The following is a 72,089-nucleotide window of genomic DNA, read 5'->3' on the forward strand; positions in this document are numbered from 1 at the left end:
ACGAGTTAATTGTCTGACTGAAATTCAGGTGAACTTTTGTGCAATAAATTATACAGTTGGCAGTCTATGCTTGCCCAATACAGTTGTGACTGGTGCTTCTCGTTGTTACTTTGCACTGTTCATTATTGCTCACCTACAGAAAATAGCCTGGCTTGCCGCTGTTTTGGACAAGATGCAGCTGGCAAGTGCGATAGTGTTCATATAACTCAAAACGTTCAAGCTAAAATTATCGTTTCATTTTCAGATAGTTGCATTCATATCAGTACATTATAAGTAATCATTGATTAAACATGAATCCGTGTTCTTTCACATAATCCTCACAACTTTTATATCAAATCGAATGGCGTTTATAAAAAAACATGGGTTTTAGCTAAACTTCATGCAGTGTTTTTGAACAGTTGAGAAGACGCTATTGCATGCTTACTTGCCATGAATTGGATTGTGCTTGAAATACATTGCAATTCTTCACCGGACTGCAAGTACACTTCCCATTTGGGGAACAGTTATCAACCATGGAATGAATAATTTTTAAGAACGGAAAGAAAGGAGCGGCAGGCCAGCATACTTACTTGATATTGGCATCCGTTTTGCTACCCAGCTCATTATCATGCAAACTTCCTATAGAGTGGTTATGTGTCTTGCATGTGTGTCTGTAAACCAAGAATTTTGGGTAGAACTATATTTGTCTTACAAATGGTTGCAGGACTGTGGAGGTTGTAGGGCTGCTTAATCAATATAAATGGTGGAATCCCTGGACGTGCGTTCTACCATGCTGCATCAGCTGCTTGGTGTTTTCACGGCATCTTTACAGATGTGTTGGGTGAGTAAAGCAAGCAGGTTTCAACACAAGGAAAAGTGTAGTATGGCAGCACCTCTTGTTCATGCCTTACATCCCAATTATATCAAACATTTATCTTGCACCTAGTGGCCTGTAATTTTTAAAGAGACACTTCTTTTTGCTTTATATTTGAGTCTTGATGCTTCGACAGCAACGTATTTGTGTTTGACAGCAAGTGTTCTTGAACAAAAAACTGATCTCAATAATGACAAAACACCCTTTATACTTGGCCCTTAGCATAAGCTTGCACATATCTATAGCATATTCAATTGTTCATTTTTTGCTCTGACGATAATGGGCAAGTAGCAAACGCAAGTTCAGATTGGAGTGGTCGGTGACGTCTGTTTAGGCTATGCCATATTGCTTTGCAACCAGAGTAACTTGTGGCCACATGTACAATGAAGCCATAAGACGTGCATTCTAAATGAGATTATCATATCACATTTCCCTGCATCTTAATATGTGTTGAACAAATGCAGATATCTTTAGCTTGCCACTATAAATGGATCCTAAACCAACACAGGGTTGAAATTTAGTTGTGGTGTTGCAGCTGTGTATGACTCAGCAATGAATGCATAGCCGTGAAAATTTTTCTATATGTTGTCGCAATAGTTTTCTTACACACATTGGACGATACGAAAGAGGTCCTTGCTTATTTCGCTTTTTTTCGCTATGCTTCTTTCTTGTCTCTTCTTGCCATGTGCTCCTCCTCACTGTGCAAGGAGCAAGAACAGTGGCGACACAAACACGTATTTAAAAAATATTGTAAGGTGAGCACTGATGGGCTGAACACTTCCGAAAGGCTCAAAGAGGTAAAGGTACTGTTTCTAGCTACTTTTTGGGCACCCATAGCTAGTTGTGCTGCTGCAGTTGTCATTGTTGATCAGGACACTTTACTGAAGTCGATCCACACATTTGCTTGAAATGTTAAAAAAATAATTGGAGGTGGTTTGGCACCCTTTATTGCAGTAACATACAGAACTAGGTTTCAATGCGTAAACAAAATCTGTTCACTGTAAATCAATCCTAATGATATCTGAAATTCAGGAAGTATTCACAGAAAAGCTCAGGAAAAGGCTAAGTGGTTGCCCCTTGAACATGAAGGAGATACCCTTCTTCTTAAAGGTCAATAGACAGTCTAGTAGTCTCAATATTACATGCACTATAAAATATTCAGGTGTTGTGCTCTTTATGCATGTTATAATAAGAGGGGTTTGTAATAGAACTGTTGTCACTTTGCCTTGCATTGCTGAAACTGTTCACATAGTTATAATACATCAATCACTTTATGCCTATTGATTTTATGCAATTGGTTTGCCTACCCAGTCGGTATAACTTCATTTGGGTAAAATCATAAATGCTCTAAAATTTTTTTACTATACAGCAGGTTTATTTTTAAAATACGCGACCGTAGATGTGAACGCAGTTGTTGGTGTGCTTGATTATTGCCTAACTATCACCACTCTAACTACACCTGCTACTGTGCATAGTGGGACAAAAGTATTGGTACTTAACATACTGGCAGCATACACTTTTATATCTCAAAATGTGTTAGAAAGCCTGGTTAAAATGTGTGTACGTTTTTTTTGATCCAACTATATATTCTGGTCTACACAAAACAGCTTTTGTTCCTTTAAGGTCCTGAAACGATTAGGTGCTCAAAGAAAGTATCAATGCCATATCCTTTCTTTGTCGGCCTACTCACCACTCTAATAATGAGAGTTACCTGACAACATTAGCCAGAGAAATATAGGGATGTTATAAAAAGTAATGTTAATTTCAGTTGTCAAAAATGTCAGTTAATTAGTAACTTGCCGGCAAGTTACGTTTTTGTTCACTTTTGCTTTCACAGTTTTGTTAAAGTTATTTTTGATAACATCACCTATAGTTTGTTTGGCATCATTGTCTACTAGTTCTCATTATAACGTGTTCAACAAAGACAACGAACCCTTAAATTGATTGTTCTTTCCTTCAGTCATCAATCTGAAAGAGTGAACCTCAGTAATCTTAGCGGTGTGTGACTTCTTTTTTTGATCAGTTATGCGTGTGTTCAAGTACATGCATTTAGGTGGGAGGGCGAACCATTGCCACCTCTAGTGACTAGCAGATTTTCTGAGAACTAACAGATGCACCATGCTGCCAAAGAAGTATAGGGATACTGGTAGTATTCGTATTGCGATTACCAGTAGGCAAAAAAATGTCCCACACTTGCCATAATGGTAACAGGCAGCGCTGAATTATTGCACATATATACCGTACGAAATGGAAGGGCGATAGCCACCATGGTAGCTCAGTTGATCGAGCATCGGACATGTTATTCGAAGTTAATCGGTCACTGTCCAGGGCAGGTTACCTATTTTTCCTTTTACTTTTCTTTCTTCACATTTACAACACTTCTATTCTTCTTGGAGATTTTCTGGTGTAAAAAAGGTACCTTATAATCTGAAGAGGTAAACAGAATGTGCCAGTGTATGAGTTAGCTCTTGTAGTGGCTACAAGTAAGATATGTTTTGAAGAATAAATCATTCTGCCACTTGCCTAAAGAATGGCTACAGGACATGGTGCTGGATGCACTTTGTTATTTTTAAATCGAGCTATCTTGAATTCTATTTTTATAAATTAGATGGGCTACTCATGACGGTATCACACACTTTAATGCCACAAAGAATATGCAGCGAACAATGTTACAAATGCGAAATTGCATAAGGATAAGGTGAAAACTGCGCCATCAACGAGAATGTACAGGGAGCACAAAGTGCAGGCGTCATTCCTTCTGCCCATGCTTTTCAAGTGCGAGCTGTTTTCGCCTCAATCTGATCAACTAACTAGATTGAGATGTGTTGTTATAGTGCATAAGGATGCTCCACGGGAAACTAGGTTTGTCTCAAACTCTGTGTGTCTTTCAACCTATATGGTGCCAGGTTCAAGAGTTCATGCAGACCAGATCGTGTAAAGCAGGACATCCGTTTAACATAATAACATGGCCTAAAGCATAAAGCAGTCAATGGAACCGAATATCAATTTTTATAGTAGCTGTTTTTTTCTGCAATAGAAAGCTTACTGGTCTGATCGTATAAACATGCAGTGAAAGAAGAGAATTTTCGGGGCTTGTTTCTTTTTGTTTGACATGGCTTTCATGAGTACATCTAGTGGTAACACAGAAAGTGCTAGAAACATTTTAAGAATTTTCGGCTCTCTGACTGCTATGAAGTGTCACACAACACAGGCAGCAAACAGTGGGAGGTCAGCATAACAGCTTTATATGTTTGTGCATTGCAGTTTGCTGAGAAAGCACGCATTTCATGTGCGTGTGTAATGCACACATTTCGCACTGTTTGCCACGATGACAGTGCTGCTTTTTGAGGGTTGACTCCTCTGCATAGGCAGCACAGAATAATGTTGGCACAGGTAATATGAATATATGCTGTACCTTTGACCACTAATCATTTTGCGTGTTGAAGCATCAAATAATTTGCAGTAAACAAACAGGCTGCAAGACATACTGAATTTTAGGCTTTTTAAGTGCAGTCTTAAAGGAAATGCCACTCAAGTTGCAAAAAGAATGTAGTTCAATTCACATTTTTTGATTTCCACCTCCAATCACACATTCTGGCGACTTGTCAGTCTATTTATTGAATAAATACTAATCAAAATTTTTAGCTGAATGGGTTAGTACTCATGTTGAATTTTGTGCACTACTCAAGACTAGAAGGGTATATTCGTGCCCTACCCTTCAGTACTGCCTGAAATCGGTCAGGCAATCTTTGCATCCTTTTAGTATCGTTGGACTAAAAAGCTCAAGCTATGCCATGAAAGCGGCCCACAGCGTCCAGCTAATGTTGTTTTCGTGTGCAACTGTAGTCGTGGTTGTGCTGAATGACCTTTCTTTATATACACTACGTAACAAACTTACTCCTTTAGAGTCAAGTGCATCTTCGGATCGATTGTAGATGTTTTCGTATGCGAAGCCTTAGGTTTTATAAGAAGTTCCTCCGTGTGCCACGCGGAAATGTGTGTTCAGCAAAAATTTGTATATCATTATATACAACTCTTAAAGCATCGTCTACAACTTTGTGCAGGTTGATCTTGAGCAGAAAACGAGGAGCGGCAGCAGCCCCCAGAAAAGAGCAAGCACCCTCCAAGCTCCCCAAGCTCTCTTCAACAGGAACAGCAAAGTCACTGTGTGGCGTTTAAAACCATTGCAAGGAGTGCCTTATCAGGACACTGTGCTGCTCTTTCATCGCAGAACACGAAGTTGACCACTCCAGAGGAACTTCACGCTGTGTATTGTGAGTGCGTCAGTGGTTTTAATTTGTCCAGGCAGCAGTCAAGAAGTTATGTGTCAGATTCAGCCGGGATGGCTAGAGGGAGTCGGGCAGGCATGTTTGGACTTTTGTCTAGCCAAGTAGTGCCAATTTTGGCACTGGTCTTGTTGGAGTTACTGCCACAAATGACAGAAGCTTCGTCACCTCTCTAAATGTACAAATGTGTCGGGAAAGATTAGCTGCATTAGTTTTTTCTATAACTGATAGCTGCTAACATTCTTCATTGTACAGAACTTTTGTTCCCCACTTTTGGGTGTAAAGCCCTCCACAGAAAAAATGCTGCACGTCTACTTACAGAAGGCCCCAAGGCCCTACTTGTAGGTTTTTTCAGCTTGTATGATAAGCACCTCATTTGGGTGTACATGAACATTTTATATACATGTATAGCAAGAAATTTGGGTGGCTGGTCATTTCGTCGTTATCATGTTTTTCGCAATATTCTTAAGCATGTTGTGCTATACGTTGTCAATCTGGTTCATGTGCTCAGAAGACATCACGCAGTTTCAGGCTACTTCAAGCACTGTTAGTATAAAAAGCCCGGAAGCAAGCTATCAGTATTTTTTTAACACAGTTGCTTAATCTGATGAATGATACATCACTAAACTTTCGAGCGTATTCATCAATGTAAGCTCGTCTTAGTGTTATCCAAAATGAAGATGCGAGTCGACAGATAGAAGCATCTAGTTGGGTAATCAGGGTGAACAGTGGAAGTGCCTCAGGCAGGCTGGCCGATGTTGCGATAGGAGGACCTAGTTTTGAGAAGTCACAATGTCATCATTGGCGTGTTAGTAATTGGGGTTAGTAATGACTTCATCTTTTGGTGTAGGCGTTTGTGCCTGTTGAAAATGTTTGTCTGAAAAAAAAACCTATAACGCAGAAGGGTGCAGCCCTTGCTTCCTTTCAAGTTAGGTTGCGATGATACAAAGTGTTCTCCTGTCGGAGGTTGGGGGTAAGGGAAGCAAAAAAAGATAAGCGATAGAAAAGAAGAAAAAAGAAGAAAGAAAATGGCGATGAAAAGTAAAAGTAGTGCTACACTGCTCCTACTTTGCATCCCCCCTTTTTTTCTTTTTTTCCCTTGTTTTCTTTTTTCACCTTTTTTTGTTACATTTGCATTGTCCCATGTAGTGCATGAATCAATGACACATGACTTTGCTATAGCAAAGATGCCTATGTGCTGTTGGATAGAACAGTGCATTGTACTTCATTCAGTTAAATAGGCTGATCAGTCTTGCAATAAGCGCTTCCTGTCTATCACCACACGTGATCAAATGAAAAGTTTGCGCTTGGCTCTTAGTATACTGGTATATAGCTTGTGTCTAGGACTACTCAAAATGAATGTTATTTTGCTGCTGTTTATGGTAATGAATTTATCCAACATGAAAATATCTTGCCTTGTGATTCTTGTCAGACCTGCCTTTCCTTTTCTTTTCTATGCAGGCATTGTATGTAAGGAAGGCAGTAACAGAGAGGTGATAGCTTGAGCTTCGGAAGAACAAATGCTGGCACTGAGGCGATTCCACATCAAACATACCAGCCATTTTGCCAATCATCCTAAATGTGTTTTGAAAAAAAAATATTGTGCTCGTTTACTGTATTGAAAGCACAAAAATGCTGAAATCTATCACAGACAACAAAATATTAGGCCACGTTGGTGCCTTCTGGAGTTCCGAGGAAGTCGTCTGGGTGTTGTTTGTAAAACGTAAAAATGAGTGTTTCAAAAATACTGCCTCTTCTACACCAAATTCGGTCTAGGTATTAAGTAAAGGTGATTGTGTGTAGTGCATGAAGCTCAGTAATATTAGTGCAATTTTTTTCCCACATCAAAAGCAAAGAAGCAGTTCTCTTTATATGGCAAGTTATATGATTACACTTTGTTTTGAAGAATAAATTAATTTTTAATGTTTCCTAATGATGGCTGTTTTCTGCATTTGATATACAACAGCTTCTGTTCCAAAGTTCCCCATGGCTCTCAATAGGAGACTTCAAAAATCATTTTTCACATTTAAATAAATATTGTAATGATAACACTTGCCATATAACAAGAACTGTTTATTTGCTTTCATATTACACATAAAAGTAATATTCTATTAGACAAACACGTAGTTCAAATTGCATCTCAATGTGGACAAAAACGATTATATATTGATATTTGTAATCTGGACCTAACATTATTTTTTTCGTGAAATATAACTTTTGTGGAGTGATTATTTGTGGCTCAAATATTCATACAAAGTGAAGCATTGTCATACAAGAAATGCAAATGATAAATAGGTTGGCTGAATTTTTCAAAGCCTATGTAGCGGATAAATTGCACTAATGTTACTCGGCTTCAAATACTTTAAATTAGCACCTTTACCTAATATGTAGATCAAATTTGATATGGCAAGAAAAAGCGGTACTTTTAAATTTTTCTTACAAGTAACACCCGCACGACATTCTGCGAATTTCTGAAGGTACCCACGTGACCGCTACTTTTTTGTTTTCAAAATAATTCTGCAAAAAACTATTTTCAAAAGAGTAAATCACTATCGTTTTTAAAGCTATATATCTGTGATGGTCGCCAGGTAATATGGTTTTGATGTTTGGTGTATACTAGCCCAGTGGGAAAAACAACAAATGTCTGAGCATCTTTTGACGCTCGGGCGATTTCGAAAGCATTTGTTTGTTAGCAGCAATTCAATGAAGCCCTTGTTTTCATGCTTAGGCCCAGAAACAAAACACAAGTAACCGAAGAAGTCCTAAGAGTCATGCAGGCTCGCTGTTCCAAGGCTTGTGGAGCCTAATTTAGTGCAAGCTTCACCGTTTTTTAAAACTTCAGAGTCAAACAACAGGTTTTCGAGGCACAAAGCGTTTTCAGCTAAATTGTTTCACGCCAGAGAGTTATATAAAAAGTGGCAAGTATAGGTAAAAATAACATTTTAAAAGCATTGTAGGTAATAACATAAAGGTCTGCTTTCTTTTTTGTGTGGTGCTTTGCCTGAACGCTGCGTTTTTTGTGGTATAGTTCATTGTCTAGTTAACATAGGCCTTAAAAACTAACATTAGCCATGTTAAGGTCGATTTCTTGGTTATAGTCATAGTAGCCATATTAAAAATTATGGCTGCAAACTTGATTGTTCTTTTGAAGATTTTTTTTGCATAATAATAATTCAGAGTCTTAGTCAACTTAGTTATAAGAAAACGTGATGTCATAATAGGGTCACTTTTTACAGAGTCATTCAGTTTTACCTTACCTTTTACGTTCCTAATAGAGCAGTTATTTTCAATATTGGTATTCAAAATGGAATGAGCATGCTGTATGTAAGGTGTAAGCACTTACAGATAGCACATGCACCCAACTTTTCTGTTGGCAGGTTATTTCTGTTATTCTTGATTGATATGTGGGGTTTCACGTCCCAAAACCACTATAAGATTATGAGAGACACCGTAGTGGAGGGCTCTGAAAATTTCGACTACTTGGGGTTCTTTAACGTGCACCCAAATCTGAGCACACGTGCCTACAGCATTTCTGCCTCTATCGGAAATGCAGCCGTGATTCGATACCGCGACCTGCGGGTCATCAGCCGAAGCTCTGTTACTCTTGCTCCCCTATTTCTGTGCAGCTCGGTTATAGTTGTCTGGCTTGCACAGATTTTTAATGGCACTTGCCTGAACCTGCTGGCTTTCATGGTAATTTTAACCTTCATAATTTGCATAGGTTTACCTCTCAAAATTGTTCAAGATGCCAATTTTGTGCACAAACTGTATAATATAAAGGCAGCAGACGTACATGCACACACTATTCAATGTACATTGAGAGCTTTCACTGGTAGTTCGTAAAGTTTTACGGTGCAGACAGCATTTAAATCATAATTATTTAAAGACATATCAATAGATTATCTCTACTATTGAAAATTGTGACAACCTAGTTATTTTCACTGTGATAAGCATGCTGTTTTCTTTAATGTGGCAGAACTATTTATACACTTATTTCTTCTATTATTCACATATGCATAACATGAAGGATTGTGTGCCTTACATTTTCAGTTTCATTCTGTGTGTTATATTTCTTGTGCATGTGAACCAAGGTGCTAACATGTGTCTGACAATTTTTGTGCCAATTATTTACATTTCCAAGTGCCTATGAAGGCCACATAAGTTCTACGGCATTGACCTCCCAAATCTACAGTGGTGCCGGAGCCTCAAGCAGCATTTCGCCGATCTCCACAAGGCGTTCATGAGATAAACACAGCGCCACACTTTCACAGTGCTATGATTATTATTTATGTTTAAAGATTTCATTCCGAAATTGCTGTTACATTGTGTTTTGTGCCACCATCCTGTGGCATAGGTGGAGCTTATGAAATTACGGTGTAGTCACCTCATTTGTGTACCATCAACACTGCAATGTCGCTATTCACAGCTGAAGCATACAGACAAATAAAAAATATAGTGATTGTAGCAGGGCTGTTGTGTATAATAATGCTTCTCTTTTGCAAATAGTAACTTTATAAGTCCTTTAAGTCTTGCATAGAACTTTTCATTAATGTGTTGCAATGTAAACACCATTTAGGATCGCTAGGATGTTAACTTAGTAGCTTTGTAACGTATTTTAGTTAAAAGCTAATTTTGCTTCCGCAGCAGGGCTGATGTGTATAATAATGCTTCTCTTTTGCAAATAATAACTTTATAAGTCCTTTAAGTCTTGCATAAAACTTTGCATTAATGTGTTGCAATGTAAACACCATTTAGAATCGCTAGGATGTTAACTTAGTAGCTTTGTAACGTACTTTAGTTAAAAGCTAATTTTGCTTCCGCAACACAATGAGAAATATGCCGATGATTCAATCTCTCATGTTGTATATTTAAGAAATATTGTGATTTGTACACAGTATTGCATGTACTCAAGGTGTGGACGTCTATTCAACTTACCCACTATATTGCTTTGCACTAGATTCGCACGTAACATGCACACATTTCAGTTTTTCTGCATGATACCTCTTTCCATAAAATGCGGAGTCCGCATCATGAGTCATTCCATAAAATGCGGAGTCCGCATCATGCGTCTTTCTATAAAACGCGGAGTCCGCATCATACGTCTGCCATATTCCAATCATTCCGTACGTGAGGTCTCCGCATCATACGGAACGTTTCAGTAGGGGCGATGCTCACCATGGATGAATCTTCACACTTTCGCACTAAATCACGCCTTTGATGTGTAGTTTGTGCGTGGTTAGCTTGTGTTCTACTTTCTACACAGTGCTGTAGACTATTTATTTACGTCTTTTTGATCTGCATACTACAATAAAGAGAAAGAACATAAAAACGCATACCTGTGTGGTTAGTTTATTACCATCGTTCGCATCTCATACGCATGTGCGTTTTTCTCTCTCATTCTATTAACCAAGAAATGTGGAACAGTTGGTAAGTATAGTCAGGGGAGCTTAGCGGATGACGGCACATTGAGCTACACTGCAGTTACCACGTGTTCGTACATGTTCTTTCAGTATTTAAATGTAAAAATTTTATATAAGAGTTCAGCAAAAAGCTTTCATCAATAGATTATGTACGAGTTCCACAACAAAGGCCTGGTTAATGAGACACAACTTTTTCAGACAAAAAGTGACCATTGTCTTCCACCTTTTAATACCAATTATTCCCACACAAATGCTTAAGACGATGTAAAAAAGATGGAACTTGCAGTGAGACTATACGATAATTATATAAGGCATGCCATTTGAAATATCATCAATGTCTTGTCTCTTGAAAGCGTTGTTGAATCTGAGCACAATGTTGCTCACGCTGACTCTGTTTTAAGTACAATTTAAGTGCCGCTTCGTGTCATTTGATGAGATAGTATTATTTCTATGTAGTGATATCACGGCCAGATAAACACAACTGAGGCTCTTCAAATGATCAATATACTACCTTGCCATAGTTGTATACCTACTAACCACGCGCAAGTGCATGGCCTAGAGTCTGTTTTTTTACAACCGAGTCGCTATAAAACGCTGCACTCACACATCGTTTGTTAGTACTCAAGTTCGGGAGGATGCCAAGAGCATTTGGCGATGAGCTTGAAAAAAAACGTGGTGCCTACTCTGAAATTATTCTGGTGAATGGACGACAATGGACGACGACAATAAACACCCTCTGGAAAGTTGCACTCGCCCATCTTATTACAATGAATTTGCAGCTAAGGAAGACAAAATACTCTCGTACGTTATTGCAGGCTTACCTTGAAACTGTTACACTCGCGTGGACATGACCGGAGAAAGCACACATTGAAACACGACTTGACTAGCAGGCGACGCACGGAGCAATCCACACTTCGCCTCTTCGGCCAGTTGCTGCCAGGCTACGACTCTGCGCGATCTCGCTGCCAATGGGTCTTGCTCTTGAAAATTCAGCAACAATGATGTACTGTAAAAACTGTAATACAAGTCGAGATATCTTCATACAAACAACCAGCCACATTAACCCTTTGTCTCCCGTAGCAGTGTTTAGCCGACAGTGGCAGGCGGAAAGATGTGAAGTGCATGTATGTCAAAAGCCAAACATGGTTGTCTCCATGTCCAAATCTCACATTTAATAAAACGGTGCTCATCAGCAGCGCACGATTTAGAGGATTTTGATAATTTTTGTATATTTTTTCTTTTATAGAAGTAAGCTGTCCTTGTTATACTGCTCCAGATTTGTGATTTTGTGATAAGAAATAAATATTTTTTGTTAATTATCTGCTTTAAAGTTGAAGTTTCATGCGTTAAAAGCAACATTTTGCTGCTCTTAAAATTGCTCCATACCTATTTCGGCTTCGCACCCTTGTAAACAGTTAAGGAGAAATAACACCACAGGAATGCATAGTCAATGAACTCAGTTTGTGCTGCAGACGTAATAATAGTTGCTATCAAGAAGATGAGCACGTGTAATTGCGACTCAGGTGCATTTACAAGCATGCACGTTACTATGAAATGGCCAGGAGCCCGAACATTATAAATTCTGAGGTAGCAAGACCACGGTGGCTTTGCTTAGGCACGTAAATGCGATTAGCACAGCGATGTTGACATCGACTGTTTTGGTACAGTAAAACAGTGCTAATTTCGTTTGACCTCACATTTACAGCGGCTCACACTTGCTGCATTCATATATTGTCCAAATAAGTGGCTGCAGCCGAGTGTGCCAATAATTATCGATACTTTCATGCCATCAAATAATTTTTATCATTATTCGGTCAGAACGAAAGTATGGTTCTTTGAGGACCAAAGTAAGAAGCTTATATTGTACTAAAAGTTCAAACTTCAGAGCTGGCAGAAACATTTCTAAAGTTGTTTGAACAAACTTGTCTTGATTAGGGCTACAAGTATTTTTATGATTTAGGTTACTTATTCAACACAACTTGCCTCTTTTCAGGTGTTCCAGGCACCGTTGCACTTGAATCCTGCCTTGAGCGGTATGCCTGGCCTCTCAGGCTCCTTTCAGCTGCCTCTCTTGTCGTCCAAAAGTGTCATACCACATTCGAAGTGCAACTCGCGTCATAGGCGGCCCTGATGATGTATTGCCTTTTTGTTACGAGAATCCACACTCTTCGTCCTATCAACACCTGCACAAGCTATTTAAAAAGCATAGGCCATTTTCTCTCAACATGCAGCACTACGCATTAGCCCTTGCAGGATCATTGGTGGTCACGTATATCAATTCTTGATGCGCTCAGACTGGTCAAATATATATATTTACATCATCACTTCTATGTTTGAAAAACTCGCGCTTTTCGACAACCTTTTTTTTGCTTAGCTTGTGCTGCCACACTGCGGAAATACATCATTTGTTTTCTTGTACTACTGTCTCTCTTTATATGTTTCACGAGTGGTGCACTGGCAAGTTTCAGTTTCACCTTTTGGCCAGTTCCTACAAGTGGTTATTTGTAATGCTGGTGGCTTTTTGTTTTAGAATGTTTCAGAGGTAACTGATACTCTCATTTATTGCTTCAAGGTGTGTGGGTACGCAATTGTGCTTACTTTCACGCAGATGAACGATGCCGTTGTGCTTGCGGTCCTTTTTTAGTGGACACAAGAAAATTGCTTGGATGTTATCCGCAATCAAAAAATGAATAATATAGGTTTCGGACTTGTTTTTCCTTAGCAGCACAGGCTCAAAACTAGTTTTTTGGTGCGCTTTCCCGCAAAATTTGGTTGCGCTATGGATGTGTGTATTGGTTTCTTTACACTGCTGAATCCGAACGTGATTCAGGTATTGTCATGCCATCATGAAAAGAGTTAAAAACGAAATAAGAAAAATGATCAAGAGTGAGTGAGATCTCAAAAACGTGCATGACAAGGCAATGCGGACTGCATGAAAATTGACCTTTCTGCCTCCCTATTCCAACTTAACGCCACTTCAGGCCAACTTAGACATCTGTAAACTATACTGACATTTATTACAACGTATGACTGTTTATTTGTTGTCTTATACTTAGCTGCCTCTTGTGAATACTCATGCATAAACTATGTCACTGGCTAGCACAAAAAAAATTTGGTCAGTTTTTCGTCACCGTAAAAAATACGATTTCTTCTGAAGTAGATTATCTTGAAGAATCTAAATCGGCAAGAAATCGTTAACACATATCAAGAGACTAGTTGTTATTGATTGAACTCCTTCATATGGGCACGAGAGAAAGAGGCGGGACAACTTTTAAACTTCAAAATATTTTTAATTGTCCCAAAAAGCAAAATACAGCATTTAACTGCGTACACACAGGCAGGTGCTTAGCGCAGGCAATTAATTTTCAAAAGAAATTTCACTGTTGCCTGTATCTGCCACCTGTAAACACTTGGTTTTTATTTGCACAGATATTGTAATTCTTTCTTAAACAATGCGATAAATGGAGTGTTCACACATGTCTCCCGCAGCGTAAATTTCAAGAGCCTAAACTAAACTTATTTCTATTTTTCGCCCTCTAACGTGCGTCGCAGCAGTAGTGTCACATGGCGCAATACAACCTTGCACCTTTTGCAGTGCATCGCCAATAAACCACCCCCTGCGGGAGATCTGACAGCCATGCATAGCTCCCTGAATCATTCATTGATGCATCTGCTGGCCTGACTTATGTAAGCTTTCACGCAGGCAAACGAAAAAGAGTGCACAAGTCATGTTGCGGAAGTTGTAAACTTGAATTAGTGTTTTTAGAACACCGCCGTTGCTCAGGCTTCGTGCCTGTGGAGCATCGCTGCGCCAGGTAATTAGTAGTAGTAAACAGGACGCGAGCACAACATTTTTTGCCTATATCTTCTGATGAATTTTTTTTAATCATATTGCTACGTACTAGTGGTGTGGGGATGCGTGCCAGTATATCTTCTCTGTCCTCTTCTTCTCCATGTCACTATCATGTAGCAATATTCTCAGCGTCTAGTATATTTGTGAGAGCCCTGTTTTTAGCATCCTACATATTTTGAAGATATGTGCTTAGGAAGGGGGAGGGGAGCTGGTTTACTTATGAGAGGCTTGCGGGTGGGGCACCATTCAGTTTTATAAAATTTCTCTTATTATTATAGGAGAACGCTTATGCTAAATGTACAAGCCACATTTCAAAAAAATTCGTGTTTATTTAGTGCTTCAGCGGGGTACGGTGAAGCCAGGCCTACGTGTCTCCTTGTAAAAGCCGTGCCCACACACGCACAGGCTAGCTTTAGTAAACAAGGTTTTATGTAAGTTAGGCTACCCTTCGACAACCATAATGTTCATGACTGAAATGCTCTGATAATGCTGGCTACAGAGAGAAAGAGGCCAAGGTAGATATATACAAATGCGAGCTATAGGTCCCAATCCCATACGTTCAAGGTGTTTGTCATCAGCTGAAGAATTTTTAGGTGGCGCGAAAAATTTGTCTTAGCGTCCTGCTACACGTCTTATTAAGATCGCATGGTAGCTATACTTCATAGCGAAAGAACCTGAGGAGCCGTGGTGTTCTAAGAAACAATGAAAGTTTACGGCTTGCAGACCAGAAGCTGTGTACACCATTTCCCTTTTCTTTGGCAAAGTGATTTAAGTTAGACCAAGAGATGCGTCAATCAACGGCTCAGGTAGCATTGTATGGCTGTTAGATAATTAGCAAGCGGAAGATTGTTGAAAATGCATTGCGAAAAGTGCAAAGGTTGTATACTGGTATATCACGCTACTTGTGCGATGCATGTTGAAGAGCAATAAAGACAGAGGTGGGCATAATAAAGGCTCTCGAATTTCATAGTGCGCGTGATGCATGTGTCCGCACTCCATTTATTACATTGTCACAAAAAAGAATTGAGCTGTCTTTGCTGGAAACAAGCCACGTCCAAAGTAATGCAGAATGTTGTCCCAACGTTGAATAAAAGCGCTCAGATGTCAGTCAGAAACGTTGCCTAAATGCGCTTAACGTCCTGTTTGTTGATCACACGATAACGGTACTTGTAACATTCAGGACGATATGGCAACGTCCAGGATCACATTTTCAACATCACGGCAATGTTTTCGCAACATAGCAGCAACGTAATGTCAACATGCCAGCAACGTGATGGAAATTTACCAACAACATGATGGCAGCATTCTAGCAACGCGATGTCAACATTGCTGTGTGACTTGTTGACTTTCATGCGACGTGCGTAGAAAATATATACTACTGTGTGTGCGTTAATAATAAAAGGCATGTTCACTTATTACGGCAACCGCCACGAAGCTTCTGGCTAGAAAAAAAGCCCAGGTATGGTGTGAAAAGTTACATTACTATCCACCATGCACAAAAACTATTTTCTGATAGCACTTTATCAGCACATTCGTACATGCATAAACAAGTGGTGTTGAAGGAGCCAAGCTATCAAAATGTCAAAACACACTTGTGCATGTCTGTAAGACCAAAAACACACTTTTCAAATTCCCAAGTTTCTAACACATGTGATCTACATATTGCATTTTTAGAGCATTCAAAAATGTGCTTTTGCTCTGTGTAAGCAATGACTACTTTAAGTTAGCATGTGTTTAGGGCGAGTATTTTTATGTGAATAATTGCAGCAACCATGAGGACATCCAGTCACACAGCTTAGGCAGAAAAGAACGTGTTGAAGTGCCTGAATGCCATATGAAAGAAAAAAAGAAGACATTTATTTAGTAAAAAACTTACTTCTTATTTATTTGTCGTTGTCACAGAGCAAGACATGAATTGGAGTGTTACAAAATGAATTTTAAGCATTCAGTATTAGTTATGGACAAGGCACGTTGTAAGTTTCTTTCATACTATGTCAACTGCTGGGTCGTAAAAAAGAAATACAGGTACAAAATGAAAAACAACTTGTTTATACAACTTCAGCAGAAGTTTGACAAAAAAAGCTTTTATCTATACTATTTTCAATATTATTGGGAAAGTGAACAGGCAAGGAAGAAGACACTGGCGAATCTGCTATGTGCTAATATACACAGAAGGACACCAATACCATAGACTGCCATTTCCTTGTCGGTAATTTTAAAACAACGATGCATGCATTGTATACAATCATGATTGCCACTGCTAATGACTGTCTTTGTATTCATTTCAAGAACAGAGACAATATAGCAGAATTGAAAAACTGGCACATCCCACTCCGGTACGGCTCATTTTGACGGAGCTTAAGAGGTTCAAAACAACAACATGTTTTTACCAAAACAGAAAAACCTGCCAATATCTGTGCAGCAAAACATGTTGCACATCAGAAGAAGCTTATCAGTTTGAAAGCAACCGAACTTCGTGATTACTACCTGGCAGGCATTCAGTTAAAAGTGGCTAATTATTAGTGGCCGATTGATTACGTAAGAAATACGCCTTTGATAGTTAAGGTAGCTGACACCCAGTTAGAAAAAACGAACCGGGATCAGTGGAGCAACTTCTCAGTGTAATCCACGCAAAACAGTGACCTCCCAGCCACAACCAAGTGAGAAATAATGGTCATGAAACGAATACCCAAGGCATGCAACTATTTTCTGTTCAGTTCATTACCAAGTTGTCCTTTTGTCCAATGAATGATTAAACTGCCTTAACAAAACTATTCTTTTTCATTGAGCCCAGATTTTATTATTTGTATCTAAAGGTGAGCTCAAGTTATCTTCAGATTGTTATGCATTGCTCTACATAACTGTGTGGTATTTTTCATTTATGCATTTCTCGCATGCGTGTACCACTAATTATAGCATTTCAACTTTTTTGGATTTGCAGTGAATGCAGCTTCCAAGTTGGAACTTTGTAGCCGTGGTAATGCGCATCTTTGTGAAAGTGGCAAAGTACTCTCACTTGTTTGCGGAAGTCGTTAGAAAGGAAGTTGATTTTTTGAAGGTATTCAGAACGACTATTAAAACGGAGTATCCTATTTCTCACAAAAATATAACGCCATAAATGTCAACTACATACACACATACAGTCATACTTGTGGGCACAGGAACAACAGCAGAAACAGGAAATGCAATCTTCTAGAGTAGAATGACAAATTGACAACAACCTGCATCAGCATCAGAGAAGCAACTAACAGCCACACCGCCACAACAGTTCACATGCCCAGTGGAGTTCACATATGCGAACTGAGCAGCATGTTGAAGTTGCCAGTCTTTTCTCGAGACTTTGCCAATGTGGTTCGACTTAAGTGAACAAGCTCGCCAGGTCAGGGTATGTCCAAGAAGGGTACACTGTCGACAATGTCGGCAAACAGCAATTGCAGGGTGTTGGCTGTGACAACCGTGGGACAAGCCATGATGCGAGGCAATCTGTTGGCAATGAGGGCCTGCATTATGGAGAGGAAGTGATTAGACCCATACTAGTAGGTTATCAAGCAAACAAAATAAAAAATGGTAACACTACTCTAAAATATGCAGAGAATCAGCTAACAAAATCTGTCTGCAACATCCCATGAAAGCTGTGGCAGGACTGACAGAAAGCTATGTAACAATCCAACAGTTAGAAAACACAGCAGATAACTGAGCAGTGAGAAAATCTAAATAATGCAGAGATGAAATTTGTGAAGCTTTGTTGAGCTGAACCATTGGCTCCTTACTCAATAATAATGGCAAATAATCAACATTTTGATTTTGTGTACAGTCTTATTTCAGTTCCTCAGCTCAGACATACTCAGTCTAGCTAGTTATTTTCAGGGTGGCAATGTTCGTTGAGGTAATTATTATAAATGATGCACAAAGAAAATTGTTAGTAGTTTGAAAATGCCATATATTATGTCGCCAGGCAAACAGATCGCACTCACCACATAGTGTACCTTTCTGTCACCCCTCATCAGGTGCATTATTGGCAAAGTAAGATGAAATTCTGCTGCTCATTTTCTTCTCCCGGCACGTGCGTATGTACCCAAAAAAATAAAAATACATTCAAAACATTGAATAAAATTACCTGAATGTTTTTGGTTCACCACAGTATGCAGCAGAGTTATAACTAAGGAGCAGATGTAGAAATGTTCCAAAAGACAGGTCAGTGCATGATTAAAAATATAGACTTATACTTAAAACTGCCAAATATGGCAAAAACTACAGAGATGTTTTGCCAAATATGCAGCTGGCATACTCAGTATGCCCTGGCACCAAATGAGCGGAGGTTAGACATTTCGGCTGCTTGTCTCGTATGTCACTTAGTTTGTGCCGCGGTTGTTGTCGAACGCCAACTTGTCACACTAATGAATCACGACTCGAGAATATTTCTCTTGCCCCACTTTTGTTCCCGAGCTAGCGTTGTCTCAGTACTGAAATGTTCGATGAGTTTTGTCTTAAATTGCGTAGCAAGGGTAGCATTTCTAATGTCTCCTTTGTGCTCTTTGAGCCTGCTTGCAGCCTATTTTACTCATGCATGTGATGTCGCAGACATCACTGACCAGCACTTGCAGTCATATAGATAGAAAACGTGGTTGGTGAATTGTAATGAAGCCATTATCTGAACACGTTTATATTACCACCCAGAAATACATGTAAAAGGGAACATGGAGTGTGCCTTGAGAAAACACAAAACGCGTTCTTTCTGTACCTTATATTGAAAGTTTTTCAGACTCTGTTCGAATAGTGTTTCGTCCACTGGGAATTAAAACAATATTCAAGCCTCATTGTACCATGGTAAAGGTGCTCTCTAAGCCCAAAAACAGCACCCCTGTGAATGATCAAAACAGGGTTGTTTACAAGTTCCTGTGCGGTGGCTGCGACACCACTTATATTGCCAAAACTGGCAGGAAGTGGTCAACGAGTTTTAATGAACACAAAGGGGATATCACAAAAACCACGCATTTTGAGACAAAACTCATCAAACACGGCTTGAAAATGGGGCATGTCATCGAATTTCGTAATTCGATGACGCTGGCTCAGGAACTAAAAAGAGGGAAGAGAAAGCTTTTCGAGTCATGGTTAGACCGTCTTGACCAGCCAGCGTGCACCAAAAATCACGGCATCCTTCCGGACGGGTAGACACATCCGAGACAATCAGTGAATTCGGTCACCTCCACACATGTGGTGCCAGTGCACTCTGAGGATGCCACTCACCGAAGAGGCAAAATGACTGAGTAGATTATTTATATTTTGTTGTGTAAAGTTGGAGTAAATATTAAAATGACTGAGGAGCACAGTTTTATTTCCATGTTAATTTGGCATGTGTGCAAAGATTTCCACAGAAAATAATGTTTATTCAAACAAAACAAATATTTATAGACTTGCTTTCTATCTTTGTGTACATAATTCCCTCCTGCGGCAAAATAAACATTGCTACTCAGCATTCATGCCATGTATTGACTACCGATAATCTAACATTACATAATTATGCTATTGCCAGTGAACTTTTTTCTTAAAAATTGCTATCTAGGCATCTCTTTTATTTGACTAACCACCTGTGTTGATTCAATAAGTGCAATAGTTGACTACCAAAAGTTTTGGTTAGTATTTAGCTTAACGAGTGCTGCTCAATCTATCAGATTGCTCCTTCTAAATTTAAAGCATCAAAACAAATTTAATCCAATTTCATGCATTTGCCATAAGTGAAATTTCGCAAATTGCTTTTAGAGTAGGACTAGCTTAGTTTTTTGCTCTACACTTTATAGTATAAGATTAAAAATTTATGTACTTCCTCGTCATGAAGACGCTGTATCAGTGGCTTTGCAAAATCATTCCCTTGAATATCATGTTAAGCTGCAAACTTACAACAATACATGGCTAACTCACGTAAAATGCCTAACCAACATTCTACTGGTATGCCTTATGTTAGCAACATTTTGCCTCTTGCGAAGCAACCGAATACATGCATTTTACAACATTTTGTTACAAGATACCGTCTTTCAGATACTCAAATTACTCTAATTTGCATCACTGTCGGAGCTTAAAGCACACTGAACAAAAATAAGAAACAAAAGACGAAAGCATCGAAGTTCCACTTGAGAGCAGCTTCTGCTCCAATAAACCATTTACTTTCAAATCTCTGAAGATCTGCCTGTATTTTGGAAACATTGCTAGCAGGTCACAGCTGTACACCAGTTTTATGAGGCAGCACCTTAATGAGCATGATGTCAGACGTCCCTGCGGCATGATGTCAGACGTCCTGTCCTGCTGCTTCCCTTTCTTGACTTCTTTACATTGTGCACTCTTCCTTCATCAGAAGTGCTAAGATGGCCCCTTTTTCGGCGCTTTACTCTCCCGCCGGTATAATTATTCACTGCAGGTGCCATTCATATCCGTTTTAAAAACGCTACAGGGGGAACATATTGAGTTGAGAGACACGAGCGATAGCTGGCGAGGTTTGTAAATTCGTTTTAGGGGATGTTAAATGTCAGCTCCTCTACTCTATCACGTGGCCAATAGATGTGGCAGTTTGTAAAAAACACCAGAATAGACGACATTTGCGCGAGCGTGTCGTCTATTTACTCTGTCTCACATTTAACCTTACATTAAAACTCTGTCTTACATTTTTTCTAATTAACCTATGACAATTTTATGTGCATAGAAAGGCTGCTTCAATATTGAAAATTTCATATTTTCATCTTGAACCGTTTTTTCACTTCGTCGGTAATGCTTGAACAAGTGGATCGATAGATTTGCGAAACAAGCAGTTATTAATCATGAGCCATTCGTTAAAACGTGAAACAACTTCGCATAGACATTAGGTACATTGTAGCCTGGAAACCCCATAAATGTTGTTGTTCTACACAAAAAAGAAAAAAAAGTTATTCACTGATGAATCTACATTGTTCTGCTCAATTCGATTGAAGCCTGCATGACTTCTTGGTTGCTTTACTTGCTACATTTCTTCATAGAAACCTTGCCTAATGCTTTATGAAGGGGCTCAGGAAATTTTATTTGGTTATGTTGAACAGTTTCGCCACACTTCCAGTGCAATGAATGCTTGTACAGCAAAAGCACTGGTCTTTGCTCGCACTGTTTTGAGTGCTATGCAATACCACTTCAAACTAAGCGACAATACTAGCTGTCATTAAAAAGTGGAGAATGTAAGCTTCTTAATGCAATGCACTTCATATCAATAGGCTGAGCATAGAACGTCAGCAAACAATGAATAATATGCAGAGCGGGTGCTACCGGAGTGAGACCGCCACCTTGATAAATCATTTTGTTGGGCTAGTTGGTACGTGTTTACCTAACTTTAAGGAGATGCGTACCATCGGAGAAGAAAATAAGCACAGAGCAGAAAGGGCGTCACTCGCAACTTTATTTTCGGAAGATCAGCGAAATATATAAGCGTAGAAACCTTGCGCATGCGCATTGCCTCACATCTAGTCAAACAACACACAATAAGATTGGCAACAAAAGAGTTACGAAGAAAGGCCACTAAATGAAAAAAAGAGTCTGAAGAATGATATTCCCCTCCTTGCAGAGCAATAATTGTAATACTAACATGCGTACCTCTATTCTTTTTATTGTAGTATGCTTCCATAATTTTGCGTGCTAAGGTGTCATTACTCTTTACAAGGAAGGATACACGGAAAAACCTAGCCTGACATTTGCAGGAACCGCAATGTTCAGACAAATGTGCCGGTTCTTAAAGGACAGAATTAGGATGCAAGAAATTCCTGTGAAAATAAACTTTCAGCATATTTTCCAGCACATTGTGGTTTCTGCAAATGTGAGGCTAGGTTTTCTAGCGTATCTGTCTTTGGAAAGAGTAATGATACTTTGGCACGTGAAATTATGGAAGCATTCTACATTAAAAAAAGGAAGATACGCATGTTAGTGTTACATCTGTTGCTCTGCGTGGTGGGGAATATTCGCTTAATAAATCGTTTTTTGTTTAGTGGCTTTTTTCTTATTATTCTTTTGTTGTCCATCTTATGCCTTGTTGTCCGGTACGAATCCCGTGAGCTGCTTCTGCGTCAAGTTCTTTATAACGGTTATGCCTTGTTTTTTGACTAGCATGTGAGGCAATGTGAACCTGCATGGTTATATATTTCGTTTATATACTTCACTTATATAAATCGCCTATATATTTCACTGATTTTTCAATAATAAAATTAGTCTCGAGTGACGCCTTTTCTGTTCTGTCCTCGATTTGGTTTCCCGATGGTACGCATCTTTCCGTATTCCAGTAAGCACTGTGTTATTTTCCAATAACGAAATCCTTGCAACACCAAAATCTTTCTGTTCACCTGTCCATCTAGTTACAGCAAGGGGAAGCTGTATACAGAAGAAATACAACAAATAAAAGCATCAAACCATGAACGAGAATGAATATATCAGGATAAGCGAAACGAAAGAGACGCAGCCTGACTGCTCGTATCTCAAAGGTGCAACTATAGCATGCTTACACATGCGTCAGTTAACCTTAAAATCTCCTCCACCTCTACTATCTCCCTGACACTTCGACATGGACTAAGTGCAAGAAACACACTCTCTTTAAAAATGGGCCTAACTCATCAACCCACGCCACCATTCCGATGAATATTTAAACTGCTGTTTATAAACTGCAATGGTGCTCACAGAGTGTATCATTATGTAAGGTTCCTGTCTGAGCCAGTGACCCTTCTGCATGTTTAAGGGCTCAATTATCTTTCATGGACACAGCCTTTCATAGCGTTTTTTCTGTTGCAGTAAGTAGTTAATGGCACACTCATCGTGGTTAGAACAGTTAGTTACCCAGAAAAAGGCTTTACAGTGCTCAGTCACGATTTTGGTTTCAGAGGGTGCAAAACGAGTGAGGTGGGACGTGAAGTGATTTTCATGCGAGCATAGCTGGCTACATGAACACAAAACCGCATCCACGTGGTCACCACACAGACAACTTTCTTCAATGAAGGCTTTTTGGTTGCAGTGATAATTGCCTCTGAGATGTAAATATGCATGACCCATGAAAATGCACTCCCAAAGCAAGGATATCAGCCTTTGTGCTCCCATGCAAGTCTGCTCTCTCTTCACTTGAATAAGTCTGCTAGAGGAGCACTTGCAAGGGTTGTGGAAGCCAACACAAACTTAAGACGTAGAAGGCAGTGGATTGTTTAGACAGAAACCAAAAGGGTGTTCTGCAAGTAATGGTATGACAAGCACTGTAAAGTTGATTTTAGGTGTGTTCCAGCATATATCACTTGTTGATATTTTGTAGACAACAACCGTGCCCCGCATATGTATCCCACAAGTTAACTCGCCTGCAAAGGCTGCTCCGTGCAAATGCAATGAGAGGGACAAAAGATACAAAGATGCAGCACCTTCTTCCAACTGAAATTTATTACAATGTAGTGCAGATCTATATACAGTTCTTCAATGAGAACAGAGAATCAGCCCATGAAAAATACGGGAGACGTTATTAGTAGCTTTTTGACTATAGTACAGCAATTACGATTAAAATGTTCATAAATTAAGGTGGACAAACACACAACTTCCCACCGGCAAAGACTCAACCTACAACCTTCGGATAATGCATTCGATGCTCTTATCAATTAGCTGAAGCAGCGGCTGTCCTCTTGTCGACATTATCAAGTGTTCCGAGCACGTGAACCTTGGAGTGTTAGTGGGCACGATTCGTAGCACGTGATCTTTCTACGCGTTAGTAGCTGACAATAAGCCCTCCTACACTACCCAAAGGCATTAGGTCTACAGGAACAAGACCTTCGCCCTGAGTGAACAAAAAGAAATTTTAGGGGCTAATTTTTCTTTGTTAAATGCATTGTATTCATCATGTTTTTAAAACATGTTTCACGCTACTGTCTGTGATTAGAGCTGCAGCCTTTTAGTTAACTCTAGAGGTGCATCTACGCAGATAACAAAGTTCACTGCCTACGCCTCACCACTTTCTTCCTACCTATTTGAGTCTGCGAGAGACACTGTACATGCAATGCACACAGTTGCTTTATTCCTTTCTTGGGCCTTCGAGTGGCCAGCCACTTCTCTTCACACCTAGGATCCATCACATACGTAAGCAAACTTACAGCTACCAACAAGAACACATCTTGAGTGAAACCAGCAATCTTAAAATGGGATGTTTACTCGCAGAATGCATCATCCACCTTGTTTGTGATGAGTTCATTGCCACAGAGCATTCTGCAAAGGCAAGTGCATGTTTAGCCTTTTAGCCACTTTTGAATACCGCGACACAAAAGCAGCCATGGCTTTCAAGTACAAGCTTCATACCTCCAATATGAGTGTTATTCTCTGAGAAACCACCTTAATGATGAGACAAGCGCAAAAAATACACACACTCAGAGAGGACACAGACAAGCGCTTGTCTGTGTCTTCTCTGAGTGTGGATTTTTCGCGCTTGTCTCGTCATGAACCGTTACCAACACGCCCAACTGGCAGTCATCCAATACCACCTTAAGTTAATTTATTTAATCGTGCCTCATTCAAGAAGCAGCTGCGCTATTTCAAGAAGTTGGAGCACATCATAAGAAAACTTCAAAGTGGGCACGACATTCTACTTCTAGCCTATTGATTCTGCCTAGTGAAACACCAAAATATCATCCGAAAAGCCGGAGGATCTTACAGTACGAGAAGCCATCAACATTTATTAATTTTTTCTTTCAGCACAAGCCAAGTAGAAGTCATTAAAGATCAGTGCAATGATTAACCAAACCTAAACAGCCTGTCAGCGCAAAGGATCTACTGCCCTGCGTCAAGGATGCTATATATTTCTTAGAGCAGTATCCTTCCCAGGAAAGTGTAGAATCTAACTGCCAGGTGTTTGGAAGTGCTTCTCACGCTTCTACCTTTCCTGGCTAGGCCATAAAAATGTATTTGTAATGGCAGTGTATTAGTATTGATTGAGCACTGCATCAATTCTTAGAGACCCAGCCCCGCCGCGGTGGTCTAGTGGCTAAGGTACTCGGCTGCCCACCCGCAGATCGCGTGTTCAATTCCCGGCTGCGGCGGCTGCATTTCCGATGGAGGCGGAAACGTTGTAGGCCCGTGTGCTCAGATTTGGGCGCAGGTTAAAGAACCGCAGGTGGTCAAAATTTTCGAAGCCCTCCACTACGGCGTCTCTCATAATCATATAGTGGTTTTGGGACGTTAGACCCCAAAAATCAATCAATTCTTAGAGACCTGCACTTGGCAAGTATTTAAAGGAACAATAATAACATATTGCTAGGTTTCAGTGCTGTTCAATCTCTTGCTATGTGGGTAATTTTTATTGTTCAAGTTGGTAGAATCTGTGGACTGCAAGTAGGTTGTCAAGCCCAGTATGAAGGTTTTGCAGCACAAGCTCCAGCATCTCGTGGCAACACATGAAATTCCCTAATGTTTCACAATCAAATCCCTGCACTTAACACAGCTTTTACAAAATGGTGCACAAGTTGGCGGTATAAGCATTGTCCATGGAAGCCACTGCTGCCTTTCTCATTGGGGCCCACAAAAAGGGCCAAGAGGGCGGCCATGCACAGGGCCTTGCAGAGTGCTCTGTGTGGATCGCTTAAACACAAGGTGATAGAAGAAATTTCCAAGTAAGTGCCTAGACCCCGTGACAGTATTGCAGCTTCTACTCAAGACGGGTTGCCTTTAGCTGAAGATTCGCTTAGGAATGCGAGGTATCCTAGGCGTAGAAAAAGAGCTACAGACCATCTAAAGGGCTGCAAGAAAAGAAGACGGCTGTCGCACTTAGCATGCGCAGTGTTTCTCACAAACTCTACTAAATATAGCGAGAAAGTGCTGGAGTTGAAACAGTGTTTACGGCCCGGGAAACTTTCTGACCTATGTAGATTCATTGATCAGATGAAAGGAAGGAAACACTGCCACACTCATCACAGGCAGAACTATGTAACGTGTGTTAAAGGCATGATGTACACAATCACTGACATGCGGCAGGAGCTACATGGGTCAGATGGGACGCTGTCTTGAGAATAGGCTCCATAAAACCTTTATAGGAAACAAAGAACAGTGACAAAGCATTTCCAAATCTATAAGTGGGTTTATAAGTGTCTTTGAAGCCAGCATAGTACTTTTTAGTAGGGGGTTCTTCTACTCTGTTATTTTTTAAACATTAGGTTATTCAGGTTATGATCAACATTTGAGTGGTTAGCAATCGAGTGTAAGGATTGGTTACCTTTTCAATTATTTGCAAATGGCTAAAGCAAATGAATAGTGGTGCCACACGTCACCATGTCGATAGGGATGCGCTTTACGGGCTGCGGTTGTTTCAACTGCCATATTAGAATCATACTTGTTCTCCTCACAGACTAATTGGAGTAAAATTATATTATTGCTATAAAACGAAAAAACTTGTACAAATACAGTAACGCTAACTTGGGCTAAACGCAGAAGGCCATGATAACAGCAAGACAAAAGATGTTAAGGAAAAACTGGTGGCACGGGGAAACAAGGTGAAACCGTTGTTTAAACGAACAAGGGGCTGCCACTTATTCAAAGAGTCAATTTTTTATAGACATAATCACACAGAGCAACCTAACAGTGATTCTTATAATAGAATGGTTGGTATTTTTACTTTATTTAGTGCATACATCGTATACACTACATAAATCGAGATATTGAAAGGGCATGTACGCAAAAATGACAGATTTATGATTTTTGGGTGCCTAAAGTAGATTTCATCGGTGTCACATGAGCACCTTTGCTCGTCAGAAGGCTTGATTTGGAAGTGTGGCAGTTTTGGCTAGTTGGTATGACATAACGATAGTTATAGCGCGAGTACAGAATGACGACGAGTCTGATTTCTTCATCGCTATCAACAATGATTATTGCTAAGCAGTGCAAATTAATCTGGATCGAGTTTGCCCGAAACGAGAGCCAAACCGCGATTCGGGAGCCAAATCGTGATCAAAAGTGCCCGTGTGACACCGGCAGTGAACGTGACTTACGTCACAATTAGTGTGACGAAACATGCGATGGCGAAGAGGGCTACAAAAGAGAAGACTGCAAATTCCGCTACTTCCCTACTGAAAAGTTCCGTATGAAATCTTACGGAAAATATATGGACTCCGTAACATTTCCTTATGCTACATTTGGAAAACATATGGAGTTTTATGAAATTATACGGAAGTTGTATGGCATTTACAGAAAGCTTCTTATGGAGTATATGGAAGGATAAGGATATTGCATGGCGTATACGGAAAGCTTTTTATGGAGTATACAGAAAGATAAGGAAAAGGTATGGCATATATGGAAGGCTTTTTATGGAGTATATGGAAGGATAAGGAAGTTTTAAGGCGTGGATGGAGTGAGTTTTATGGAAAATATGGAAAGATAAGGAAACTTATGGAGCATATGGAGAGTTCATTATGAAAGATATGGGAGGATAAGGAGAGTGTATGGAGTGTACAGAAGCTTTCATAAGGAAAATACGGAATGTAAGGTCTTACGGAAATATACAAATTTCGTAAGGTGCTTACGAAAATGTGCAATAGTGTATGAAAGGAATGTGGATTGTTGCAAAAATGTGGAAACTGTACAGTTGTCACATCTTCAGCAGGAAATCCGAGCTCTATAAAGTTATAAATGAATGCACAGTGACATATATAGTACAAAAGAATAACGCAGGCTAGTCTGTGTTGTCAGTCAACACTGTTCGCCCTTTTATACAACTTCTGCAGATGACCAGGTGCTAAAGTCTGTCACACGGAAAATGTGTTATTCACAAGAAATGACAATAATTGTCATTTTACTTGCATGCTGTCACACAAAAACAAATCAAACAAAAAAGCATAACTTCAAGGGCTGGTTCTTTTGGTAGAAACAATATTATTGAGAAGTAAATTCAATGCGAATGAACTTGTCATTATTAACCAAACTGTTCTCATTAACATTGGCAAAGAGAAATGTCAATTTAAAATATCGACCATCAGCTTAGCCCTCCTGAGCACCGACAAAAGAAATGAATATCTATAAAAACTAATTGCATGTAGCCAAAAAATAATTTTTGATTGATAGAATGTTCTCTTACAATATAAATACAGTTATACACAACTTGCCACAGCTTCACGACAGAAACGAGGTAGGGGAAGAGGGAGTGGTCATAAAAATAATTAAGTATGAGAGCACAACTGATATGTACGGACACATTATTGGTGCTTATCATTGATGCTCGGATGGTCGTGTATAGAGCTGGGTCGTTTTGAGATCTTCAAAAGCATTGTTTCAGACCACCATGCAGATTACGCTTCAATTGTAGTGCTACATAAGACACAACTTATGGGCCAGCTTTAATGAATAAGAATATTATAGTTTAAACAAATGCTTTAAAATATAACATATCATGGCTGCATGGACACATACAAGCTATGTAAAGCGCAATAAAGTGAGGACGCATTGGCTTCTCTTGATGCTTCAGTTCTACATAGATGCTTCAACTGTGCTGCAGAGAAATATAACCAATGTCTGTGTGTGCAACATTGTCCATTTTAAACTGCGGGTTAAGCTACGTAGCACTCCATAACTCTTCCTTTTATTAAGGGCAATTTTTCAAACAATCAACATTATTCATTTTCTGTCTCATGACTTCATGCCCGCAATTCTTGGTTTGGCTCGATCACAATTGTGCAGCCCTTATTTTGGAGGAATCAAAAAACATCAACCAAAATATATTTTGGAACTGCTTCTCGGTGATATTGCCTTCCCTCAACTGCCACAGCTTGAGATGAGTCATATAGCAAGTCTCGCGCATACCTAGGGCCTACCCTTGAAGAAACTGGTCCGGCTGTGAAATGCTCAGTTTTTTCTCGAATAAACTTTTTGGTTTGAGTTTTCTCAGTTCTCGAGTCCCTTCACAATCAAGCAGACCCAATGTTACCCTTAGTCCTTACTTTTGTTATATTATGAAATAAATAAAAAATTAATAATGAAAATAAAAATACTTATAACTGTTGCGCAAAAAACACAGTCCCACTTATGTACTTGAACGCAATATAGCTTTTATGTTGTTTTATAACCTAAGGCATTAGAAAAAATGGCAGTACAATAAAAACGTTGAAAAAAAACAAAAAAAATTTGATTTGGCGGGACTCGAACCTGCGCCACTTAGTTGTGCTCGCGCACGTGAGCTGAGTGCGTTACTTGCTAAGCTATTCGCGCAGAACGGTGTCCTTGAGTTTAAGTTATGTATATAAATTTGCTTTTCACACGCTATGTGTTGGAATATTTATGAACGATATGCGATCGTATCTATTGTTGTGTGCATATGTTTTGTGATTGTATATACGTCACATGCTTTTCGCATGTCTTTCAACTATAGATTGCTGCCCCGCCGCGGATGAAAACAAGTATTTTTACACCCACACACAAGCTTGAGCAGTTGAAGGTTGTTTCTCGGGGCTCTCTTGCGATTGAGTCGGCCACCACAGGGAATTAGAGTGATACGCCATTAATCCCTGCATCTAGCTGTATTCCACTTAGTAGCTCTATCGCTTGATGACAAATCGAGCGCGGGGCGCGACGTTATTGCGCACGACCATGTCACGCGTAGTGGCGAAATCAGCTGATTGCGCCGGCCCGCTTGCTTCGATTTGCTTCAGAGCAAAGAAATGTCATACCTTGAAAGATTGCGTACTGCACTATGTCAACATGTTACTGCTTTGTAGCCATCCTGTTATTCATTGAGAATTGATAACTCTGATATCACTACTGTAGAGCTTTGCGTCGCCGACACGCACCGAACGTGAAACCGCACTACGTCTGTCGTAGAAGCAGTAGGACGCTGTCGTCTGCTAGAACAAAAACAAAACAAAAACCTGCAAAAATATTCATAAGTTGTAACTTGTTTTTTGAATAACCGTTTATCCCTTTTAAAGTTATTTTGCCAGATAACATACATTTTTTTCCGTTTATAGCAACGACAGATGTTTTTTTTCCTCACACAGATATCCAAACTAAATCCATTCAGAGCTAAAGCCACATGTTGTTTCTCTTTGTCTCCGTGAGCATGCTCTCTCGTGTGTTCGCGCTGCTACACACGAGAGCACGAAATGTTAAATTTACGCAAGGAAGCGCCGTTCCGCGTTCGTGTGATGTGCTAAGATTGCGCCCTATTCCCGCGGTTGTTCGAGTGTGGATCAAGTGCGAGTCGTCCAAGGAATCGGCTGGTTGGGCGGGCACTCGAAGGACTCCGAGGTGACGGCTGACGCCTGTGGTTGCTTCCCTCAGGACAGTGTGAAAGAAACTAAAGGTAAGGGGGACAATTTTTAAGTAGACCAAGTACGCCACTCAGTGCAAGTGTGTGTTGCTGCACTCGAACGAAGCGTCGTGAAACGGCAACCTTGCGCGCCTTTGCGAGTGCGGTTGCCGATTCGCTTTGACAACGCTAACGCTAGCAGAGCCATGGCGCATCGGCGCGGCCTTACTGGAGCTAATTCGAGACAACTGCGGCAACATGCATGTGTATGGTGATCGATTTTTTCATATGTGCAATGTAGTGAGGAAGACGCACACGGAGCTTGCTACGTTGTTGATTAAACGAAGCCTGCAGTGCCATTTGATGGAAAGCAGCATTTTGTTTACGTTCGCGGGCGATACAATTTGTAACTTGGCTCGATTCACCTAGCCAACTGCCTAAGTGGGTTGATTAGCATACGTTCACGGTAAAGCGTTATTATGCCTCTAAACAGTGGCGTTTGCTTGTTAAAATATATAATGTGTGTGCCTAGTGTAGAGAGAGAGGTGTTCGTGCAATCTGCATATGTACCTGCAAGACGCTTTTGCTTGTAACTAAAATGTACCGGCCAGCGCCTACATTGTACGCCTGACTTTGAAGAAAACTTGCATGCACATTGTGAGATTTCGTAATCTGCCAGAGTTGCTTTTTATAAAATAATACACTGCCAGCATGTTCAAAATATGTTTCGCTGCTGTGTGGCAGGGGTGCGGTTATCACGCTGTTGTGTAGTTGCTGATGCAAGCACTTATAGTTTTGATGCGTTATTATTTCTCATCTAACTCATCAGGTGTTTGGCTGTTTCAGCACAAACAAGGCAAAGAGAGAAGGAAGACGGGTAATGACAGGACCAGTGCCGACTTTTGTTTGCAGGAGAGTACCCACGTTGGTGTGTTTATTGTGACAGCCATTCTGTGTTGCTTTTTTGCCCAATTTATGCAACAACAGAGTTGTCAGCAATATGAGAGAGAACACTGAAATCAGCTTTTAAAGATCATGGTGAATAATGCCTAGTAATTCACCGCACAAAGTAACAACAAAAGACATCAGTATGATCAATGTGGACGAGTACAGTCTTGCATCTAAAAAATATATTGTGCAAAATGTTGTCTAAGTAAGAAACCTCTCTATGTTTGCAAATAGTGTGACATCACTTCGAGCGCCGTGCCAGCCATTCCCTCCCTCTGTGCAAGGGCTGGTTGGCAAGGAAGTTGTTTGTGAAGTTCCTGATAGACCACTGAGATGTATGCGATTCTAAACCTGTAGCCTATTATATACGTAATCTTTTGTGCAGTTACATCGCTGCATCTGACACCTACAACTTATTTGCACATTTACATTGCTCCCTTAGGACCTAACACACAAACTTGTTGTTTGCATTGTCACTTCATAATTATCGAGCGGTAAAAGTACTGAGTACATGTGAAACAAGAATCTCTGCAAGTTACATGAAGACATATGAGGCCTTCGATATAACGAGTTATACCTTTATTGGGCTTGCGTACTCGTCGGGGCGATTCATACATGCAGCTTCAGCAAACGGTATTTTCCAGCTCGGTAACCATGCAATTTTTTTCTGCACACAGCGCAAACACCGAGATATACCCACTCGAAGATGGTCGCGTCAAGCTCATATTTACCTTGACTAAAATGTCGAATCAAGTTTTTTCATCGACCGGTCCCTGCCATGAGTGCTAACGTCTTCGCAAACAAGACACATTGTTATTGACATTGCACACACCACACAATATTCTCAGTTGAACCAATATTCTCAATACCTTTCAATGCACACTGCGTGCCGCAATCAACAGTGCACAATTTTGAAGACTATGCCACTGCTCCTCGCACAGGCCACCACGTGTGTTCACTTCTTCAAGATAAACAGACAGCGTGGCAAATATTTTACCACACAGCTAGATGTTTGCTGACACATACTACAGCTAATGTCGACATTGTAACGTGAAGTGTAAGCTTTGAAAAATTAAAACTTGCCCCAAACACCGCACGACTGTACCGGGCTGAGTCATCAGCGGGAGTGTTTTTCCAGCCACACCTTTTACATTTGCCAGTGACATCATGCTGTGACGTACCTCGGTAGGGGCCTATCGCTGCATACTTTATGTGAATGAGGGTCCTGTTAGTGAAAGCAGGCATTGTTGATTTCGTAACTTGTTCATTCCCAACTGGACCTTCATTTGCACGAGTTGTCTGACTGATATTCAGGCGAACGTTTGTGCAATAAATTATGCAGTTGGCAGTCTGTGCTTGCTCCATACTGTTGTTACTGGTGTTTGTTGTTGTTACTTTGCACTGCTCATTACTGCTCACCTACAGAAACTAGCCTATCTTGCTGCTGTTTTGGACAAGATGCAGCTGGCAAGTGCGATAGTGTTCATAACTCTAAATTCTCAAGCAAAAATTATCGTTTTATATTCAGTTAGTTGCATTCATATCAGTAAATTATAAGAAATCATTGATTAAACATTAATCCGTGTTCCTTCACATAATGCTGACAACTTTTATATCAAATTGAATGGTGTTTATAAAAAACATGGGTTTTAGCTAAACTTCATGCTCTTTTCTTGAACAGCTGACAAAACGCTATTGGATGGTTACTTGCCATCCATTGGACTGTGTTTGAAATACATTGCAATTCGTCACCGGACTGCTAGTACACTTCACATTGGGGTAACATTTATTAACTATGGATTGATTAGTTAGGAACGGAAAGAAAGAAGCGGCAGGCCGGGATACTTGATAATGGCATCCGTTTCGCTATCCAGCGCATTATCATGCAAACTTCCTATAGAGTGGTTATGCGTCTTGCATGTGTGTCTGTAAACCAAGAACTTTGGGTAGATTTATATTTATCTTACAAATGGTTGCAGGACTGTGGAGGCTGTAGGGCTGCTTAGGAATGGTGGAATCCCTGGACATGTGTTCAACCTTGCTGCATCAGCTCCTTGGTGTTTTCACGGCATCTTTACAGATGTGTTGGGTGAGTAAAGCAAGCAGGTTTCAACACAAGGAGAAGTATAATATGGCAGCACCTCTTGTGCGTGCCTTACATCCCAAGTATATCAAATATTTATCTTGCACCTTGTGGCCTGTAATTTTTAAAGAGACACTTCTTTTTGCTTTATATTTGAGTCTTGATGCTTCGACAGCAATGTATTTGTGTTTGACAGCAAGTGTTCTTGAACAAATAACTGATCTCAATAATGACAAAACACCCTTCATACTTGGTCTTTAGCATAAGCTAGCACATGCCTGTAGCAGATTCAATTATTCATTTTTTGCTGGGATGATAATGGGCAAGTAGCAAAGGCAAGTTGAGATTGGAGGGGTCGGTGACGTCTGTTTAGGCTCTGCCATATTGCTTTGCAACCAGAGTTACTTGTGGCCACATATACAATGAAGCCACATGACGTGCATTCTAAATGAGATTACCATATCACATTTCGCTGCATCTCAATGTGTGCCAAACAAATGCAGATATCATTAGCTTGCCACTATAAAGGGATACTAAACCAACACATGGTGGAAATTTAGTCGTGGTGTTGCAGCTGTGTATGACTCTACCATGGATGCATAGCCGTGATAATTTGTCTATATCTTGTCGCAATAGTAATGTTACAAACATTGTACGATACAAAAGAGGTCCTCGCTTATTTCGCTTTTTTTCGCGATGCTTCTTTCTTGTCTCTTCTTGCCATGTGCTCCTCCTCACTGTACAAGGAGCAAGAGTAGTGGGCACACAAACACGCATTTAAAAAAGTGTTGTAAGGTGAGCACTGAGAAGCTGATCACTTCCGAAAGACTTAAAGAGGTAAAGGTATTGTTTCTAGCTACTTTTTGGGCACCCACATCTAGTTGTGCTGCTGCAGTTAAAAAATGAGTTAAATGTTAAAAATTAATTGGAGGTGGTTTGGCACCCATAATTGCAGTTACATACAGAACTAGGTTTCAATGCGTAAGCAAAATCTGTTCACTCTAAATCAATCCTAATGATATCTGAAAATCAGGAAATATTCACTGAAAATGTCAGGAAAAGGCTAAATGGTTGCCCCTTGAACGTGAAGGGGATACCCTTCTTCTAAAAGGTCAATAGACAGTCTAGTAGTCTCGATATTACATGCACTTTAAAATATTCTGGTGTGGTGCTTTTCATGCATGTTATAATGAGAGGGGTTTTTAATAGAACTGCTGTCACTTTTCCCTGCGTTGCTGAAATTGTTCACATTGTTATAATACATGAATCACTTTATGCCTTTTGATTTTATGCAAATGGTTTGCTTACCCAGTCGGTTTAACTTGATTTGGATAAAAACATAAATGCTCTAAACTTTTTTTTATTATACAGCAGGTTTATTTTTAAAATACGCGACCATTGATGTGGACACAGTTGGTGGCGTGCTTGATTAATGCTTCACTATCACCACTCTAACTACACCTGCTACAGTGCATAGTGTGACAAAAGTAATGGTACTTAACATTACTGGCAGCATACACTTTATGTCTCAAAATTTCTTAAAAAGCCTGGTAAAAATGTGTGTACGTTTTTTTTTGCTCCAACTAAATATTCTGGTCTACTCAAAGTAGCTTCCGCTCTTTTAAGGTCCTCAAACTATTAGGTGTTCAAAAGAAGTATCAATGCCATATGCTTTTTTTGTCAGCCTACTCGCCACTCTAATAATGGGAATTACCCGACAACATTACCCAGTAAAATATAGGGATGTTATAAAAAGTAATGTCAATTCAATTGTCAAGAAACGTTGCCAAGTTAAGTTTTTGTTCACTTTTCTTTTCATAATTTTGTTAAATTTACTTTTGATAACATCCCCTATAGTTTGTTTGGCATCATTTTTTACTAGTTCTCATTATAATGTGTTCAACAAAGACAACAAACCCTTAAATTTATAGTTCTTTCCTTTACTCATGAATCTGAAACAGTGAATCTCAGTAATCTTAGCGGTGTGTGACTTGTTTTTTTTTATCAGTTGTGCATGTGTTCAAGTACATGCATTTAGGTAGGAGGGTGAACCATTGCCACCTCCTGTGACTAGCAGATTTTCTGAGAACTGGCAGATGCATAATGCTGCCAAAGAAGTATAGGAATATTGGAAGTAATCGTAACGTGATTGCAATCGTAATGTAATTGCCAGTAGGCGAAAAAAAGGTGTCCCACACTCACCATATTGGTAACAAGCAGCGCTGACTGACTTTTCCATGTATAAATGCACATATATACCATACAAAATGGAAGAGGGACAGCCTCCATGGTAGCTCAGTTGATAGAGCATCGGACATGTTATTCGAAGTTCGCAGGCTCAGACCCTGTACAGGGCAGGTTATCTTTTTTTCCTTCTACACTTCTTTCTACACAATTACAACACTTCTATTCTTCTTGAAGACTTTCTGGTGTAAAAAAGTTACCTTATAATCTGAAGAGGCAAACAGAATGTGCCAGTGCACGAGTTAGCTCTTGTAGTGGTTACAAGTAAGATATGTTTTGAAGAATAAATCATTCCGCCACTTGCCTAAAGAATGGCTACAGGACATGGCACTGGATACAATTTCTTATTTTTGAATCAAGCTATCTTGTATTCTACTTTTATAAATTACATGGGGTACACATGACGGTATCACACACTTTAATGCCACAAAGATTATGCAGCGAACAATGTTATAAATGCGAAATTGCATAAGGATAAGGTGAAAACTGCACCCTCAACGAGAATGTACGAGGAGCACAGGGTGCAGGCGTCATTCCTTCTGCCCGTGCTTTTCAAGAGCAAGCTGTTTTCACTTCGTTCTGACCAACTAACTAAATTGAGATGTGTTGGTATAGTGCAAGAGGATGCTCCACGGGAAACTAGTATTGTCTCAAACTCTGTGTATGTCTTTCAATCTATATGGTGCCCGGTTCAAGAGTTCATGCAGACCAGATCGTGTAAAACAGGACCGTGTAAAATGGACCGTGTAAATAAAATAAATTGGACCATTTAAATAAACAGGATCGTGTAAAATGTCGTTTTCGTGTGCAACTGTAGTTGTGGTTGTGCTGAATGACATTTCTTTATGTACACTACATATCTTCGGATCGATTGTAAATGTTCGCATATGCGAGGCCTTAAGTTTTATAAGAATTTCCTCAGTGTGCCACGAGGAAATGTGTGTTCAGTGAAAATTTGCATATCATTATATACAACTCTTAAAGCCTCGTCTACAACTTTGTGCAGGTTGACCTTGAGCAGAAAACGAGGAGCAGCAGCACCCCCCAGAAAAGAGCAAGCACCGTGCAAGCTCCCGAAGCTCTCTTCGACAGGAACAGCAAGGTCACTGTGTGGCATTGAAAACCATTGCAAGGAGTGCCTTATCAGTACACTGTGCTGCTCTTTTATCGCAGAAGACGAAGTTGACCCCTCCAGAGTAACTTCACGCTCTGTATTGTGAGTGCTTCAGTGGTTTTGTTTTTGTCCAGCCAGCAGTTAAGAAATCATGTGTCAGATTCAGCCGGGGTGGCTAGAGGGAGTCGGGCAGGCATGTTTGGACATTTGTCTAGCCATGTAGTGCCAATTTTCGCACTGGTCCTGTTGGAGTTACTGCCACAATCACAGAAGCTACGTCACCTCTCTAAATGTACAGATGTGTCGGGGAAGATTAGCTGCATTAGGTTTTTCTATAACTGATAGCTGCCAACATTCTTCATTATACAGGAATTTTGTTCCTCACGTATGGGTGTAAAGTCCTCCACAGAAAAAATGCAACACGTCTACTTCCAGAAGGCTTCAAGGCCCTACTTGTAGGTTTTTTCGGCTTGTATCATAAGCACCTCGTTTGGGTGTACATGAACATTTTATAAACATGTACAGCGAAAAATTTGGGTGGCCGGCCGTTTTGTCGTTATCATGTTCCTCGCAGTATTCTTAAGCATGTTTTGCATTATGTCGTCAATCTGGTTCATGTGCATAGAAGACATTATGAAGTTTCAGGCTACAGTATAAAAAGCCTGGAAGCAAGCTATCAACAATTTTTTAACAGAGTTGCTTAATCTCATACATGATACATCACTAAACTTTCGTGCGTATTCATCAATGTAAGTTCGTCTTAGTGTTATCCAAAATGAAGATGTGAGTCGACAGATGGAAACATCTAGTGGGGTAATCAGGGTGAACAGTGGAAGTGCCTCAGACAGGCTGGCCGATGTTGCGATAGGAGGACCTATTTTTTAGAAGTCACCTTGTCATCCTTGGCGTGTTAGTTTAAATGGGGTCAGTAATGACATCATCTTTTGGTGTAGGCGTGTGTGCCTGTTGGAAATGTTTGTCTGAAAAAAAAACCTATAACGCAGAAGAGTGCAGCCCTTGCTTCTTTTCAAGTTAGGTTGCGCTGATACAAAGTGTTCTCCTGTCGGAGGTTGAGAGTAAGGGAAGCAAAAGAAAGATAAATAATAGAAAAGAAGAAAAGAAAAAGAAAGAAAAGGGGGATGCAAAGTAAAAGTAGTGATACACTGCTCCTACTTTGCATCCCCACTTTTCTTCTTTTTTTCCCTTGTTTTCTTTTTTCACCTTTTTTGTTACACTTGCATTGTCCCATCTAGTGCACGAATCAATGACACATGGCTTTGCTATAGCAAAGACGCCTATGTGGTGTTGGATTGAACAGTGCATTGTACTTCATTCAGTTAATTACAGACTGATCAGTCTTGTAATAAGTGCTTCCTGTCTATCACCACACATGTTCAAATGAAAAGTTTGTGCTGGGCTCTTAGTATGCTGGTATATAGCTTGTGTCTTGGACTACTCAAAATGAATGTTATTTTGCTGCTGTTTATGGTAATGAATTTATCCAACATGAAAATATCTTGCCTTGCCAACTTTGTCGGACCTGCCTTTTTTTTTTCTTTCCTATGCAGGCATTGTATGTGAGGGAGGCAGTAACAGAGAGGTGATAGCTTGAGCTTCGGAAGAATAAATGCTGGCAGTGAAGCAATTACACATCAAACATCCCAGCCATTTTGCCAACCGCACTAAATGTGTTTTGAAAAAAAAAAGTATTGTGCTCGGTTACTGTATTGAAAACAGCAACATGCTAAAATATATTGCAGAGAACAAAATATTAGGCCACGTGTGTGCCTTCTGGACTTCCCAGGATGTCGTCTGGGTGTAGTTTGTAAAAAGTAAAAAGTGTTTCGAAAATACTGCCTCTTCTAAACCAAATTCGGTCTAGGTGTTAAGTAAAACTTATCGTGTGTAGTGCATGAAGCTCAGTAATATTAGTGCAATTTTTTCGCAACATCAAAAGCAAGGAAGCAGTTCTTTTTATATGACAAGCTATATGATTACACTTTGTCTTAAAGTAGAAAGGAATTTTTGAAGTTTTCTCATGATGGCTGTTTTCTGCATTTGATATACGACAGCTTCCGTTCCGAAGTTCTCCATGACCCTCAATAGGAGACTTCAAAAATCACTTTCCTCATTTAAACAAAAACTGTAATGATAACACTTGCCAAATAACAAGAACTGTTTATTTGCGTTCAACTTACACATAAAGGTAATTTTCAATTAGACAAACACAGAGCTCAATTTGCATCTCAATGTGGACAAAAACGATTATATAGTGATATTTGTAACCTGAACCTAACATTATTTTTTTCGTGAAATATAACTTCTGTGCAATGAGTATTTGTGGCTCAAATATTCATACGAAAAGCAGTATTGCCATACAAGAAATGCAAACGATAAACAGTATGGCTGAATTCTTCAAAGCCTATGTAGCGGAAAAATTGTACTAATGTTACTTGGCTTCAAATACTCTAATAAGCTTCTTTACTTCATATGAATATCAAATTTGATATGGCAACAAAAAGCGGTACTTTGAAATTTTCCTCACAAATAACACCCGCACGACATTCTGTGAAATTCTGAAGGTACCCACGTGACCACTACTTTTTTCTCTTCAAAATATTTCTGCAAATAGCCATTTTCAGAAGAGTAAATCATCATCATTTTTTAAACTATACATCTGTGATGGTCGCCAGGCAGTAAGGTTTGTATGTTTGTTGTAGAATAGCCCAGTGCGAAAAACAACAAATGTCAGAGCATCCTTTGACGCTCGGGCAATTTCGATAGCATTTGTTTGTTAGCAGCAAGTCAGTTAAGCCCTTGTCTTTATGCTTATGCCCAGAAACAAAACACAAGTAACTAAAGTAGTCCTAAGAGTCATGTAGTCTCACTGTTCCAAGGCTTGTGGAGCCTAATTTAGTGCAAGCTTCACCATTTTTAAAAAATTCAGATTCAAACAACAGGTTTTGGAGGCACAGTGCATTTTCAGCTAACTCGTTTCACACCAGTTACTTAGATAAAAAGCGGAAAGTAGAGGTAAAAATACCATTTTAAAGGCATTGTAGGTAATAGCAAAAAGGACTGCTTTCTTTTTTTGTGTAGTGCTTTGCCTGAACGCTGTGCTTTTTGTGGTATTGTTCATTATCTAGTGAACATAGGCCTTAAAAACTAACATTAGCCATGTTGAGGTCGATTTTTGGTTATAGTCATAGTAGCCATAATAAAAATATATGACTTAAAACTTGATTGTTCTTTTGAAGATGTTTTCTTGCATAATGATATTTCAGAGTCTTAGTCAGTTTTGTTATAAGAAAACGTGATGTCAAAATAGGGTCACTCTTTGTAGAGTCGTTCAGTTCTACCTTACCTTTTATATTCCTTATAGAGCAGTTATTTTCAGTATTGGTATTTAAAATGGAATGAGCATGCTGTATGTAGTAAGGTGTAAGCACTTACAGATAGCACATGCACCCAACTTTTCTGTTGGCAGGTTATTTCTGTTATTCTTGATTGATATGTGGGGTTTCACGTCCCAAAACCACTATATGTATATGAGAGACGCCGTAGTGGAGGGCTCTGAAAATTTCGACTACTTGGGGTTCTTTAACGTGCACCCAAATCTGAGCACACGTGCCTACAGCATTTCTGCCTCTATCGGAAATGCAGCCGTGATTCGATACCGCGACCTGCGGGTAATCAGCCGAAGTTCTGTTACTCTTGCTCCCCTATATGTGTGCAGTTCGGTTATAGTTATCTGGCTTGCACAGATTTTTAATTGCACCTGCCTTGTCCTGCTTGCTTTCATGGTGATTTTAACCTTCACAAGTTGCATAGGTTTAACTCTCAAAATTGTTCAAGATGCCAATTTTGTGCACAAACTGTATAGTATAAAGGCAGCAGATGTACATGCACACACTTATAAATGTACATTGAGAGCTTTCACTTGCAGTTTCTAAAGTTTTACTGTGCAGGAAGCATTTAAATCATAATTTCATAAGGACATAATAATCGATTATCTCTACCATTGAAAATCGTGACAACCTAGTTATTTTCACTGTGATAAGCATGCTGTTTTCTTTTAAGTGGCAGAACTAATTTATACACTACTTCCTTCTATTATTCACGTATGCATAACATGAAGGATGGTGTGCCTTACATTTTCAGTTTCATTCTGTGTGTTATATTTCTTGTGCATGTGAACTATTGTGCTAACTTGTGTCTCTGACATTATTTGTGCCAATTATTTTCATTTCCAGGTGCCTATGAAGGATACATAAGTTCTATAGCAGTGACCTTCCAAATTTACAGTGGAGCCGGAGCCTCAAGCAGCATTTCGCCGATCTCGACAAGGCGTTCATGAGACAAACACTGCGCCACAGTTTCACAGTGCTATGATTATTATTTATGTTTAAACATTTCGTTCTAAAATTGCTGTTACATTGTGTTTTGTGCCACCATCCTGTGGCTTAGGTGGAGCTCGTGAAATTACGGTGTAGTCTACTCATTTGTGTACCATCAACACTGCAATGTCACCATTCACAGCTGGAGCATACAGACAAATAAAAAAATATATTGATTGTAGCAGGGCTGGTGTGTATAATAATGCTTCTCTATTGATAATAACTTTATAAGTTCTTTAGGTCTTGCATAGAACACTGCATTAATGTGTTGCGATGTAACCACCATTTATGATCGCTAGCATGTTAATTTAGTAGTTTTGTATTGTATCTCATTTGAAAGGTAATTTTGCTTCCGCATCACGACAATTAGAAAGATGCCGATGATTCAATCCCTCATTAAGTAGCTTCTTAACACATGTTTCTTTCAAGCCTTTGTTTACTCATCAAGGCTGTTTCAGATAGCAAACATATTTCACCTTCATACAACACATGAAGAATGAAATATTCATATATATTTCTACACAGTACTTGCTTTTGCAAACAACGTGAATGGCCAATTGCTTTTACTCGAGATCTAGGATGTCCATTTGATCTTTGCAAGATGCAGCAGATAGATGCATGGTTTTTGCATTATGCTGATTTCCGTAAGCTGCTTATCGGGTAATTTAGCCTCATATGGCACTTTCCGTAAGCTGCGGATGTCCGCATCTTTCCGAACGATATGGCGCTCTCCGTAAGCTGCGGATGTCCGAATAGTTTCGCATGATATGGCGCTTTCCGTAAGCTGCGGATGTTCGCATCTTTCCGCATGATGCGGCTTTCCGTGGTCCAATAATTGCGTATGTACGGATCCGTATATGCGGAACGTTTTAGTAGGGTTACCCGGTCATGCAGCGTGAGGAGTGGCCAGGTTAGTCAGGTGGAAGCCGTTCCCGCCGCCGAACGCCTTGCTTAGTTGTACACGGACAGGAGGGGGCACCGCAGAACACAAAGCCGATAAATGCAGCCACGCAGGCTCTAAATAAACTGAAAATTTACATTGTTAACGTCTGATGAAGGGACCGCAGCGGAAACCTCTATTATATTGAGCGCGAAACTATCACGTGACTATAACAGCCGAAAATGCAAAGCGCGGGTGGCCCAACGTTGACATTGTATATCCTCAAGACAAACAAAGCGAGTGGCAATCTTAACGGCTATTAGTTGTTTTATAATTAGGCAGTTCTAGATTTTGGAATGAAAACATTTTATTTCAGTCCTGCAGGACACGCTTAGCGCGTAGCGGGCGTCTCCCACGTAGGGACTGACAGGGGGTACCTGGCGGCCGCTTCGTGGGCCTGCTGGACGGCCCATTGCTGGTCGGCGAGAAGTGAGCTCCTGAGAGACCTCTCCCACTTCCTTGAGGTAGAGTCAGGAGGAGTTCTACACTCCCAGAGCATGTGTGGGAGTGTCGCTGTGTGTCCACATGATGGGCATGTGTCGCTGGGGTATGCATCGGGATAGTAAACGTGAAGCGCGGCCAGGTTTGGGTACGTGTGTGTCTGTAATAGGCGTAGGGTTAATGCCTGCGGTCGGCTAAGTTTTGGGATTGGGGGTGGAAAAATGCGGCGTTCCAGGCAAAAGTGCTTTGTAATTTCATTATACATAATTGGTGCATCCCGACCGGTATCTAACCCAGCAAGATGGGGTTGCCCTGTGGCAGTAACTGGATATAGTAATTTTACTCTATTACTATATTCAGTTACTGATTTGCGTGTTTGCATCTTTTTCTCAAATCATTGCATTGCTTTTTTGTTCCCCAAGAGTAGGGGCTCTGTGAAAGAGCTGTTTTTTATCTCCATGGTTCCTATTGGTTCCACATCCATAATTTTTGCCAATGGTAGGGTTTGTTGTTGCTCTTGTCTCTCATCATGGAAGCATGTAGGTACCGTTTTAGTAGATCGGTTGCTTGTGTGTTTATACTGAAAGCATTCTTCAAGACATGATTGTGGTGAAGCATCATAATGGAGGCCCAGTTTGATTCACTACTGTTTGCTCACTTCAAAATGTAATGGTTCCCATGCTATTTTTTCAACCACATAGTAATAATTAAAATAGACAGGTAATTTATTCTTCAAGTCTGCATGCATACAAGTTAAAATGAAGCCTGCCTACAGCAGGCGTTTTGTAGCCTGGAAATTGGGGGTCCTAAAAGGCTTGCTCTTGCACATATCTTTCTCACATATCAATTCACTGTGTTTAGTGTATTTAGCTACAGACGTAAGAAGGCGACGCAATAGTTTCCACCATGTGATTGTGTTCTTGTGTTTCGTTTTTTGCCAATGCAGTCACTCTGTGTGAAGAACGTACGGTGCGGAGCTATAGAGGCCTAGTCAGGTGACTCATGGTGGTCTTTTTGTCTCCTGCACTACGGCAATCGTGTATTGTCAAACAAATAAATAAACAAAAACATAGAGTGCAGCTGTATAAAAAATCAGGTACATAGAAGGATTACTGCCTGAAAAACATAGGCTGAACTGTTGTCTGTATTGTTCATGCTTCTATTTCTTACTCAACCACACTAACTAGCCACTGTCAGCCATTAATCAAATGAAAACACTAAGTTGAAAATGTTGCCATGTGTGTTATTGTATGTTTCAGCGATTATGTTCTCCATGTTGTCTCTACGTTCGCTGTTAAATATAGGTGTGATGTCTATGTACAACGTTGATGCAATGTCAATATTTGATTGTTGTTACCACATTAACACCATCAAGTTAGGGCAACGTGATAATTTAAATGTTATTGCCTCGTTAAAAACAATACGTTAGGACAACGTCAATATTTGAATGTTGCTACAACATAAAAAACACTGTGTTATGACAACTTAATACTATAAATGTCGGTGCAATGTTATATTTTACCGTCCAACATTGCCTTACATATGTTCCATTCAAACCACGTTGACTAAACCTTTTGCGTTATCTGGGGTGTGTGTAGGCAACACAGATAGGCATTAGTGAATTTTCTTTTATGTAAAGTAGAGTAGACTCCTTTTAAACGAAACCTGAATGAAACAGCAAAATTTGTTTTGTTTAAGAGAAGTTTCGTTTACTGAGAGATAAAGAAGGGTATTTTATTTATTTAGAAAATCAAATATATCAGTGGCATTTTTTTCATTTAGGCAGCAATGTCAGAAATATCTAGCAGTTGCCCTTTCTCTTTATCTAATGTTCTTCTACATGTTCGCTAGCAATACAGACGCCTAAAGATGCGATCTTGCAGGGTCACATTTGGCCCAAACTTTGACCCGCAAAGGACTAGTTGTTTTTAAAAATTACTAACAGGGAGATGAGTGAGTTGATTTTAATTCATACAGAAAATAGCATCAAGCCCTCAACAGAAATCTGTTCGCATGCACGTGTGAACAAAGAAATAAAAATCCACACTTTACACCGTAAGCAAACAAACCACTCCTAAACAGTGCTGTCTACGAAATTGTCAAGAACCAATATTTATCACCGTTTTCTCGGTGAATAGCTTTACTGCCAATTGTTAACCTGGTGGGAGGCGTGCACTAATTATGCCCAATGTCCTGTTTAAAGGTTTCCTCACCGCGAACGGTATGTTTGCGAGCTTTTTACAATTGAGAGCTTTGCGTTTAGTAATACCAAAAATATATTGAAAATGTTTAACGCATCGTATAATTCAGGAAGTGTCCAGCACTAGTTGGCAAAACGAGAGACGCGGCCTCCATGAGAAAATACGAAAGCGTTGGCGGACCGCGCTGCTCAGCTCAGGACTGCATAATCCACTCTGGGCGATCCAGCAGGCCAAAGAAGCTGCTGAGAGACATGGTCTCACAACCAGCTGTTAGGTGGGAACCCAGCCCGGTAACCTGCAGGAAGTGAATAAAGTTGTTCACTCACTCACTCACTCACTCACTCACTCACTCACTCGCTCACTCACTCACTCACTCGTATAATTCGTGTTACCGGCATTAAATCAAAACTCTGCTGCGCCAGTTTGAAACGTCCAACTAAAAGCCGTAAGAAACTAGTGCCCCACACTGAAGCAGCACCTGATACCTGCATGTGGCGAAGAATGATATGTTGTGGGTGCTTTGTGCGTGCCCTTTGCATAAAAAAGCATTCCTGGCGTAAGCAGCCAAAAGCATCTTGAGAGGAGCCCGATAACTGAGCGAGAAGGGTGACAAAAAATCGTCCTCGCCGGGTGCCAGTCGGGGTATTGTGCGCAGTGTGTGCCTCGCAAATGTTGACCCTGAAACGTCATAAATAAAATACCATTCAAGGTGAATCGACAGGAAATGGCGATTGCACCTGGATACTCGGAAGAGCACGCAATCTTACTTTAAAACTAATCTAAAATATCTTCTAGGCAACGCTCACCACTACTAATCGAGCAGACGCGACCCCACATGCAGGACTTTCAAACACAAGCATCTCGAGTTTCCAAATTTGGAATCAAGGGTACTTTAAATATTATTAATAAACAGCACCTGCGGCTCATGAATATTAGGGACAAGCTCAAAGGTGCGACTTCTTTATTGTGTGAGCTACCGATGGCTACCGGCACACATTTGTCTTTATATTTTCTAATGTCTGAAGACCTCAAAATTTCTTCACTTCTATTTGTACAATATCTCTAAGAAAAAATTAAACCTGGAAAAGGAGCTGTAAGAACGGTGCACTACCTTTGGTTATATCTTCCGTCCCACTTGGTACAGTCAGTAGAGCCCATCGCGACGACTCCGTGCAACCTGCAAGGTTGCAAGTAGTAGACGATGCAACGATAACTCAAAGACAACTCGAGACGATAACTCGAGAAGACGATTCAACACGTGTCAGCTGACTGAATGCCAACATTTTTGAAACCAGATTTGTTTTAGCTTTTCAATTATTATAATTAGAGCTCAGAAAATTTGGTAGAACATGAACCCACCATGACTGCTAGTGTTAGCACGATTAGCATTGAAGCAAAGATGGGACAACCCATCTTTCTGAATTGAACCATAATTTGCATTATGCCGAGAACATTTTTAACTACAGTCTTTTCTTGGTTCCTTACCTGCTACTTGAATAATATACTAATGTTTAAGTAAAAACAATAATCAATAATCAACGGCTGCTCGAAGATCGGAGCTTAAGTAGAGCCAGCACATAAGATGGTTAGGCTGAAGACTTCAAGCCATTGATAATAACTGCGCTCAGCATAAGGAAGTTGAGTCAAGCAGCTTTCACTGAGGCTAATGGACGCTTTGTGACATTATTATTTAAAGCCTATATATCACTGTACTGTGGGGTTACAGCCGGCTGATGGCCCGGAATTCCTCGAAAACGAAGCTAGAAAAACCTTAAGACACATCCTTAGTTGTGGAACCCTAGGCTTTGATTTCCCGTGAGAGGCCGCTGAGTGCAAGGCTGCAAGTGTTCCCGTATCTGTTGCTCCCTTCGTCTACCATCGGCTTGCTCACAATCACTGCTCCCTTACTGCCTCCGTCACCCGGTAGATGTGCACAAGGAGAACCCCGGCATTCAGCAGCCCACAAATTACCATGAGAAATCGTGGGCAGAAATTTCTGGCATGTTATTGTGTGCCACGTACAGTCCACTGGGGATATGGTCATCGCAATTTGCTTCCCTAATTTCGCCGGGGTGAGGGAGAGGAGGGGGCCGGTATAGGGAGCAGCAGCTGCAAGCGTGCCGACAGTAGTCAAGCAGGAAAACAGACACAAGCATGCTAGCAGACTACTGCTTTGGAGCTAAAGCTTTCACGAATAATGCCGTGCTTAGTGACGTCTCCACTTTCGTTTGAGGGACTTTGGTCAATCCACCACCTGAAACCCCACAATACAAAGCATGAACACTGTATTTTTTGAAACAAACCGAACGCAATACAATAAAAAAGAGACATAATTTTCGCCAGCTGACAGCATTTACAATAACCACCGCCGACTTAGACTCCGAAATTTTAGCTTATATACTAGGCATGCACTAACGCATCTTCCGGAACCTCACCAGTTTTGTTAATTTCATGAATTGTGAGTTCCTCTTTCTGCAGTTTTGCACTGCCTCACAAAGCTTGGCAAAGTGCCGCCAGTAGTCCTCACGAAGGATACCAGCCAAGCAGAGCGGCGAATAAAAGAGAAGCCATTGCCTTCATTCAGATGCCTTTCAATAACTCATCTCTTCAACAGAACGGGACAACCTTGCGTTGCAGTGAGTTGGCTTGATGAATAGGAGCTTGACATCTATTTCTGCATGAGGTACACCACAGTTCATGTACTCTTAAAAAAGTGACCAAGTAAATGTAGCCTGAAAAGTATAGGGTTACGACAAATAAGCCTAAGTAATGGCACTGCACATTAGTAAAACACTAACAAAATGCACTCCTCTTATAGAATAAACTGAAGGGGCCCCTTCGAAACTATTCAACTCTCAATTTTTCACTTTTAGGTTGTGTCGACTAAAGTAAAGACACATAAATGCGGCAAGAAAGGCAGTTCTAATGGCACTCAGTCCTAAATTATTTGATTTCGAAAAATTCAAAATAGAAAAAGAAAGCGTATTATCACTAGCTTAAACTTGATTTTTGTGGTCTCAGCTGGGTACACTTGACTTGTGCTGACCAGCCCGGTGATATAGGATGGCTACCCTCAATAAAATTAGCTAAAAACTCCTTCGTAGTACAAGCTTGCGCACCACTGTTGATTCTTCGTTGCAACGTAATGTCATTATTGCCATGGTAACAAACGGGGTGCTACTGACCCGCAGGGCGCGGGTTCGAATCCCGGCTGCGGCGGCTGCATTTCCGATGGAGGCGGAAATGTTGTAGGCCCGTGTGCTCAGATTTGGGTGCACGTTAAAGACCCCCAGGTGGTCTAAATTTCCGGAGCCCTCCACTACGGCGTCTCTCATAATCATATAGTGGTTTTGGGACGTTAAACCCCACATATCAATCAATCAACAAACGGGGTGCCCATTGTCTAACTTGTCCAAACGTGTGGGCGCTACTGTTTCGAAGTGAAGTATTTTCAATTTTTTACAGCATTCCGTGTCAGGCCCTCCTGTCATTCTCAGAAGAAAATTGATTGTGCGATCACCAGGGCAGGGAAGTACCGTGGCTCTTCGCAAGTTGTTTGGTGAGGTACTTGATGAACTACAAGAGCACATTTAACCCATTCAACGACCATAAAGAGCCTACCACACGTGTGGAACAAGAAAAATGCGAACACATGAAAGCAAAAACCGGGAAGTGTGTCTGGCAACTGTATGCTGGAGAACGCGTGCGAGAGAAAGGAGACGCCCATGTCGTCTGTTACGGCTCTCATTGGGAGCGGCTACTACGAACGTCATTTCCGCTTTCAGTTAAAATTTTTGCTGTTTTTTGCGTTTGCCGCGCCAGCAGCCAAACGCCGCGGACTCGCCGGTAGCGCCGGTACTGAGAGTAGCTGTGTGTGTGGTGTTTTTTTTCTTGGGAAGCAGATTGTGTTTGGGTTGTTTCCGAACTACCAATACCGTAATAAACATTCTCGGGCAAATTGCATAGACAGACTGCACATAAGACATATTTGTTTGCCACAGCGTCGCTAGCATTAGGACCAACTTTTTTCCGCAGATCCCACAGCATGACTGACAAGCCTCTTGAACGCATGTCAAGCTTTAATCCGGTTGGTTTACTGCGCTGTTAGTACGGCCGTACGCCACCGTTCATGTTTTGAGCAAGTTCGAGGCTACCGACGGTCTTGCCTACTCGATCGAAGCATATCGTTAGTAGGTGCGAGAATAAACTATCAAGTGTTCATAATACGCCCCCAGTCGTTCTTTTTTACCTGCAGTGAGAGTGGCGCAAAAACGTGAAACAGTTGTTCAATCACTGAGTATGTCCTGTTTTAAAATAAGCGGTCTAGTTACTTAACATTGCAGTGTCGGTTCCTGATGCCTGCCGCAGTTTCGCGGACTTTGGGCAGCAACCATTCTCCAAAAAACTGCACGTGTATATATTGCCGGTGATCGTGGGTACTATTTGAAGCAAAATCAGGGAGATATGAGGTAGTAGCAGTACAAAACAAAAACCAGATTTGACAACATGTGCGTTGCTCTCAACTGTATCACTCTGGTGGTATCTGAGCAGCCTACTACAATGACGAATAGAAAAAAAGATAGATCACAGGCAGGTGGTGCAAAAGAAAACTGAATGACGGTTAAAGGTGGCTTTAGTTTTCAATAAAATTCTGCAAAAGTAGGTTTGTTTATGCCAGATGTTGTATTTGTATTACCTCCAAGGCCAGAGGCCACCACAGGAGGGAGTAGAATTCCAAAGCACACAAATAAACTAAGCATTAGTAATTTCTAACTTTACAGTGTTACCTCTATCGTTGCGTGCTTCGGAAAGGATCAGGTGTCGCATTTTAAGTAAGCAAGTACTAATGCACAATGAAAGTAAAAATCATGTGAATATTCTCGTCGGGTTCCTCGTGTTTCAGCATTTCTTTACTTTTTTATATTCACCAACCCACTCTATTATTTATACGCTTCCCCATTAAGCCTTCGCTCTGAGTCGCTCTTGCTGTCTTCATGTGGATGGCTTCAGAAAGGCAACATACATATTCACAATACGCTCCCTGCAGTTTTTCTGAACTATGGGACTTGCTAGTGTGATATATTTTTGCAATATACCTTTTCTATAACTGTTTAATAAACTTGGCATATAGTGAATTCAACACGCTGCACTCAAGTGTAAACAGTGTTTTCAGAAACAGAACGAATAAACTTCGCCTGCATTAGCGAACTGAACTGAGTCGGTAGGTATATACATTACAAATTCTTGGATTTACACAAGTCGTACCGATCTGTTTAAAACTCGCAAATACAAGCAAGCACTGGAGACTAATCAAAATATGAACGACAGCGTACGGCCCTTAGTTGCGGCCGTTAGAATGGCGATTAAAACTGCAACTAAAGGGGGTTAAAATTTAGGCGTGAGCGATACACGCGTGGCGAAAAACGAGCTCCCCACGCGATTAAACCCCGCGGCCACGGCCGCACGTCTCGTTCCAACGCGTAAATCTTGTCCGTCTACTACTCGTGGTATTACCACAAGTTGGCAGATGCCGCCTGCCCACGCATTCAGCCCTGACCCTGTTTACTTTACGGCTTCAATAGTTCGGAAACAACCCCAAAGCAGAAGGATCACTGGCATATTGACAACGCAGTATCGTGATCACCCGCCCCTCACCCCGCGAGCGCAGCGACGACGGCGAGGGCAGACGAGGGCGTAAGACATTGCCAAGAACTGACCTCTGCAGCGGTGGTAACCAATTAGCACCATAGCAAACGCCATGGGCGTCTCTTCTCTCTCTCTCGCGCGCGTTCTCCAGCATACGGTTGCCAAACACGCAACCGGAAATAAATAGAAAGAAGCCTTTCGTGGACAACTAGCGATGCAAGCTAAACATTCAAGAAAGAAATGATAGCCAGCGCCTCTGTTGTGCATTGCAGTTGCAGTGACTTTTTTTGTGGCAGCATCTGTTTGGTATTCAATGAAAAAGAACAAAAAATAAAATTAAACTTATTTTCATCTAAATGTTGATGGCACTATCTCTTCTAACGTATTGTTATCCAATAATAGGCTTGCAGCAATCCTTAGGCATTTCCATTCACAACATTTCTGGCCAGCGCCACTAGAGGCTGACGCCGTTGGTAGGGATGTAGTGATTTGATGTCATGATTAAAATATTGAGTAGTTTGACATTAGTACTTAGATTTATACTAATATTATTCTCAGCTCTCACAGTACGCAAAACACGAATAAAAAATGGGTGTTTCGCAAGTGTTGGAGGGCCCTTTTATAGCTTGAGTCAACTAAAAGTAACATATTGCCCAACACAATGAATGTGATGGAGCATCCAAAACTTCAATTTCAGCATCAACACAAACTTTGCTATTGGGAACACTAACACAATAGTCTTATTTATTGTTTGCTGTGCCCTCTGAGTATAATGCTGTGTCTAACAAGATGGAAGCTAAGCAGATGCGCAAAATACAAATGCTCACAACTGTGGTTTTACTAAAAGCCCACTTGGGAGGAGCCAGTGTTGGCAGCAACTATAATAAGGAATTGTAGCCAGTAACGTGTTCTTTTTTTGGTAAATAAGTTCACGTTGCTATTTCGAAACTGTAAAACAACATCTATATAAGTTAATGTAGTTGAACAACTGAAGGAAAAAGTTCCCCAGTTATATTATTACATTATTATGATTACTCGACCCCCCCCCCCCCATCAAAAGAAGCCACAAGCCCGTCACTGCCTTAGAACCGCGTCTTTAAGGTCACTGCCAACAGCACATGAGGAATGTTTTGAACGTGTAGTCGTTATGCTGCGGAGGATGCACATCAGTGGTGTGCAGTATACGCAGTGCTCTCGCTCATGCCCTTATAAGCAATGCCTTTAATGAATATTTGTTCTGTTCTAGCACTGCTCATATTATTGTCGGTGTGATCCCCACCACAGTTTAAGTTAAATCCTAAATAGCCTTTTGATAAGGACTACAGAGGTCCTAAGTCCAAAATACTATATGTTTATGAGGCACATTGTAACAATCTGCTACAAAACTTTTATCTTCCATGAGTTGAGTAATTCATGTACATACAAGTACGTAGCTCTCTAGCATTTTCACCTCAATCGAAAATTCAACTCCTGCAGTCAGGATCACATCAGTCAACAGATGCACCAGTAGCCCGCTGAGGCCCAGGAACAACCATCACCCACAGTGTCATTGTGGGTGATGGCCATATCTTCGGGTATAGCTGGTAAAGTGAACTAGAATGCTGATTGGGTCAGCCCAGTTCTGGCCAAGAAAAAATACGGCATGCGGAGAGTGTGGATGTACCTCACAGCTGTTACCAGGTAGACAAGGTGACATCATTTCCCACTTCCTAAGAGTAAGGATTTAAAACCCATTTTATCAGTGCCACATACTTCTACTGTGGCTATCATCAGATACCACTCAATGAAAGCACTTTAAAATCTCAGCATTTCATCGTTTTATTACCACTCTCATATACCGTTCATCCTTTCAGCTGCACTAAGTTATCTTCCGATTAATATACTGCCACCAAAGTCAATGATTACCACATTTTTATGCCTTAGTTTTCTTCCACGCGAGTTGAATGTTGCTGTTAAGATGACAAATGAAGCTACATATAGCAGCTCTGCAAAAGCACAAGAGACGATTAAAATTGGAAGGAATACATTACACTAGAATAGAGGCGCTGACCAGAGTTCGAGCTTGATAAAATTGTTTCAGTGAGCTGCCTTGAGACACCTTGAAGAACCCAATGCATGTGCTCTACACTGTAGGCATTCACGAGCCCCAGGCTTGAGTAAAGACATGCACCTTATATAAATACACTAGCCATGAAGTTACAATATTTATCACTGCATGCGATTGTAGCGTGCCTGAGCAATAAACGTTTAAGAGATTAATCTGACAGAGTCGAAGTACTGCGTACCACGTGTAGATATTTCTACGGCGTGTGAAAGCTAGAGGAGCAGCGATGGTGACAACAGAAACACAGCAGCAAAAAAAAAGAGAAGAAATGTGAATACTACCATCACATACTTCATGCATGGCTGCTTCACATAGGCCCTTTTACATGCACCATACAATGTGTTGTGGTATACATTCATGATACAAAAAAGAGCAATCTTCAGTGAGCGATGTATCTTTAAAAAGATCCTGCTACTACATTTGATCAAGTATTTCTCATGCGTTATTGTGGTGCTGTTGAATGCACCAATATTGTTGCGCGAGTGGCAGCGTCGAAAGCAAAGTTGTTAGGATTTTATTTGACGTGGCGAACCACCTTGATTTTAGACTACGGCGACACACACCGACTATTTTTGGTATAGGGAGTGAGGTTTTGTCATGTGACATGACGACAAAGATTGTTCGCTTTTGATTGGTTTCTCGTGACAAGTAGAATGCAGTGTTCATATGGTGGTAGCTAAGCCATACGAGTGAATGCTAAATAGAGTAAAAACCCTTTTCATACTTACTAAGAAAGAAATAATTCAAGTTTCTAAATGATGTATTTTCAGAACGAACATGACAGTCTGAGAACGAGGTTACGCTACGACAGCAACTAAATATGGAAACGTATGCCGTGTTTTGATGGTGGTGGTCCACTCCGGGCGCACCCACTCCGCCTTTTAAGCATTGTTCGCGGGTGCGCTGGGCTTCACAAACAAAACTGATTTGGGCTACTTCAAAAAGCCTATTATTCCCTATTTTCAATGACATCTGATTTTAATGCCTGGTCGGAAGCGTCACCAAGTAGCAATAAAAAAAGTGTGAGCAGCCGAACTCTCCTGTCTCTCACTTCCCATTAGCAGTCATTGGCATGTACATTGAGCACTATCTGACAAGAAAAAGTTGCTACGTGATACTCGCTGGGCATAACCTCCTTGGTATTAGAAAGGTTAAGCGAGCGTTGGGCCGCAATGCCATGAATACAGTGAACTAGTATATACCATGAACTCGAGGTGGTTAAAGGTGGGAAGTAGACCCGAAGTGAAAGCCATAAGGAAGTGTGTTTGTGCCAACTCTCGTTTAGTCCTCGGAACGTCTGCTGGATGGCGGTGCTTCTATATGGGGAATATATGATAAAAAGATGCGAGATGGTGGTACTTGGAGTGTTGAATGGATGGACGAACGGACACACAGACAGATGCATGTATGAACGCATGAACGGACGCGGGTCGGATGCATGGACAAACGCAGGAATGGACGCACGAACAGACGCACGAGCAGACGCACGCACGGAAGGGCGGATGAACGCATGGACGGTCACACAGACAGACACATGGACGGACAGAAGCAAGAATGAATAGACAGACGAATGCTTCGCTCCCCTCTCCATTTCACACTGTGGATATGCTGCCAACTTTTTTCAATCCTGCCTAGCATATGAAGACTATTCAGATTTGAAACACCCAAAAAATACAAAATACAATGAAGAACCGTCAGCTCTGAGCTGACTATTATTGATTACTTAGGCATTCGCAAGAATGGTTTGATGCTTACAGTCTACTCTGGCACATCCTCTTGTCCCTTCACCACTTCAAGAAACTGGCTCGCTGATTCGCACAGATCGCACTTTTACACCCGCAATTTCGGTGGACGTTCCAAAATCTTTTAATTGCCGACAATTTCTTAATAAGCCTGTTTGGTAAATGAAGAATAACCTGACTTTGACGACCATAAGAATGGCCACATGAAAAAAAAAATATTGCTGATACATATACTGTAGCATTGACGAACATTTTCGATGCGAAGCATTTCTTTGCGTGCTGCAAGCACTTTTGGCCTCTGTAAGCGTGTCAATCTATCTATCTATCTGTCTATCTATTTATCTATCTATCTATCTATCTATCATCTATCTATCTATCTATCTATCTATCTATCTATCTATCTATCTATCTATCTATCTATCTTTCCCCTTGCGTCTGGGTTCTCTCGTGCTCACTTAAACCAAAATAAGTAAAGAAGGATAAGGTAATTTCATGAATATGAAGCGATATTGAAGACATGAATACTTTCATAATCCCGTCGCGCACGCCATCAAACAGCACCCACTAGAAGATGGCACGAATTTGCGGGCGCGTATGCGCCACTGGTATGCGGATATGTGCCACAGGTGATCGACACTTGGAATCTACCCAGCAACAATGTGAACACATAGGAGCAGTTTTAACGCGTGACCATTGAGAAAAAAACTTGACATCGGCAACGCTGATCAGACGAATGCAAAGAATAAGTGTCAAGGTTTCAGCAGCAATCGAACCCAAGCTATATACATGGCAATCAGGCATTCTACCACAAAGTCATGCCAGGTCTCAGAACTACTTTTCAAATAGACCCTAATGTTCATGAAACGTTAATTGTCCTTGCCATGTTGGCTATCAAGTTTTATCATGATTATATATGTACTCCTACGATGCAGTCGTGACATCGGAATTACGTCAATTGTAGTAAGGTGCTATGCGCTGAAGTCGACCAGCTGGGGTTCTGTAGCGTGCACACAAATCTCAGCACACAGATGCCTGCAAGATTTGTACATATATTTAGCATCATTTCATGACGTGTCGCGATATAAAAATTGCCACATAGTCACCTTCCCTATGGATGCCTCGTATAACGCCGATTATAAAGGTACGTATTACATGCCAATTTATTTTTGAAAAACTGTTGCGGAAACCTAAATGACAAAGTTTTCGACGGTGCCTGTAAGTCAATATAAAGAAACCCACAACTTTCCGGAACAAATAAGAATATTCCTGCTGATATTATTATCATCGTCGTCATCATCATCATCGTCACATCATCATCATCATCTTCATCATCAGCCTGACTCCGTCCACTGCAGGACAAAGGCTTCTCCCATGTTCCGCCAGTTAACGCCAGTTAACTCGGTCCTGTGCTTGCTGCTGCCAATTTATACCCGCAAACTTCTTGATCTCTTCTGCCCACCTGACCTTCTGTATCCCCCTAACCCACTTGCCTTCTCTGGGAATCCATTTAGTTACCTTTAATGACCAGCGGTTATCCTGTCTACGCGCTACATGCCTGACCCATGTCCATTTTTTATTCTTGATTTCAGCTATGATAACCTTAACCCCCGTTTTTTCCCTAATTCACTCCGCTCTCTTCTTGTCTTTCACATGCTGATTTAGCAGAAGCAAAAAACAAAACTACATTCTGTAACTGTTTCGCTGCCAGAAAAGTTATGCGTTATTATTTCTTTAGAAAGGCCGGCATGCTCGTACTTGCTATAAAATGAAAATGAAAAATGCAATAAACGTTCGCTACGGAACCTCTTCTCAAAAGCGCTCCGTGTATTTACCGATCGGCCCCATTCAGAGACGTTAGGTCATTTTAGCAGGCACACTACTCTGCAAAGACTCTTTTACAATACAACCATTTCGCACCGATGGAAGAAATACAGAAATAATGCAACATAGGATTTTTAGTACACTGTATACTCGTCGACACTTGTATCGACATTTGCATATTTGTAATGCATCAGCTTTTTTTTTCTAGTCTTTATGGTACATTCCAAAATCCCTGATTGACGTGTACTTTGCTTTTTCCAGTGAATGGCAACTTATCAAGCAGAAAAGAGACACATATTGAATAGCATGCCAAAGCTTAAAGACGCGCACACTTTGATAATTTAACGTGCACAATTTGATAACCTGAACTTGATAATCTGTACAATTAGCAAATACCTATATTTTACGCAGCCACTGTATGTCTAGACCAAATATCTTACTTTATAAGCACCCTTGAGTGACCGCAGGGTGCTACGTAACTCTCATTGATAATCTTAGCATCACTGGCATCGTCTAGCGGGCATACACGTGTGGAGGGTTCCCCTTCGAAGGGGGGTCAATGGTTAATCGCAGCGCCCACCCTCTCAATTATGCATTGTATTGGTGCACATTCTAGGCACTATAGTATGAGACAGACTTTGCGCACTGACTATTAGGGGACAAGAGAGGAAGGTGCACCTGCTGTGTCCCCCTCGTGTGCACGCCTATGCTGACAAATGTACCTACACTCCGTTTCATACATAGGGTGAAGCGCTGTAAAAGCTATGCAGGAAGTTCGGCCGGAAACATGTGTGACTTCGCGCATCTCGCACTGAGCTTTTATCGTTGTACACGCTCGTGCGAGACCAGCACAAACGCGCCTGCAGGGCGTCGCGAAAGACTATAAGTAAAACATCAAGATATGAAAACCAAGACAAGTCATATAACGGGGCGTTTTTATCTCCGACGCACAAAGCAGAAAGAAGAAAATAAATCATGTCTCTGATAAAACATAAACGTAAATTTCTTGGTGCGAACAAATTTATTGATAGAACTCTCGCTAGACTTCACTGCGGGTCACTTGACGTCGTAAACGGAGTATAGGAAAAGACATTCGTAAAACGCATGAACGTTGGCTCAGAGGTGTGGCTCCTATGTGAGTGCCGTTGTAATTTCCTATGAATTTCAAATATGCATAATCCCCTTTCTCCCACCCTCTCACTAAGTTTTACGCTGAGCTCGATTGTGCATCTACACAATAATCTGCGTGTTCTTGTGATTACGTCGCATTTTGAATTCTGCTCTTGGCAAAAATGAAGAATTTTCTAAAGCAAACACATCGGGGGAGCTTAGTTTATCATAATTTAGGCAGTACCCAAAGATGGTGAAAGTAAGACGGGAAACACCGTGAACGAACTCATAGATTATCCCACGCCAACCCATATACCAGGGTGGCTCACGTTATTCTCATAAAAACTTAAAAGAAAACCATGAACTCTAGGAGCTTTTAGCTCCTATATATTAGTTTAAATCATTTGTTCAACTAATCATCAACGAAAGGCACTTCATTTAGGTAACGCTTTCTTTTAGTGAGAGTGGAAGAAATTCAGCAAATAACCAGAGAATCCACAGGTTATCCTGTGCTGTAATGTGCCTGGCTGTTTTTCTGGCGTAAGCTGCATTGGCTGAGCTTGAAAGGTATTTGCGTGGCAGAAAAAAAAAACAAATGACGCGCTCGCGCGACGCTACATCAAGCCAGTGTGAAGGTCACTACATCAAAAGGTTAGCGGCGATGCTTGTGCACTCATACGCTTCGAAACGTATAGTTGATGTCATATTCAATCGTTATTCCATGAACGTGAGTGAGTCAGGAAAGTCGAGAGAGAGTGCGTTTGTGTATGGGCGTGTGTAGACACTTGTGTTTCCACTTCAGTAAAACCACGCCGGTCTCAGACTGTCAGCTCTCAGGCCGCGTTGACACGGAGCATTTCCGCCGCCGAAAGTGCTCCGAATTCAGTTTGGCGGCAGCAAGATCCGCTGAAAGGGCCCTCTTTACGCCAATCGCTCTCGCAGCGAGTTTGCGGCATTTGCCTCCAAATCAGTCGCCGTGGATCAATAGGAACACTAGTCAAAGAATTTTGAAGAATTGCAGCCAAGCCTCACTCATTTTTTATGTCGCAGTGCTTGTAACGTAATGTTGTCCCCAACGGGAGTTTAACCCACTTTGTGCCTACTTCACGTCCCTATTTCATGAAAGAGGTGACTGAGCTTGTCGTTCGCGAAACCAACCATGTCGCGGTCTTGCAGAGCAAGACGAATCTGCCAACGCCACTGGCGTTGGTGGTTTTTCTGCTCTTCATGCATTATTACACTACAGCTATCATTGATGTCCAGAACAACCGGATAGTGTAGTGACGTTTGCTAGCCGCGACCACAACCGGTGGACAGTGCATCCTACATGCGTTCGCCCGGTGGTAGATGGTATACTCGGCGGCATGGGGCACGTCCAGTGTGAACAACGCTTCGTTTCGGCGGCAGGAGAATTTCACTCGCTGTAGAAAGCGGAATATTCAGCGTGAACAAGGAGTCACTGGGGCACCACTCATCGTGTTGCTGAGAGAATGGCCACAGTTCATGGATTCTACGGGAAAGAAGCCGTCTGCGTTTCTACTCCTTGGTTTTCGTCGGCTGATTTCCGCCGCCTCGCGCGACATACAAGACACGTGCGAGGCGATGCTGACCGTACTTGCGCGAGCAATTTTCAGGGGCGAAGCTCCTTGTAGCGGCACCTGTTGGTTCCTCGTAGCCGTTGTAGTATGCAACAAGTATGACATTTTGACATCCGAGGTGGTGCCGGTGAGAGATTTCTTCAGTGCGTTATTGAACAATAAAAAATAGTGCTCAATGTACATGCCATTGGCTGCTCATGGAGAATGAGAGACAGGAGCATTTGGCTTTTAGTCAACGCGCACGCTGCAATCCCCATTAGCAGCCATTGGCACGTACATTGAGCACTATCTGACAAGAAAGGGTTGCTGTGTTATACTTACTGAGTGTAACCTCCTCAGTTTTAGAAAGGTTTAGCGAGCGTTGAGCCGCAGTGCCATGAACACAAGGAACTAGTATATACCATAGACTCGAAGTGGTTAAAGGTGGGAAGTAGATACGAAGCGCAAGCCATAAGAAAGTAAAAGCCGAATTCTCCTGTCGTTTCCCGTCAGCAGCCATTAGCATGTACATTGAGCACTATCTGACAGGAAAAGGTTGCTACGTCATACTCGCTGGGCATAACCTTCTTGGTTTTAGAAAGGTTTAGCGAGCACTGGGCCGCGGTGCCATGAAAACAGTGAACAAGTATATGCCATAAACACGAAGTGGTTAAAGGTGGGAAGTAGACCCGAAGCGCAAGCCGTAAGAAAGTGTGCGTGTGCCACCTTCGTTTAGGCCTTGGAATGTCCTCTGGATGGCGGTGCTGCTATATGGGGAATATATGATGAAAAGATGTGAGATGGTGGTACTTGGAATGTTGAATAGATGGACGAACGGACACACAGACACATGCATGGATGAACGCATGAACGGACGTAGGAGCGGATGCATGGATGAACGCTGGGACGGATGAACTTACAGACGCACGCACGGACGGGCGGATGGACGCGTGGACGGTCACACAGATGGACGCATGGACGGACTGAAGCAAGAACGAATGAATGGACGGATGCTTCGCCCCCCTCTCCATCATTCGCTCCGTGTATATGCTGCCATTTTTTTTTCGCTTTTTGCAAGCGTGGATAAGTGGCGTTTTCTGGTGTCTCCTTTGGAACTATTGGGAGAAGGAGGGAGTGAAACCGCCACCTTAACGAGCCAAAAATGCGGAATGCTGCGGACGCCAGCGTTGCCGTCGAATGCGTCTTGCTTGCAAGCCGAGAAATGACCCCGCAAAACGTCAGAACATCTTTGTCATCGAGTACGTTGAACGATAGAGTGCAAAAAAGAACAGTGATAAACACTATTCTTTTTGTCCTTGAGGTACCTGACTATAACATGAAGCGCCTGACCAGGCAATCTCGTTTGGTGATGCTGGAAGGACTCGTGCCAAACGAGATCACAGACATGAGAGTGAAAATGCGCAAGAACGTAGTGGCGATCGACGTTGCATATGCTGCTGAACTTAATACACTGCGCAACTTCAACAAGCTAGGTGGAATGAAATTTCGCTCCTACATTCCTATGAGCTCGAACGTCGTCACTGTAGTCATCTGATATGTGGACACTGTAATACCCAGCTCCAGCTTCGATGTACTGGTCAAACCCGCAATTGAAGCCAGCGTCATCGCGAAATTTGTCTGTTTGGAGAACTCGCCCTGCTTGAAATTATGTTCAAGGGCGACTCTCTTCCTTCGCACGTATATGTGGGCAATTCTCGGCACTCCGCGCGACCTTTCTTACCGAAGCCCTTACAGTGTCATATTTGCAGGAAGCTGGGCCACGTGAAAAACATATGCGAAAATAAGACAATGTGTCGTCGTTGCGCGGGAACCCCTTCTGCGGATGACTGCAAAGCAACTCCATTCAAATGCTCGAATTGTTATGGGTCACATGCAGCTTTGTAAAAAGAGTGCCCCCAAATTCAAAGAGAAGTAGCGGTATCCGAACCAAGGTCAGAGACAATTCTCAGCATTGAGAGGCTGCCAGGACCGTCCGAAAGAGGCGTCATCGCCGCCACAGTTCGCAATGAACGCTCCAGACGCTGCACCGACAGCGCCATTCTGCCACCCTCCTCTTCCACCATCCTTGCCTCCCAGACTAAAGGCGACCAGCGCGACCAACAAACCGACGAGCAGCTATGTTGCAGATGAATCAGTTTGGCCTTCATTGCCGAAATCACTAACAACTGCGAATTCCAAGTGCACATTGACAACCACATCTCTCCAGTCAGTCACTGACAAGCTGCCTGAGGAGGACGAAGAAGTCGTCAGAATGTTCCGAACTCTGCTGAATGTCATGCGAAAGCTGTCCAATAGTCTCAAATCTCCACTCGCTCGGAGTGCACTACTAGAACTGAATGCTCTCTAAGTCCAGTATTTACAAGTCTCCAGTAGCGACCATGGTACGACCAGTCCTGTCCTTCCGCAATGAGGTCCGATGAGATTCGATACTGCAGTGAAACGCGAAAGGCTGGAGATCCCGCACCTCATTATTCTGTCATTACATACTCAAGAATTATATTCTTGTAATTGTTTTATGTGGACCAAACGTGAAAAAACCTCTCACTATCAGGGTATGAATCTTTCGTTTCTTCAACGTGTGAGGAACGCAGCATGGTGGTTGTTTAGGTTCGCACAGATTTCACATATTTGCATCACGCAGTTCAACCACACGATAATGATCAATATGTCTGCTTACGTGTTAAAAAGGATGTAGTGTAATTCACGCTTATTGGCGTGTACATATCACCATCTGGACGGTTTTAACAAGACCGACTGCGAAATACACTGACAGTAACAATGGGCTGTGTGTTATAACTGGAGACTTCACGCACATCACCTAATCTGGGGTAGTTCGACAATCAATGCTTAAGGAAGAAAACCTCGTCTCATTCGCGCCCAAGCACGACCTATGTTTCTTAAATAATGGTAGTTATGCATACCAGCGGGGTCTTACTAGAGCATTTGCCTCAATTCGGCTCTGGTATCAACAAACTTCCGGTCGCAAGTGAGTGGCTTTCAGAGAATGCAACGCATGGGAGCGACGATATTTCAACTTATATGCGAATAAGTGCTCATACTAACTTCACTCCTAGGGCCACAGTACAAAAAATTGATTGGTCCGAAATTCAGCGACTCGTGTAAAATGCATACCGTGAAAACCCTGACGAGAACATGGATGGTGTCATTATAGTGGCCATGAGCAAAGCTTCCTGTCTCCTCCCGTTCACTGGCAAGCGTTCAAATTTGGACGTTTAACGAGAAAAACTGTGTGCGCTTCGATGAAGGGCGGAAAAAAGATACACACGGACGAAAGTAATATGTGACTTGATGTTGGCACGACGCATACAGAATAAAGTTTAACGACGTTTAGACAACCGCGAACAGAAACACTGGAAATCATTCTGCGAGTCATTGGACTCCCAAAAGCCTTTGTCACACCTCTGTAGCACTATTCGCGGCCTGCGCTCGGCTCCCCAACAAAGACGTCCTTTCATAGCTGTAGCCCTACATTTAGGCCACACCCAACTTGGAAAGGCGAACGAGTTTTGTAGGCGGATCGCTGATGTGTCCGCCATGTCCACTTGCGCCGTGAAGAGTGTTTACTCTGAGCCCCGAATCTCCTAAATGGTTATTGTTTTCACTATAAAAGAACTTGACGCATCTTTGGCGGCTTCCCGACGATCATGTTCACCAGGACCCGAGGGCATCACCTACGCAACTCTGGCAAACCTTCAACAGGAGACCAAAAGACAGCTGTTATGCTATTACAACTACTCATGGCAGGCGGGCATTATTTCGCAGGTGTGGAAGATAAGTTGACTTGTGCCACTACTCAAACCAGGAAAGACAACATCTAATTTGACATCATTTCGCCCTATTGTCTTCGCAAGCTGCGAAGGAAAAGTCATGCGAAGGATGATACTTACCTAGAATGGTGTCTCGAGCGCTACAACTTGTGCCCAAACTGCATGACGGGTTTTCGGGGAAGTAGGTCATCTCTTGACAACGTGATTGATCTCACAACATTTATCCAGCAGCAAAAGAGCCTCAAGCAGATACCATGGGCACTCTTCCTCAATGTCAAAAGGGCATATAATAATGTAACACATCCATCCATCAATGGAACAAATATCTTATACCAGAAGAACCCTCGCTTAATGGGTGTGAATATTCACAGGGGCCCTTTGTGGAGTGCCTACTGCAAATACCTGAAGAGAAGGCTAAATTACGTCGCCCATATATTGCGGTTCCTTCGCGGAAAATGTTGGGGCAGATAAATATAATCAATGATGCAGCTATGCAGGGCACTGTTTCTGGGACTCTTACGCTACAGCTTTTTTATGCAATTCTTAAGGAGAAAAGAATAGAAAATCGAGCCCTATAACTGCGTTAGCATGCGACACTTCAAAAGTAGCTCACAAGGGATGGTAGTGAAGAGAGATTAAAGGATAGGAATAAAGGTATATATATATATATATATATATATATATATATATATATAGAGAGAGAGAGAGAGAGAGAGAGAGAGATGCGCTAGGACAGCGAGCGCCGACTTAACAGTGATAGGAGAGATAGGAAAGATGGAAACACGGTCATAGGAGTCCGAGGACGGGGCACCATTTGGGAGCGCTCTCGTCGGCGACAGTAGATGGCGTAGGGCTAACTCTGTCGGCAAGAGCTGCGCTGACGTCGTCATAGGGGACCGGCAGCAGGAGGTGGCGTAGGACAAACCCAGTTGGCCAGAGCTGCGCTGTCAATGGAGATCGGGAGGGCACAACTGGTTGGCACGTAATACAGCGAGCGAGTCGTTACAGCTTGCCGTTACCGGCAAGTATATGCAAGACGAACATTCTTCCCTTCGAAAGTCTGCAAGCGAAATTACTACGCATGGGTTTAGTATTGTGACGTTGCAAATCAACCTACGGGACAATTAAAACCACAAGAGAGCATCCGATTCAAACATACATCTACATATCCACTGAGCCCACATAAGGCACCTCTGCCGATGTTCCGGTCACCAAGTTGCTGTGTTACCACTTCAGAGACCACAAGTGATGTTTTCAAAGATTATTGGAGAATAATTTCCGTCGGGCTTCGCTTCAGCAACAAGACCACCATCACCTCCGTGGTGCCTAAACTACCACAAGTGTGCCTCACTAATCCGGGAGTTACAAACAAGATCCCGCCCCGGCGGTCTAGTGGCCTAGGTACTCGGCTGCTACCCCGCAAATCACGGGATCAAATCCCGGCTGCAGCGGCTTCATTTTCCATGGTGGCGGAAATGTTGTTGGCCCGAGTGCTCAGATTTGGGCGCACGGTAAAGAACCCCAGGTGGTCGAAATTCGCGGAGCCCTTCACTAAGGTGTCTCTCATAATTATATGGTGATTTTGGAACGTTAAACTTTACATATCACTCAATTACGATCAAGAGCCGTCATTCCACAGTGGCCCTGCGACTGGGAACATTGTCGCTACTCAGCAAAAAATACGGCCGAAAGACCCACATTTACATCAATATCGGTCTCGGCTGACAGCTCCACAGGTGATGTTGTCAACCCGGCAGATCAGGTGACTTTAAAGTTCGAACTTTCGCATAGGAAAACATCCACAGCAGTGAAGCTTGCCGCCTTACGGGCTGCTATAATTTATATCGCGGAATCCCGGCCTCCAAAATCGGTCTTTGTTCTGCGACTGTAAGACTTCAGCACTTGCAATGAGCTTTACGACAAAGGGGGCATAAACAACTAGTCAACGATATAAGAGACGTGCTTCACGAATTCTTATAGAAAGAACATGACGTGGTGTTCCAGTGATTACCAGAACGTTGTGGCATTGTCGTAAATGACCTTGCTGGTGATGCTGTCCGACGCGCTCACGGGGACCCCAGGCAACCCCAATACCGTTGTCGAGAAGTGACGCTGCAAGGTGCCTTCAGTCGTTCGCGAACACTATGTCGCAAACATGAATAAGTGACCCCAGTGTCGGGAACCACCGCCTATATTATTTGGAACTATCGAGAAAGCTTCAAGTTCCACCGGGCCTCTCCCACCGGGATGCAACGTTGCTGTGGCGCCTGTGGTTAGGAGTAGCTTTCACGAAGGCGTACTCCTTTCGCAAAGGAACGGCGGATAACTCCCGATGTGAATCGTGCGACACTGATGAGATAATCAAACATCTACTGTGTTCGTGTGATAATTTCATCAGTGAGCGCAACTTGCCGCGCAAAACGTTCGAGAAACTAGATAGGAGACCTTTTTCCGAAAAGAAGATCCTCCGTTCATGTCGCCATGCGTCACAGGCCAGCAAAGCGACGCGGGCATTGCTAGGTTTTCTAAAGACGACCGGACTACGCGACCACTTACAAGCGTGCAATGGACAAGGTCACTTGAACCCACATGTTGTCCTCTACTTCTTTCTTTCTTCACTTTAATCTCCTCACCCTTTCTCCCAATGCAGCAAAGCAGACCGGAGGTGCGTCTGGTTGACTTCTCTGTCTTTCATTTATTCCATTTCTCCTCCTTTGGCTTTAAGCACTGGGCTCTTGTAATCTCATCAATTTTTGTAGAGGGCTGTCGCAATGCATGAACGTTGTGTGAAGCTCCTCCCTGGTCTGGTCAATGACAAACATAAGCTGAGTCTTCATATTTATTATACCAACGAAGAAGCCTTGATCTTCTAAAGCTCGCACTGCAGTGACCTTATGGCAGTTGGTGCACTGAGAAGAATCGCCCTGCTATGGCATAGTGCACTCGCATTGCTCACAGAAGAAGTGCCTCTGTACAGTATCTGAAGCTGTCTAAGAATAAACTTGCCCAGGGGCAAAGCGTCTTCACACAGAAGCAAGCTTATTAGCTTGGTAAAATAACCCACAGCTGGCCACGTCTCACACCATTGCGCCCACCTTAGTGGGCGCAAGGGTGTGAGACATGGCCAGACAGTCTCACGCCATTGCGCTCACCTTAGTGACGCTGGAGTTTGGCAGTTCATTGCCATGCTGCAAAAATCAAGCGGGTAGAGACTTGTCGTCATTAAAGGGTCCATAAAGCCGCCGTCATCGTCCCCTCAGTCGTGCTCTGATGTTCTGCTTCCGCCATAGGCGGTTGCTGTTTCGTCGCTGTCGAGTTGGGGTCTACCAGCGCAGTCGTTATCACAAGACAGTTCCTCACATACTTAGTCAGCAGTATCGTCATCAGTTGCGTAAGAAATGTTAGTCGGTATGACGTTTCCTGTGTGGGCTGCAGTGACAGCTTTCGTAGCCTGTGATGCCGAACCAACAGCATTGGCGAGTGCCTTGTCATTCCGGCGCCACGTATATTGCGGCACTTCAAAGTACCTGCCACATTCTAAATATAGGTTGCGTCGCTTACTAGGTTCCGCCATAACCTGTCTTCAAACAAAGCCCGTAAAACTAACCCGTTGTCCACAGAACTAATGGCAAACACAGCACGACGGGCAAGGTTTTGTTTGACGTTGCATAAGTTTGTTAACACACTTAAGGGTATTTGCCTCTGCATTTACAGCTTTCCTGTATAATTCCTGTTTAATCCATTGTGTGTGTGGTCTGCGTGATTTGATTGTGCTCGTTGGAAATACGCGCCGCACCATCAGCCTGATTAAAAGAGGGCAATAAATATGACGCTTGGTTGCGCCACCTGTGGGCGTCAAGATTTCAGACCAATAAGGTGCCTTCACAAAGATTTAGGAGAGCCACAAGAGAAGAAGAGCGAAGCCAAGCACACGTGGCAGAGTTGAGGCCGAGTGAAGAAGGTGGCCAGGGCATGGAGGTGGCGACCAGAAGAGCTCATGCACCCAAATGTCTGTGGACTCCCACATGGACACAGAGCTTCTTCTCGTCGCGAGTCGTGGGCCAGGCTTGTTCTGGTCTTCTGGCGTTGGCCAAGAAACGTCTCCGGCTTTGTGTGCGAGCTGCGGCTGCTGAACGCCGAAAGTTCACTGACTTCAGACACTGACTGCAGTGACTCACCGGCGTCTGTGCGGAGCTCGATGCCAACACCTTCAGGATACCAAAGATCCCCATCTCCTCGACGACGTCCCACTTCACCGCCGCCGCGAAACTATGTGGCGCGACCGATGGAGGTGAGGTCGCCAGTCATCTTCAGCAACCCACCACTACGCCTCCCCCAGTGACTATGCGTGATAACAAGATTTGTGTTTCTATGGACAATGTTACGACGACAGCTTTAATGGACATGGGAGCAAGTGTCTCGGTTATGAGCATGGATTTCAAAACCCAATTAGGTCATAAGGTGATGTTAAATGGGATAATGCGAGCACATTTTGTGCTGTGAGTGGAGAATTGCTACGACTTCTTGGTGTGTGTACCGCTGACGTCTATTTCTCTAACAACGTCTATCAAGCCGAATTCACAGTGCTCGCTAAATAAACGCATAATGTGATTCTGGGTCTAGATTTCCTGCAACAGTGTGGTGCCATTCTTGATTGTGGTACCGGCGAGCTTTTTGTTCTTCCTCTTGTTGCCGACCAACTTGCTGCTTGTTCGCACACTATGGCCGTCTGTGAAGATTCTGTCGTACCACCCCGTTCGTTATCCAGCGTTCAGGTTACTGTTGCTAGTGCCGACAATGATGTATTCGATGCTGTTGTTGAGCCAATGCCATCAATCGTCGCAAAGAAGGGCGTGCTCGTGCCTCGCTGTATTGTCTTTGTGGCCTGTGGCAGAAGCACATTGTGGGTGTCCAATTTTTCGAACCAGCCTGTTGTGCTTCCAAGTGGTATGCGACTTGCCTAGTTTGAAGCGGATACGTGCCTTAATATTGACGTCTTGAGCAATCACGCCTCAAATGAATCCCGGGCACATGAGAGTAGCCCTGGTGTACCCGAAGACTCTTCGCCGTTTTTGAACATGATTAGCCAGGCACTACCCTCCGAGAAGCGTCAAGCCTTGGCCAGCGTCTTTAGCAGGCATGCTTCATAGTTTGATTTGACCCAGGACGCTACCAAAGATCGTGTTTCCAATACGCGAGCTCGCCACAGGATTGACACGGGGTCCGCACATTCCATGAGGCAGAAACCATACCGTGTGTCTGCATCGGAGCGCAAGTTGATCGCCGAGCACGTGGAAGACATCTTGGCTAAGGGCGTCATCCAAGACTCTTCGAGCCCTGAGCTGCACCGGTCATCCTCGTGAAGGGAAAAAAACGGGTTCTGGAGGTTTTGCTTCGACTACCAGCGTCTAAATTTGGTGACGAAAAAGGATGTGTATTCGCTTCCCCGCATAGACGACGTTATCGACTGTTTTCATTCGGCATCTTACTTCTCATCTGTGGACCTCCGATCGGGCTATGGGCAGGTACCTATGCATTCCGCCGACATAAGAAAACCGCTTTTGTCACGCCAGATAGCTTGTTTGAATTAAATGTCATGCTGTTTGGTTTGTGCAACGCCACTGTGACATTCGAAAAGGTTTATGGACACGGTACTGCGTGGCCTCAAATGGGAGATTTATGTTACCTCGACGACATCGTCATGTTTGGACGCACTTTTGCTGAACACAACAATCAACTTGCCGTTGTTTTACATGCCTTGAACAAGCTGCACCTACCCTGAACTCGAAGTAATGTAACTTCGTTCAGTGAGAAGCACTTGTACTTGGTCATCTTGTAGACAAGTATGGTGTGCGCCCAGACCCTCAGAAGGTTCCTGCAGTTACTTGTTTCAAACAACCGCAATCACAACGCGAACTAAGGATTTTTCTAGGTCTCTTTTCATACTTCCGCCGATTGATGCCCAAGTTTGCTGATACTGCCTACCCATCGACTTCACTGCTTTGCAAAGATAAAGATTTCACCTGGACAGCAGAGTGTGATGCCTCGTTTTGTGAACTTAAATTTCTTCTCACGTCTGGACCCATACTGCACTATTTCAACCCGTCTGCCACGACAGAAGTGCACACTAACGCGGTTGGCATTCGTCTCGGCGCCGTGCTCATCCAGCGCTTCCATGACGCCGAGGATGTCATCGGCTACACCAGTCATTCGTTGAGCAAGGCAGAGAATTACACTGTTACTGAACAAGAGTGCTTCGCTGCGGTTTTTGCTTTGCATAAGTTCCGCCCATATCTCTAAGGGCGGCAGTTCACGATCGTGACTGACCACCGTTCACTATGTTGGTTGGTTGGTATCTGTAACTCTTCTGGTCGCCATACGCGATGGGCGCTACGTTTGCAGGAATATAAGTTTACAATATGCTACAAGAGTGGCCGCCATCATGCAGACGCCGACTGTCTCTCGAGACTTCCCCTACTAACCACTCTGTGTGACGCCGACAGTTTCGCCGATTTTCTAGCTGCCATCGACGATAATGCTTTTCCTGACCTCGCCACCTTTCGAGAAGAACAGCGCAACGACCGCAGCTTGGATAATCTCTTTGACTGAGCCGCTCAACCGATCGGTATCCATGGCTTTATCGTCTGAGATGGCTTACTTTACAAAACAATTACGTGGCTGATGGTGCCCGCCTTCTTTTAGTGGTCCCCAAGAATTTGAGAACGCACGTACTTTATGCTATGCATGACGACGCATCAGCGGGGCACCTGGGGTTTGCCAAAACATACCACCGCCTGCTGGCTCGATTCTAGTGCCTACCATGCGACGCAATACAGAAACGTATGTGGTCAGTTGTGATAAATGCCAGCAATTCAAGCGACCAAACACTACCCCGACTGGTCTCCTCAACCCCTTGATGTCTCCCTCGTCTCCTTTCGAAATTGTTGGATTGGATATTCTCGGTCCATTTCCGCGCTCAATTAACAACAGCCGTTGGATCATAGTCTGCGTTGACCACATGACACGTTATGTGAAAACCAAAGCGCTACCAACCGCCACGGCCATCGATGTATCGAGATTCCTCCTCTCTTCTGTGATACTGCGCCATAGACCGCCTCAGATTATTTTGGGTGATCGCGCTCGACAATTCGCAGCCGATGCTGTAGAACTCTTGTGTCTCTGCGCTTGCCAGTTTCTCCACTCGACCCCATGTCACCCGCATAAAAATGGCCTTGTCGAGCGCACCAACAGAATATTTACCAACAAGCTTTCGATGTCCGTTGACTCCAGGCACGAGAACTGGAATGGCATCTTGCCATTTATCACTTACGTTTATAACACGGCAAAGCATGAAACCTCTGGCTACAGTCCATTCTATCTTCTTTGTGTCAGATCACCCCACCACTTTCTTGACACCACTCTGCCCTTTCATGTGCATGAGGACTCTTCCATTGCCCCGACTCTTTGCCACGCGGAGGAAGCACGTCGCCTATCTCAGCTCCGTACTTTGGCAAGCCAAGACTGCTCCAAGTTCACCTATTATTCACGGCAAAAGAACGTGTCATTCGAAAAAGGAGAAAAAGTATGGCTATGGATACCCTTTCACAAGCGTGGTCTGTACCAGAACTTCTTGGCTCGTTAGACCAGTCCTTTTGTCATCGTCGATCGCCTAATATATGTGACAACTTCAATCGCTTGCCTCGTATATCGCGGCTACCATTCCAGGCAGACGCAGCTTGTTCGCGTCACCCGCATAAAGCGCTTTCATCCTCGTTACGGATGCTTGCCCAGGGGGCTTCGTCTGGGAAAGGGGGAGTGTTACGCTGAAGTGGCAACGTGTGAAGCGAGGAAGAGGAGAACGAGGTGGTCTGTTTTTCGAAGCAGCTCGGTGCCGGCGCCGCTACGCTTCACCATTCGCTCTTCGTAACAACCTGGTAAGTTCTTGACTTTCTGTGGGTTTCGCCAGGTTTTAGCTTTTGAAGTTTTCTAAATTTGTGCGTAATCTTCTTTGCGTTATAGGCTTCGCTGTACCGCTACCTTATCACAGCTATTCACCTAATTTTAGCTTTCATGTTGTAAAACTGGTAGTACTATTATCGTGCGTGTACGCCTCGCTTGTTCGCTACCTAAGGTCACGGTGGCTGAGAAAGTCCTCACTCATGAAGACCATGGAGTTGAAAAAAGCTAGAGAAACCAGACCTCCTAATACTGTGCGAAAAGCTGGGAATCAGGGTGATGAGAGATGAGAAAGAGTCGCAGCTGATTTGGAAAATACAGGAGTGTGGTGCGGAAAATGACAAAATTTTTTGGATGTTGGGAAGAAGTTGAACAAGAGAAAAAAAGTGAAGAAAGAAAGTGAAAATAGGCGGAGGAAGACAGGATACCTAAAAAGGCATTCAGCATTAGGAATTTATCAGGCCTCAAGTAACCCGAATAACGGGATATTTTCTTCCTACAAGAAAATTACAGATAGTCCTGCGGAGACCCGAGCGGCAGCGAGCCGTTCGGAAGATAAATACAAACAAAAGTTGTTTAACGCCAGGAAGCCGGTCGTATGCCACCGTTGCCAAGAGCCTGATCACATTGCGATCGGCTGTCGAAAGCCTAGGAGTGTTCTCTTTTCGATGGACAGTAGTGACAGTAATCAGGAGCAAATAAAACTGCACATTCAGGAGTCAGTTCTGGAGCAAGCGTTGTGTAAAGTACCGCGGGAGTACCGCGGGAGTACCGCAGGAGTACTTCCAAAACGTATTGCCGAGTCGTTGAGCGTTCCGTGCCGTGCCGATAGAAGGCGCCTGCGAAAACGTAGAGGAAACGCGAGAGGTCGAAGTTGCCTCGATCGGATGCCAGAAAACCCGAGAAAGTGGGCCGGCGATCAGAAGTTGACGGCCCCACTGAAATCGAGATTGAGCGTGAAGCGTGTCGAAAGGGCAAAGCAGTTCAGACGTCGAAGTGGTTACCTGGTCTTATGGCCTTCAGCGCAAAGTAGGCAGCCGAGCAGAACGAGGCACGTTCTCAGGAATGACAGAAGCCATCCCCCTCCATGGCGAAAGAGTAAGACCTTGACCGGGAGGCAAACAAGGAACGAGACCATCGGTATGCCTCTGTATCGGAGTTTGGGGGCCGCGGCACAAAGGTGGCCGCCACTCAGAGCGTCGGTAGTTTTGACAAGCTGGCTATTTGTGTCTTCGTCACGATCTGGTGCATCGAAAACGGTTGTATGATCGTCCGCCCAAAGCCCGTCAAAAAGGGTT

The 72,089-nt window shown here is 42.2% G+C and overlaps 1 long non-coding RNA gene across 1 annotated transcript; it reads left to right on the top strand.

Annotated features, from left to right (window-relative positions):
* Positions 1-30,623: 30,623 nt before the first annotated feature.
* Positions 30,624-36,996, top strand: LOC142785146 (uncharacterized). The gene is made up of 3 exons (XR_012888863.1): positions 30,624-30,712; positions 33,586-33,695; positions 36,940-36,996. It is a non-coding gene; the product is annotated as an uncharacterized LOC142785146 (long non-coding RNA).
* Positions 36,997-72,089: the final 35,093 nt, after the last annotated feature.

Source organism: Rhipicephalus microplus, chromosome 2 (genome assembly GCF_043290135.1).
Source record: "Rhipicephalus microplus isolate Deutch F79 chromosome 2, USDA_Rmic, whole genome shotgun sequence".
Taxonomy (NCBI): domain Eukaryota; kingdom Metazoa; phylum Arthropoda; class Arachnida; order Ixodida; family Ixodidae; genus Rhipicephalus; species Rhipicephalus microplus.